Source organism: Protopterus annectens, chromosome 3.part0 (genome assembly GCF_019279795.1).
Source record: "Protopterus annectens isolate FY-2018-M chromosome 3.part0, PAN1.0, whole genome shotgun sequence".
In the NCBI taxonomy this organism is placed as follows: Eukaryota; Metazoa; Chordata; order Ceratodontiformes; family Protopteridae; genus Protopterus; species Protopterus annectens.
The window spans coordinates 1030538732-1030610820 of NC_056731.1; positions in this window are offsets into that span (position 1 = coordinate 1030538732).

The following is a 72089-nucleotide window of genomic DNA, read 5'->3' on the forward strand; positions in this document are numbered from 1 at the left end:
CTCCACTAATATCCAGGGTACTTCTGAAAATTCAGAAGGATTCCCCCAGCATCATTGTGGTGACTCCCTTCTGGCCCAGGCAAACATACTCCCCCCTTCTTTTGTAAATGTCCAGGGCAATTGCCTCAGGATTCCTCACAGAATGGATCTACACACACAAGTATGGGGTTGTTTGATACACCCTGATATCAATCATCTGTAATTGACTGCTTGGATGATAGGGTTTTAATTCCTTTTAAGCATCTGTTTTCTGAAGACATGTTGTAGGTACAAATGGAGGCAAGAAAGCCTGCTACTAGAAAATCAAATATTAGCAAATGGGAAAAGCTTTCCATTTGGCAGAAACAACATAAATAGCACCCATTCAGGGCTAGTTGTCATCTGGTTTTGCAATATGTGTGTGAGTTACTATCCTATGGCCTTTCCTGTTCCTTTATCAAGGTTAATTTATCAGCCATTTCTGCATGACTGCCCATGGATCTTCCTCTTTTGCGGAAGTTGCATGTTAATGATCTTGAAAGGTGTTTTGCATAAAAGGTTTCTGAATAAACCAGTTGCACCTCCTGTGAATCTTAATTTTGTGTTAGAGCAACTAACACTTGCTCCATTTGAACCAGCTAATCTGGCTGACTTGTGGTCCTTAACATGTAAAACAGTTTTATTGATTGCTCTGACCTCTGCAAGAAGGGTATCTGAGTTGGAAATTCTTATGGTGAGTCAACCCTTCCTCATTTTCTACAAGGACTGGGTTTCTTTGAGAACTACTCATTCTTTTATGCCAAAAGTGTTATCCATGTTTACTTTAAGCCAAACAATCCAGCTCCCCATTTTATTTCCTGAACCTAAAAGTGGGGAGAAAGGATACTTCATACCTTGGATGTCCACAGACAACTCAGGTATGATCTTGACAGAACTAAATCTTTCAGATCATTGGGTCAATTATTCATTTCTTGTGTAGGTAAGAAAAAGGGAAAACCAGTGTCTAAACAGACTGTTTTCAAATGGTCGTCTAAGTCTTTTGTTATACTTACCATGACAGCTCTATTCCAGGCAGAGTTAAGGCTCACTCAAGTCTATGAGGAGTTTGGCTTCTTCTATGGCTTTTTTGAAAGGACTGGACTCTGGAAGTGTTCTAGAAGCTGCTACTTAGTCGTCTACATAGTTTTACAAAGCAATATATAGAAACTGGATTCCTTCTTTAGGTCAAGATCATGCTTTGCTAGGACCATTCTACATTTTCTTTCCACTTCCCAGATATAATTAGCTACAATAATCTACCATATACATTAGCTAAGGATACTGCAGCAGTGATCAATATGAACAACATAGTAAGGTTGTATAAACTGAACATACCATAACTGTAGATGTTCGAATGATCACTCCCTCACACCATTCCCCCTTGTTTTTTGTTGTATTTTTTATGCCAGGGTGTGGAAATTTATTTTTTGTTATACCTAGCCTTATCCTTTCAAAGCATTCCCCCTTGTTTTTTGTTGTATTTTTTTATGCCAGGGTGTGGACATTCATTTTTTGTTATACCTAGCCTTATCCTTTCAGGGCTCAACCTCCCTCTCTCTCTTGGTAGGCAACCTCTGAAGGGCTTCATGCCCAAACATGTTTCTAGGTCAGCTCAGCTTGACAGTTTGGGTATGTGGAAGATGCCCTGTAGCTTTGGAAGCTGGCTGGCTTTCTTATCCTTGGCAGGATATAGCCCATATAGCTAAGGCTACTGCAGCAGTGATCATTTAAACATCTACTGTTATAGTAAGTTCAGCTTACACAACTGTACTTTCCTTCACTTACTTTAGATTGTTGGACAAATCAGATGGACATCCCTGAGATGTGAAAGAAGGCAGAAGAATTAAGCTTAGGAGGATAATTGAGCTGAGTAATCTATATGGGCCAAAAATGGCATGATGGGGGTGTTAGGGCAAAGGAATGAAATTTAAACAGTTGGAAATACAGGTACAGATAGCAGTAATCCAAAACTGAAGCTGTGCAATGATTTCCTCTAATGACAAATGAATATTGATTGGAGATTTGCTGTATAGTTCCATATGTAAGCTATATTATAAGACACAAACTGGTACATTAAACTGTGATGCTCAGTATTTACTGCATGTCTGCTGTGCTGTTACTATGGTGCAGTTTAAATACTGTCACAACTTGATTAGAATGAATAATATTACAAAGAGCTGATTATGCACTTGATTCTTCAGCCATCACTTTTAGAGGGAGATGTTATCTTGGATATTTTATTATATATTGAAAACAAGTCACCTTGCTTTTTCTGTACTATCCGATAATGGTGCAGATTATGTCAGTAATAGACAAACTGACATTATTTTACCCCATTTGTAATATCTTGAATTTCATTTGTACAACTTTTAACTGTTTTTGCTAGGTTGCATCACTTTATCTCCATATAAATATATTTTTATATATATATATATATATATATATATATATATATATATATATATATATGTGTGTGTGTGTGTGTGTGTATATATATATATATATATATATATATATATATATATATATATATAAACAAATACGCTGTAGTTGACCCTCATCCGACCACTAATAGAGTATAATGCACCCTTTAGCATGTACTTCACCAGACACCTGTAGCAGCTGCAGAGACCGCAGGGCTTTCTCACTAAGAAAATATAGGGACTCGAAACCATGACCTGCATGGACAGGCTGAAAGTCCTGTCACTTTACAATGTCTCTTATAAGCTGCTGAGAGGTGATGTGTGCCTGGCCTATAGGGCAATACCAACCCTACCCTAATGGAATTGCTGCACATCTGCAAGGGGCAGCATATCCTAGATCTGGTCATTACCAACATGGGTGACCGGTGTTCCACAGCAGAGGTCAATTCCTTGTTGGTCAGATCCGACCACAAGCTAATCACCCTAGGCATCCACATCCCGCCCCCAACACCCATTAGGGAAACAGCTCCAAAACCAACTTCACACTTCTTAAGACAGAAGTGGCAAACTTCACGACACCCATGGAGATAGACAACAAAGGTACAACTGCTGAATCCTACACAAATACACTTTATAAGCACTTAAACTAGTGCATGGATTGTGCTTTCCCTAACAGAACCAAGATGCTATCCTCCAAAAAAAGGAAGCCAATCTGGTGGTCTTCTGCCATAATCAAACTCTACAACAGAAGAAAGAAACTGTTGCAAAAAAAGAGTAAAATCCCATGATTGGAGGAACTCCCTGGTCAGCCTCAGTAAGAAGCTGAGATCCCTCATAAAATCCTCCAAGGCTAGTTATGAAAACAAAATCACCACTGATTGTAAAGATAGCCACAAAGCATTCTATAGCTATGTCAAAAATCTCAATGGCAACACTCAGATCTGCTCGAAGTTACAACACAATGGCACTAAATATACAGAACCAACTGATATTGCCAACATCCTGGCAGATAGGTTCAGTGCTAACTTTACCCCCCTCTCACCCCCTACAGGGTCCATCTATATACCGGAAGAATGCAAAGTTTGTGTAATCATGGCTGCACAGGTAAAAACCTCACTCTCCAAAGCCAAGAACACAGCATCCAATGGACCTGAAAGCATCCCAAGCTGCATTCTACATGAACTACAGAATAAACTGGCACCCCACCTAAGTACCATATTCAATCAAAGCCTCACCTCAGGCTTTGTGCCCATTGAATGGTGCACTGCAATGGTTATCCCACTCCATAAAGAGGGAACCACTACAGACCCTGGGAACTATCTCCCCATTAGCCTGACGAGCTTGGTCTGCAAGGCCAAGGAACATATCATCATGGAACTCATAAACAGAGACATTGATAATCTCCAAACTCTGGACCCCACACAGTTTGGGTTTGTAAAAGGCAGATCATGTCTCCTAAACATGATAGACTTCTTTGAAGCAGTCACCAAAGCCATAGATGAGGGTAAGGTGGTTCACACAGCCTATCTAGATCTCGCCAAGGCTTTCAACACCATCCCCCACTCTGGAATTATAGATAAACTCACTAAACTAGGTATAAATACCTATGTCATAAGAACCCACACTGTGAAAGTAGCAGACTCTAAATCCGATTTCAGACCAGTGACAAGTGGAATACCACAGGGTTCAGTCCTGGGTCCTCTCCTGTTTGGTATCTACTTCTCTGACATACAGGCTAACACAGAAGGTCTTTGTCTAACTAAGTTTGCAGATGACTGCAAACTAGGAGCCATAATCAAAACTCCTAACGATGTGGACATCCTACAAAAGGGCCTCACTGAGACAGATGCCTGGTGTCAAAGCCATTGCCTAAAGCTCAGTGCCAAAAAGTGCACTGTCATCCCCTTTGGTAAAAACTCTGTACCCATGAACTACCACATAGGCAGTAATCTACTTAACACTGAAAGTGTGATAAGAGACCTTGGGACACAGGTGGACAGTAGTCTCTCCTTTGATAATCACATCACCACAGTGGTCAAGAAATCCTTCTACATGGCACACTTCATCACAAAAGGTTTCTCATCCAGAAAAAAAGAGGTCATTGTTCTCCTCTACTCATCACTCATTAGTCCCATTATAGAGTACAATGCCCCTTTTAGTATGTTCCTCACAAGGTATCTACAACAACTGGAAAGGCCGCAGAAATACCTCACAACGAGGATTACGGGCCTCAGATGTCATGCACAGACCGTCTCAAAAAACTTCAACTTTACTCCGTCTCATATCACCTACTCAGAGGCGATCTCTGCCTAACATACAAAGCTATGTCAAACCCAGAGCCGTTGGACATGCTCCACTTAAAGAAATCCCAGTCCGTCTGAGCTACATGCTCTAGAGACCTAAACCTTGTCACCACAATAAACAGAACATGCTGGAGGGAAGATTCCTGTCCCAGAAACTTCCCATACTCTGGAAAATACTTCCTATCTATGTCAAACAGAGCTCCTCATTAGCACTCTTCAAGAAAAATCTTGATGATTGGATAGGAAATAGGAAATTCACCCCGGGGATCACTTCTGTGGCTCTGCTTGACAGGGGCACAGGAAAATAATTTTCTTGGGTGGCGAAAGCCAGGGTACCTTTTTGGCTAGGCTTATATAGGTCCTAGGGCCAACAGCCTAGTACCTACCTATGAACCTATGAACTTATGAGTCTATAATGTATTATTATCATAGTTTACTTGTGTAAGTACAGGAACAAGAAAATAAGACTAATATTTTTTGACAAAAGCATTTGAACTATTTACTATCTGTATTTATTTTTAGCTATAACTCACATACTATATCTAGTAAGCAGAGTGCCTTTTTGGTTTTATCATGATGCACACACGGTAGCACACTGTTTTGTATTCAGTAAGCGGCTCTAAATGCCATGTAGAGCCATGTAGACCCTGTAAGTATTGTGGCATGCTAATTACAGCATAAGCAGCTGAATTGTATGCTAATCAACCAGTCCAAGATGGAGGAGATATTCAACAAGCTATAAAGCAACTGCATAGACTCAGTGCTGATTTTCCTTGTGAATTCAAAAACCTATTGGAATATAGCCACAGAAAATATTCTACATGGAAAGAATGTTAGGGGTTGCTGTTGCTCTTACTCATGCATATGTGCAGCAGGCCAAAGTCTGTGCTGCTGCTACTGCTAATAGACCATGGAGAAGGATGTTTAGACCCCATTTAACTTTTCACAGTATGCGTGAGGTAGAAATTGTACAGTTCTACATAGTGGATAGAAACACACTACAGGAACTCTGCAACCTCTGTCATCCTCAACTGAGATCAAGGGCAAACTGAGGGGAAACAATCCCATTGGAGACTAAGGTACGTGTAGCACTTAGTATTCTAGCTAAACGAACCTTCCAGAGACCAACATGGGACATGCTGGTGGTGTCACAGGCATCAGCATCCTGGATAATACATCAATTCCTGAATGCTAAGCTACAACATGCCAGTGAGTACATATATTTTCCCTGTACATCTGAGGACAGAGTCAGAACTATGCATGAGTTCTACCCCCTAGCACACTACCCTGAAGTCCTGGATGCCACAGACTGTACACATGTAAAAATCAAAGCACCACCTGGGGAACAGGGAAGGGTGTACATAAATAGAAAGGGCTTCCACACCATTAACTGCCTGCCAGGTCATGTATAACATTAAGGGAATCATCCTGAATGTGTTTGTTGGCAACCCAGGCAGTTACCATGACTCACATATCTGGCATAACTGTCAGCTGTATGAGATGCTTACTAGGGGGGATATCCCACATGGTAATTTACTGGAGGATGCAGATTATGCACTGGAATCATGGCTGATGATGCCATTAGAAATGCACACACTCTAACTGAATAACATTATAATGAGGCAGGCACTCAAACAAGAAATATCATAAGGCATGTGTTTGGGCTGCTGAAGTCATGGTTCCAGTGTCTAGATACAACTGGGGGAGCTCTGTAATACAATCCCTGTGCATGTACTGAAATATCCTCTGTCTGTGCCATGCTTCACAATATTATTGTGAGAAAACAGCTTCAGCAGGAACACCAAGGGGAAGAGCCATACATCCCACCACCCCTAGAAAGGTCAGCACAGCCACACACAGGTGAGGAGTTACAAGTGGAGCCACCAGCATGTGTGGGTGTAAGCAGATGTAAGCATGTGCAACATACCTTCACACTGGCTAAGAGGCAACAGATAGCACACACGCTCCCCACCTAAGGGGCTAAAGCCTTCATCCTATGCACATACATACAGTTACATTGATGACAGGTAATGCTCACAACCTTTACTTACCTATGCAATGGCTGTGTGCTGCTAACATCAGACTGAATCAGCCCCAAAGTAAAACTTTTGCAACTGTCACATTTCCGTTGAACCTGAAAAAATAAATGTCTAAGAATACAAATGAATGGCATATCCTTGCATACGGTTACTTGCTAATGTAAGTAAGTATAAGGTGGGTGATTTTTACAGAAATTACATCAAGATATGACAGCAGTCACTTACATGAATACATGTGTCCTCTGTCAACTAATAGGCCTCAGGCATCAAAAGTTCACACATTCATACCTCTCAAATTTACAGATATTCACAGAATGTGCACAGTTTGGCCTCATACTTTCTTACTGGCAAATTATTAAAGAATGAAGTTAAACAATAATTCCACACACTTCAGTTTCAGACTTTATATCCCTCAGAAAAAAACATGAAAATAGTAATGCAAATCCTGTTATTCTATCAACTGTCTCAGTTTGTAAGACCACAATTTTTAAAAACTCTCACCATTGTTGGGCCTTTGTCCCACTATTATTTATGGCTTCATCCATTTTTGTGGGTCTAAGAGGTTGGAAGGGATACACACATTACAAAAACCTGTAAGAAAGTGGAAAATTTTGCAAAACAGCATCACAAACACAGGTATACTAAGAACTAAGTCAGTAATGCACCCTAAGCATCAGATAAAAGAATTATGTATTCCAGAATCCAAAAAATATCAAACAAGGATATGACACAGTAATCATTAGAACAGGGTGTTTGTGTGTGTGTGTGTGTGTGTGTGTGTGTGTGTGTGTGTGTGTGTGTGTGTGTGTGTGTGTGTGTGTGTGTGTGTGTGTGTGTGCGCTTTGCGGGGGGCAGGAGGCCTTGGCTGATACAAAAGTTAGCGAGTGTATGTGAGTAAGAAAAGGAAACAGGCAGACATTTGGATAACATATCAAATGGCCATTGAGACAGAAGGATCTGTAAGTCTCATGACTGTCTCATGTAACTTGTGTGTGTCTGTATGGACAATCCAGGTGAAATTGGTGCATGAGTGTCTGCAAGAACATAGCCATGTTCTGTGCTAATTCTACCTCCTGGTATGTCAGGTAGGTGCGAGCCATGAAAGGTAAAGGTGAGAGTTCATCGTTGTCATTCCCAACCCCAAGAACGGGCTCTGCCAGGAGTTGCACTGGCATGTCCATGCCCATGATCAGATGCACTGCTTCTACCTGAATGTGACTGATGTCTGCTGGATGAGCTTTTCTTATGAATACACCCAGGATCATGACCCCATATCTGCCACATATGGGTGTGGAAACCTGAACCACTCATGGAGCAGTGGAAGTAATGCCACTATGGGAGCATGATTAGGCTCAGCCACATCGGCTAACATCAGATTATGTGGCTAACCTATGTTCATGTGGATGTCCCCTTCCAGCAGACGTTCCATCACAGATACCACCTAATCCAATGTATCACTCATCCAATCAGTTGAATCGGCAACATGGTGGAGGCAGTCATCCATGTCTGCTTGTGCCACATCTATAACCCTAAACATTTTCTAGAAGGCCTATTGGAATGTGCCTGTGCCTTCATGATGGGCTTAAATACATGTTGAGTGGCACAGAAAGATACACCAGAATCAGGTGGAGGATACACAGCAGGCCTCCTGCGAGCACCCCTAACCACCCTCCTGCATGGCACCTCACCCACACTTTGGCTACGGCCAGAGTCAACAGGCACTGAAGCCTCAGTAACCACACAACCCTAATCAAGTATCTCACCCTTCACCTGTACAATATTGGAGGGGGCACTGGAATGGGCTTGCGTAGACCTACTGGCTATGCCCAATGGAATTACAGGAGGTGGCTGCATCCCAACCTCAGTGTCAGATTCAACCTCTGCACCCCTCAACTGTGCCTCTGTATGCCAACCATTGTCACCAGAATATGCTGATACTCAGACATCATGTGGTAAGAATCCTACTCTTCCACTGTCAGGATCATCTGTGATAATAAGCAACAAACTCAGAAAATAAATTAATACCTACACTACTACAATTTAATATATGCTAACAAACTAACACTGGTGCCACTATCACAATGGTACAGCAATACGAACACAGTCCTGACACCTGTCTCACACATATGGATAAATGCATATTTCTGTCAAATGTTAATCATTACTGAAATAAAGATGTTTGGCTTGCCATGTGCACTTGACTCCACACTTGCTAGAGAGGATGGTCCTGGAAGAAGTTAAGCAATATGTAAAGACACCATCATCACAATAACAATAACACTGGGAAATATTTTATTTGCCTTTATATGTCCATTAACAATGCATTTCAGTGAAACTTGAATGACACATCCACCCCAAGCCCATGTGTAATGAACCACAGTGTGTTGTTAACTGTATTAGTCTGTAAATAGGTTGCCCCCTTAAAAAATATTCAACCAACGTAACTATTGCTTTCAGTGTTTTACTATACAAGAAATATTTAAAAATTGACATAGGTAAGCTTATCTTCCTTGAAGCTCCTCCTGGGACATACTTGCCCTCCCTGAAACAGCTGCACCAACATCAATCACATGCTGTTGTGCACTTTCCAGTGAGATCTCTAGATCCCTGACAGTGGACAGGAACTCCTCATTTGGTGTCAGTGGTGGTATAGTAACAGCCCCCTCCTGGTAGCCAGTCCACTGGCCACTGCAGCTGCTCTCCTCAGGGATGATGAAATCATATCAGTAGCCCCACGATGTACCTGATAATATGTCTTATAGGTTCATAGGTGTTTACTAGGCTGACCACAAAAGCCTTTTTAAGCCTAGCCATGCATCCAAAATCTCTGACAAGTTATGATACCCTTGAAGAGTGTAAGCAGGGGTTAGGGATATGAAACATTTACACACAGGGGCCTGAAAGATGAACCGTTTACAGGCTGCCTGTGTCCGTTAGAGACATAGGTACCAAACCAGGGATGAATATCTTGTTCCCCATCCAACTGTCTAAGTTGTACTTGAATTGGGTTAGGGAGGAACTCTGCTTCACATGGATGGGGTAGTCTCTGGGATGCATACCTGTCTCTACAGCAGGTCCTATTTATATCAAAGGCAAGGTCTAAGTTTTTAGAATGGGTAATTCTAGTGCTGTTTGTTTTGTGCATATGCAGGAGGTCCGTCAGGGTGGTGGCTGACAATTAGAAATAAACAACTGTTTTTTCTAGTCATTTATTTCTTATTTTCTGTGTTTTTTTGGTTGTTTTTGGTGTCTGACAATTCTCTGTATGCCAGCAATAGATCTCCCCTGTCCACAGAGGACATCTTTCTTATGACCCACAACAGCATTGATGCTGTTCACTATCACTATCTGATTCCAAATTTGCATTCTTCCAGACATATTATGTATCTAAAAAAGCAAAATGCCCTGACAAAAATGCCTATGCCATCAGTAAACTTCTAAAAAGTGCATACAAATAAAGGTTGCATTTTTTAATGCACAAACACACACACACACACACACACACACACACACACACACACACACACACACACACACACACACACACACATATATATTTCTTTTTTCCTAGCTCAGTATATAATTGAGATAACCAATTCATAAACTGCACTTACCATGCAAACAAGCTAAAGTGTGCTGCATGGTTACACAACATACTTAATAAATATATGAAAATATAATAGCTGTTTTTTTTTCTGTTCCACAGTGAGTGTAAGTAAAAAGAAATAAAGGACAGGTGAGCCTTTTTTTTTTTTTTTTTTTTTTTTTTTATTTAATTATCTATTTATTATGAGATGATTTTATATTTATATAATCGAACATTTAAATGTTCGAATATGAATAAAATAAAAAAAAAAAAAGGAAAAAAAAAACTTAAGGCAAGAAGGGGGGGGCACCCCCACCCCACCCCCTAAATTTCCATTTCTGCACTGTAACGCTGAAGTGCAAATCTCGTTGCATATATTTAGCAGTGGGGTGGGGTACGGGATTTTTTCATATTCTCAAATGCTTTCTCTGCATCAAAACCCACCAACAACAGCAGTATCTTTGTCAAACCATATTGATTCATATCTTTCAATTTTGGCATGCTTTTTTTATTATTTTTTTAGCCAACAGACATGAACACTTATAAATCATGGGTTAGCATTTGAAATGGCCCTGTGTGAGTGAGAGTGATGGATCTCTTTAACCACCAAAGTTTTATTCTTGTGTTTCCAGTTTACTTTTTTAAAAAAAAAATTAAATAAATAAATAATAACTAGAACTTACTGCCATAATGATATTAAATTAATCTGCATAATTTGACCAAGCATGTGTGCAATATATGTACTTTGTAAAGATTACTTTGAGCAATCATAAGTTATGGTTTATAATTGTTAAGAAGTATATTTAAATGTAGAAATAAAGATAAATACTTTATTTGTGTGATAATGCATTGTATGTTGATGATTTGATGGTGGGTTCCGCACGTAGCGACATTATTTGGACATTTCCCCGATCTACATCAAATCATTGAAACAATACTAATTTCATGAAAATGTAATTGTATTTTGACTTAGGGATGGTCCATTCCTCCTGTCATAGTATATTAGTAAAAAACACAAAACAGAAATTAAAAAAATACACATTCAGATTTTTCAGTACTTGTAGTAATGTGGACATCTGTTTTCATATAGCTTGTAAAGCTGTCTCTTAAAGCATACCTGCACATTGGAAACACAACATCAAATACAACACTTTGCACCATCATCTGTCTGTTAACATGCAGTGTTACTGACAGTCATACATGGCTAGCCATCCAATTCATACAGGCATCCCAACATCTTCTGTCAAACCTCCAAACCAAAATTGTACTGCAGCATTTTAAAAATCAGACTTGTGCCGTGGCACTTGAGTTACGTACTAAGTTCTCTAGCTGGTATACCTAGTTAGGTAGAGGTTCTAATCTCACTGCAGTCAACTGGTGTGTGTGTGTGTGTGTGTGTGTGTGTGTGTGTGTGTGTGTGTGTGTGTGTGTGTGTGTGTGTGTGTGTATGTGTGGGTTTTCAGTTGGTTGACATTCAAGAGACCATTTTATACCTCCATGTGTGACACTGCTATTACCATCCTCTTCTCACCAGACAATGCTAATGTCATCACCTATAAAGTGTTGTCCAACACTCTCCAAGTCAGACTTGTGATATGTTGCTTGTATTAAATATTGAATAATCTAGTCAATGTACTTAGGTAGGGGTACTGTGCTCACTGCAGTTGATTGGTGGATGTCTGAGTGTCTGCTGAGTTGGTTGACATTGACCATTTTACACCAGCATGTGGGACACTGCTATTAATATCTTCTTCTCACCAGATGTTGAATTCATCAGCTTTAAAGTATTCTCAGACACTATAAAAGCCAGAATTGTGCTCTGGTGCATCTGTTAAGTACTGGTCTCTGTAAATAGTTAGGGATTCTGGTCTCATTGAAGTCAGTTGTGTGTCCATTCAGCTATCACTGTGATGAACAATTTTAGAATTATATGTGAGTCCACAGCTATGTCCAACTCACCTCTGAATATCTTGCTGTTGCATGCAATGATTATATCATCCTGTGTAACATGCATATTGACAGTATTAAAGACAAACCTGTGCTGTGGCAGTAATATTAACTGTGTTTGCAAGCTACTTTAACTACACATATAGGTGCTCTAATTTGACAGCAAGCAACTTATGTGTCTATGCATACAACTATCACTTTTGAGACAATTTTACACACAGATGTCACTCCACATCCATGCCCTACAGTCTTTGCAACATGTTCTCCTCAGCATACGATGAAGCTATCATATTCCAGAAAGTGCAATGTGACAGTGTTATAGTCAGGCATATGTGGTGTTGCTACTGTGACATTGCATGGCATTCATATTCTATACTTATACAGGTATAATCTTCAAATCAGGTCCAGTCTACTGTTGTGCATGTGGTTGGTGGTACATTATGGTCATTATATGGTCTTTGGAATCACTCTTCATTTCACTACTACTTCGGGTACATTTCACATACCACATGGCATCCTTCCTGCAGATGAGGAGAGGATGTCCTCATGTCAAATATGCATACACACATTATGAAGCAAAGTCTGTCCATGAACCTCTGCAAGCCATCTTCAGGCCACTGTATATGTCATTGTTAATTCTGTCATGCTGTGGTGCACATGTCCCATATGGACAATGGCGGAATGTAATGCAATCCAACAAATACACACATATGCACAATAGTCTTAGTACCTTCCATAATATAGATATAGGACCTTTTATTTACATGGTATAATAATGGCTAGGATTTCATATGATGTTGGCCATTAGCCTAATAATGTCCTGTGACCCTATGAACAGTTGACACGCCAATATTGCTGTGATTGACATGTGTTATGGTGAGGTGTGGATGTATAGTATGGCAACAAGACAGTTTTACAGTTTGTGATGTGATCTAATCTATTGCTGGCATTGCTGCCATTGCATTACATGCTACTTCTATAGCAGCTATAGTAATATGCCCCCTGAGAACTGCTGACATGGTATGGTACACTTGTATGTATATTGTTGGTGTATTAGGACATGTGTTGTTGTAGTGGAGCAGATCAACCTTCTACACAATTCACATTCCACCATCACACTTGCAGTATGGTGAAGGTGTGCACATGTCTATGTGACATCATGTAATGCTCTGTGTTAGACATCAGTATTAGTTCATATTGATTACATGGTCTCATAAGTCTTGTCTCATACACATGTTGTTATGCTGTGATATACACAACCAGTGTATCACATGTTTTGATACAATTGCAACCTTGTGGAAATAATTGCATGTGCATTTCTGTTGCTATACTCAATGATTATTGAGGTGGTTAGCACACCATTGTTTGACTATTAGCATTAGTCAGGAAATGCTCTGCATGAGCCATAAACAACTGATCTGTAATGTGTCCTGATACGGCATCAGGCTGCTCAAATACAGCTTGCCCATGAAACACATAGGCATATGTTGTACAATTGATGTAAGTACATGACATTGCTACAGTTGTATGACTGTGTGCATAGTACCAGTGTGTGGAATGTGATGAATGACCAAGGATGTATCTGTAGGTCTTTTCACATCATTTATTCCGATAAATTTGAAATGAAAAGTGGAATACACAACTAAGCACAGATCTGAATGTAGACATACTCAACTGGAGAAAATAGACAATCTGCTAGCTGACAGTGTATCTCACATTCTACCCCATGTTGCTACTGGCCATCAGCCAAAGTATACATGTAGACATTACTGAGTTTCACAGCCTCCAGATGGAATATGTTTCCATAGAAGGAAACAGGTAATATCCTGTGTGAAAGAGACATGTATGATTTGTTCGAGCTACATCACATCTGTTACATCTGTCACGTGTTCTCAAGAAGTTCAACAGAGGCATGCATGATGCCAACACTATCATTCTGCATAACTTGACCAGGCCAAGGCATTTGACACAAATCTACATTAAGGTATTACTGAGACACTATCACACGTGGCTATAAACACCTACATCACCAAGTAGGAAGACCACTGGATTACCTACATGACAGATAAATATGTTGAAGTGTGTGAAGTGACCTATATCTAGAGTCCAGTGATCAGGTCCATACCTCAGGGCTCTGTGCTAGGCTCTTTTCCGTTCATTAGTTAGGTCTCGGACATCAAGAATGACTTATACATTCTTTGCCCAAACCTCAAACAGCTTTGTGGAACAGTGCAGATTGTGGACAATCACTGAATCCAAGTGTGATATTATAATACAGACAGTATCAACACACAAAGGATTGCAGTCACACTTATGGAGATGCACAAGATGAACAAAAATCATAGGGGGATTTGTTACATTATAAAAGCAAATACATAACCTAATTATAATATATACAGTGCACCCCTATGAGCAGACAAAGTGGCATGTGATTTGTGTATTTAGGTAGATGATATGCAAAACATACACCAGCGACCATGCAATGGTGACTACTCATTTGTATGTAACACAACTCCTGAGTATGTGCTGGACATCCACATCAAAGGGCATTATAATTCCATAGTTTCATAGTTCCCAGCCATCATCACACCAATAACTGATGCACATCACAACACATATTCCAGGAATAAGTTACTCAAGTGTACCACATTTGTAAAATTGAGCTTCCACACATCTTATTACCCAGACATAAGTATTCTTTTTGTTGCATAGACATTAGTTTTTGATGGTGTAGAATTCCCCATCAAGGTTTTGTAGAAGATGCATGTGTGATTCATGTTCCTGTGATGCACACACTGCATACATAGCTGATTGACAACATTGATGGCATGGGATAAATGTGTGGCAGCACTGCTATACTTTGCTGTGAGAGAAATGTTAGTTTGCTTATTTATTGTATTTTGTATTACTTTATTACCTTTTTCTATTTTGAATACTTAAAAGCCGAAAGACACAAACAAACCCTGTGTTTTAGTTATATTCTGCTTTTAACTCCATATTAAAACTTGAAAAGAGACCACAGCTCTGTCTCTTTGAGTCCGGCAGAGATTAGAACAGGTCAATTAAAGACTCACACATAAGATAGAAGAGGTCAGTTAAGGTTAATCATCTGTGAAGTGAGGGGGGTGGAACTAGGAATTAAACCAAATATTTAAGGGGTAAAATAAAACATTTCAGAGCTTTACTAGAAAGGCTCACCCAGACTCTGCTACACTTTGCTGTGAGGGAAATATTAGTTTGCTTTTTATTTGTTGTATTTAGTATTACTTTATTGTCTTTTTCTATTTTGAATACTGTAATTTGTTTTATTTACCTTGTTTTACTTGTATTCTGCTTTTAACTGCATATTAAAACTTGAAAAGAGACCACAGCTCTTTCTGTTGTGAGTCAGGCAGAACTCATTTTCCCACCGTCCCACTCAGTTACTGTTGTGCTCTTAAACACCACTGTCTTTCTAGTTGCCTGCTCCTTATGTTAATTTGAGCATATATCTCATTTCCTCTCTGCTTTTACTGCCTTGTGTGAGTAAGCACAAAATTATCATTTTGTGAAATCTCACCCCTTCAACTATTTAAATTTATTGGCTATTCTACTGTATTCTATAGTACCAGAATACAAAAGTGACCACCCCCTTTTAATCTATCTTGCTGTTTTAAAAATAGTGACTCTCCAATTAAACTTAACTTTTTAGACAGGTAAAACTTAAGTTACCTATTTTCAAATCTAATTCCTCTAGTGCACACTGCAATGTTTAGGATAAACCATTTTTTTCACCTTACCTTTAAGCATCTATTGCAAGATCACCAGTTATTAGAGAGCCCACATTCTGCCTTTCAGTAGTCATCTTGGGATTAGTGCTTCTGTTTTCTCCTGGTGAGAGAAGGAGTGCAGTTACATTATTTCCCAGAGACTGCTGATCACTGGAAAGCTTAATAGCTGCTTTATAGGTGACAACTTGGAATCTCTGCTTATATACTGATCCTGGTGAGAGTAGGAGCAGAATGCATTGATTCCTGACTCTTTCTGGTTGGAGTCCCTGTGACTAGCACTTGCTCTAATACCTGCTGGAAAGCACTAGGAAGCCTTAAACTGATACAAGCACTCAACCCTCCTTGTTAATAAGGAGAAATTAATTGTAGGCACTAAACAGCTTATAATTGCAAAGTACCTTGCAAAGGTAAGGGAAAACAGCTCCTGTACTTTACAAAAAAAAAGCACCTAACCAGGCATGTCTAAGGGTCAGCTTCTGGTGATTTCTCCTGTCCACCTGGTGAATCTGGACATACTGGGGCAATGCACCAATTACCTTACGTACAAAGATAACCTAATCCTCCTACCACCCAACACTGCAACCTGTGGGAGATGCACTTACATAGCCAAACTGGAAACAAAGCTCTCTCCAGCCAAAATTGTGCTAGACAATCAAGAGGAAAAGGTTAACACCCCCAGTGCACCTCAAGCAACATATAGCCCTTTAAAATCCCCACTACCAACAGCCACACATAGCAACACTAAACCCATATATGTGGAGGCCCTTAACAGTACCTGCCCAAGCAACAAGGAGCATTGAAGCTGAAACGCAAACAAACACCAATCACAACCAAAGTATCATGTAGCTCACAGCACCAGTTTGCCACCCAACAACAGCTCCTAAGGCAAGACAACATACCCAACACTTTCATCATAGGTGAGTCTATAGTCAGGCACACTGATGTCCCACTCACCAGGCTGAACAAGGAGAAAATTACAGTCAGTTGCCTGTCGGGTGCCAGGATCAGCCACATAATGCATGCACTCAAGTCAATCCACAACAAGTACAAATACAAGTCTGTCATTGTCCATGTTGGAGTGAATGACTTGAGACGTACCTCCCTGGATTGCATGAAAAGAGACATGGAACATCTCTTGGATCATGTGGCCCAGGCAGGTGTGACCCAAGGCCTGAGTACCATCCTGCCTTTGCCCAGAATGATACCACAGTATAAGGACAAAATGATTGACTTCAACAATTGGCTAAGCTTCTGGTGTCATTCAAAGGGGATCCAGTATCTGTCTGCCTGGGATGACATAATCGACAGACCACAATGCTTTGCCAGAGATGGTCTGCACCTGTTGCCCCTGGAATTCAGGTTACTGGCTAAGGATTTTGCCACCCCTATAGTGCCTTTTTTAGGTAAGGCTCAAAGTACAAAACCACCACTGTATCAGGTACAAGTATGCAAAATCTGAAGGTAATGCTACTCAATGCTAGGTCTAAACCTCAAAATGCAATCTCTTGTGGTACTCCTAAAAATGGAGAACATCAATATCTGTGCAGTAACTGAGTCCTGGTTCAAGGCTCCAGAGAGCACCCATACAATACCAAGCTACAACTCTTACCACACCTTTCGACCACCAAACCAGGACCGAAACACTAAAGGTGGAGGAGTGTCAATATTCACCAAGGATATTCACACCTTCAGGCTAGTTGCCCAACAATTCATCCGAAAGTCTCCAGGTGCAACTAACACTAGGTAAGACTACAATCCAAATTGTAGCTTGCTACAGATCCCCTACCATGCCCCAAGATTCTCACTACACCTTTCTAAACATACCAGAAAATATTAAGATACAACCAAACACCCTAATACTGGGTGATTTCAACTACCTTGCCATTAACTGGGAAAACTACTCATGCACCAACACTTTTGCCCAACGGTTCTTGGAATTCATAAATTACAATGCCCTGGATCAACTAATCCATAGTCTCACCAAGAGCTCCAATATCCTGGACCTGGTCATTACCAACATGGGAAATTGATGCTCCACAACAGTGGTCACCCCCTCTTTGGTTATGTCTGACCATAAGCTAATCACCTTTGACATTCACATCTCACCCCCACCCCCCAGTAAGGAAGCATCTATAAAAAACTTCTCCAAGGCCAACTTCATGCTACTCAAGTCTTAAGTGATAAACTTCATGACACCCATGCAGACGGGAACTGAAAGTTCGACTGCCGGATCCTACACTAAAGCACTGTAGGAGCATATCCACTCGTACATGAATCATGCCATCCCAGATAGAACCAAGATGCTCTCTTCTAAAAAAAGGAAGCCAATCTAGTGGTCCCCTGTCATAAACAAACTATACAACAGAAGGCAGAAACTGTTGCAGAAAAGAGGAAAATTCCAGGATGCAAAAAACTATCCTACCAGCCTCAGTAAAAAGCTGAGATCCCTCATAAAATCCTCCAAAGCTAGTTACAAAAATAAAATTGCCAAAGATTCCAAAGACAACTACAAGGCTTTCTATAGCTATGCCAAGAATCTAAATGGCAATGCTCAGATCTGCTCTGAGCTAAAACAGAATGGCGTTAAATATACTGATCCCAAAGACATTGCCAATATCCTGGCAGATCGATTCAGTGCCAACTTCAACCCCATTTCACCCCCTAAAGGGTTCATCTCAATACAGAAAGATAACCAAATTCCGGTAATCACAGCCACACAGGTAAAAACCACATTCTCCAAAGCTAAGAATACAGCATCCATGGGACCAGATTACATCTCAGGCTGTGTACTACATGAACTAAAAAATGAAATGGCATCTCACCTAAGTGTCATATTTAATCATAGCCTCACCTCAGACTTCATGCCCACTGAGTGGTGCACAGCTACATTTATCCCATTCCACAAGGGAGGATCCACCTTGGATCCTGGGAACTACCATCCCATCAGTCTGATGAGCCTGATCTGCAAGGCCATGGAATGTATTATTATGGAGCTTATTAACAAAGACATTGGCAACCTTCAAACACTGGACTACACCCAGGTTGGGTTCATGAAGGGTCGAGCATGTCTCCTGAACCTGACTGACTTCTTTGAATCAGTCTCCAGAGCTGAGGACGAGGGTAAGGTAGTCCACATAGCCTATCTAGACCTCGTCAAGGCCTTTGACACCATTGCCCACTCTGGAATCATAGATAAACTTACTAAGCTTGGCATAAATCCCTGCATCACTCGATGGGTTGCCAACTGGCTTACTGACAGAACCCACACTGTAAAGGTAGCTGACTCCAAATCCAGCTCCAGACAAGTGACAAGTGGAGTACCTCAGGGTTCAGTCCTGGGACCATTCTTGTTTGGCATCTACTTCTCTGAAGTACAGGCCAACACAGAGGGACTCTGACTAACAAAGTTTGCAGATGACTGCAAACTGGGAGCCATTATTGAATCCCCAAATTATGTGGATATTCTACAAAAGGGCCTTACAGAAACAGGTGCTTGGTGCCAGAGCCATGGGCTCAAGCTCAATGCCAAGAAGTGTATAGTTATCCCCTTTGGGAAAAAACATGCACCAATGAATTACCACATAGGTGGCAGTACACTAAACACTGAAAATGTGATAAGAGATGTAGGAACACAGGTGGACAGTGGTCTCACCTTTGATAACCACATTGTCACAACAGTCAGGAAATCCTTCTATGTGGCACACCTCATCACTAAGGGCTTTTCATCCAGAAAAAAGGAGGCCATTGTCCCACTGTACTTATCCCTCATTAGACCCATCATAGAGTGTTTGGTATGTACCTCACAAGACATCTGCAACAACTGGAAAGGCCGCAGAAACACCTCACTAAAATAATCACAGGCCTAAAGCAGATGCCCTATGCTAACCAACTAAAAAAACTCCAGCTATACTCTGTCACATATCGTCTACTCAGAGGTGATCTCTGCTTAACAAACAAGGCCATGTAAAACCCAGAGTTGTTGGACATGCTACACTTAAAAAAATCCCAATCCATCAGAGCCACACAGTCCAGGGTCCTAAACCTTGTCATCACAATGAACAAAACATGCTGGAGGGATAGGTTCCTGACACAGAGACTCACCATATTCTGGAATAGACTGCCCATACATGTCAAGCAGAGCGCTTTCTTGGCCCTCTTCAAAAGGAACTTTGACGACTGGATAGGTGTTAGGAAATTTACCCCAGGGATCACATCAGTCACCTTGCTAGACATGGGTCCAGTGATGTAAATATTGTGGGAAGAAATAGCCAGGGAATTGTTATGGCTAGGGTTGTATAGACCCTAAGGCTGATAGCCTAGTACCAACCTATGAACCTACATATATGCCATGCAGACTAGTCAGCTAGCCAGGATTGCTCATAATCACATATACAGGTAAAGCAGTGTTCCTCTTAACACCAGCAGCAGATGTTAAGGTTTGAGGGTGGTGTGTTTGATTCTCCTCATAGATTACAGACAAATCACAATAGTTGTACAAGTGTGTTCTTGCAGAACTATCCATGATCACTCACAATCCTATATGTTATGTCAAAGACATGGGATTACTGGTGGTATTATTCTGATATTGTCTATGATTGTGTGTGCTTCTGTCTACTGTTGTCCATTAGCCTGTTATTGTGTGTCCAACTTGGTTGAGAGCTGTTCTGACATTGCATTCATTTTCAGTAAAGTCATTCTGCACAACTTCACAGTATGCACCTAACCCCTACTGTAGGGTCTATATTAGAAGACTGAATGTTTATGTGATCGAACACCTAATCATCGATCTTCTAATATCGAAAGCAAAAAACGGCGAATGGCTGATTTAATGCAGGGAAGTATTTCCCTTGGCCATTCGCCAGAGTTTGCTATTTCCCTACTGCTGAGTGATCTTGGAGTTGATATATTTAGTTAGGGGGGTGTGGGGGCACAGCACCCCACATCGGGGGTGTGAAGCCCTCCACTTAAGTTAGATGTAAAGTAATGTTTTTTGTGTTGTGGCCAAGGGAGGTGTTTCGCTGGGACGTTTGACATTGTGCAGTTCGATATTAGAAGACCGATGTTTAGGTGTTCGATCACTTAAACAGTCGGTCTTCTAATATAGACCCCCTGTTGTATATACCATCCCTGATATGTGTCCTCTCAGTTGGCCAGGTAAGGATTATATCACAATCTTCCCCACTGATATGTCAACTTGTGTGACAGTCACATAATATGTACTGCATCATGTTGAGATGTGATTAGTGTTCATGCTACTGCTGTCTTCTTTGACATGCCCTAATCTGTTATACATTACCATGATTCACCTGTCCTGTTCCTTTCTGTTCATTCCTCCAATTCATCTGCGTGTCCTTTTTCAATACGCTGACTATTTATTTATAATGTAGTCTATGTACCATTACTGGTCATTTACACAACTTTTTTTTAGTATGACCAAAACAGGTTTCCACAATACTCTGCAGTGATACACTTTCTTGAAATGGGTTGCAGCTATTTATATTGCTTTATTAATAACCCTGGTAATCATTTCAGCATTCCATGCAATCACACAGACCTAGATTACCTGTAGGTAAACAGGTTTACATGTCTACTGCTGTCCATGTGGCTTTATATGAAAACCACACTTGTTTACGTTTAAACACAGTATGCAGCTTACATATGGAATTAGTGCTGCTGCTCACCATGCAAATGTGTACACTCCATGTGGGCTTCATGCTAAGCCAACATGGAGTTTATTGAATCCCAGAGATAATTGCAGTAGAGCATTAGATTATTTGTTCTCTTAGTTTATTATTTGTGTTGTAACATGAACTTAGTTAATAAAGGATTTTTTTCCATTGCTCCTGGGTGGGTCTGGTGATTGATTACATTGGTTTAAACTTTATTATATGAAACTGAAATTAGTCACCAGTAGGACAGATGGTAGCAAACTGCTTTCATTCTCAGGTGTGCAAAATTCCTCATACACTTTTAGGTAGTAGAAGCTTTTATGGCCTTTGATCTACTGCGCTTGCAATGGGATATCTGAGTCACTGAAACACATTCCCTGCTTCTTTCATTCTTTCTTCCTTTGTGTTTTTCTATCTTTCTTTTTTTTCACCTTTCTTTATTTTCATTAACCAGTAATCAAACACAGGTCACCATATACCAATTTAAGGGACAGGAGAGTATAAAACAAGAAGTATGAAACAGATAAGTAAAAAAGCATGAAACATTTGTAAATCTTACATACATTTTATTAGTCAAAGTTGAATTTAATTTTTTTTTAAATAGATACAATGCAAATGTTAACATTAATATATATTCTCTAGTAATACAAAAGTCAAATCACTGTATTAGTTTATTATTAAAATCAGTTTTAAAGTGTGCATAAGAATTTGTCTGAGATCCTCCAAGACCCATCATGTTGTTGTACTTGCTCAAGCTCAAAACTCTTGATGAAAAACAAAACTGAAGAATTAGTATTTTTCATGTTTATACATTTTTCTGTTTGGTTTTGAGAATGCATGAGGGTAGACATGCATTATAAGCTTAGTGAAATAAGTCTACTGTATTGGCAACACTTGCAAAGGAATAATATTGCATGCAGATATACCAACAGTTTGGTTCATAGAAGCATACTTTAATGCACAATGTTCATGATTAGCACATCTACTTGGTGATGTAGGAACTCCCTGTATAGTATATTCAGGGATTCCCTAGGGGTCAGAAAGCTTTACTGCAATGTAGAAGACCTAACTCCATAGGTTTCTGCATCATGGTAAGCCTGAGTGACAAAGAAAACACCCTGCCACCATGCTTTTCCACTGGCAGTGGCCATTTCAAGGAATGAGTCTTACTGATGAAGCTGCATGCCAATGTGCCACTTTGGGGGAAAAGTGAATGCAAATTATTCAAGTAATCTCTACTGAAAATGAAGCTGGCAATAGATAATGCAGTAGAATGACTCTGGGAATGTTTCTGCAGTATTGTCATTATCATTATTATTATTATTAGTAGTAGTAGTAGTAGTAGTAGTATTATTAATAATGTATTTATTTATTCTTGCTAGGAAGAAAACAATGCATGCTATCTTTTGACAGTGTTCACCCATTCACCCATATGGGAATTGTTGCTGCTTATACCCAGGCTACAGGTAGGTATTCTGGATTCATGAGAGTAAGAGTGTGTGTGTGTGTGTGTGTGTGTGTGTGTGTGTGTGTGTGTGTGTGTGTGTGTGTGTGTGTGTGTGTGTATGTGTTTGTGTGTGCATGCATGTGTGTGTGTGTGTGTGTGTGTGTGTGTGCGTGTGCGTGTGTGTGTGTGCGTGTGTGTGTGTGTTTGTTTCCTCATTACTAAATACTTAGATATTAATTTAATTTCACCAAGTCTTTTCAGTTGCTAATACCATGATGGGAATTGCTCACATTCCCATAGCTCTCAACTGTCCAGATTTTCGCAGAATGTCCAGATTTTAGCCTCATATTTTTGGTCTATTTCTCATAAAATGTGTGGTTTTCTGGGTTTTTGTGGCAAATAAGTGAGGACTGAAGTCATTATATAATGACAAGTATTTCACTTTCAGATTTCATATCCTTCAGAGAATGCATGGTAACACAAGACCTTGCATTATATCAACTTTCTAAGTTTATAAGAGCAATATTTAAAATTATCCCCTAGTTTTGGGGCTTCATTCTCCTATTATTTTTGGCTTTGTTCAGATTTTTTGTGCCCGGAGGTTGAGAGCTATGCACATTCCTAAGTCATATGATTAAAGTTCATGAAATTACTATTGTTTCAATCTTTGATGTTGGCCAGAAGAGCTTTTCGCACTTCTGCAATATGCCCAGTAATGACTCCTTCCGCAATTTGTATGGAGTTACATGCACTGGTAACATATCTAAGTATGATTAATTATTTTTTATGAGGCCTGCTGCTCCTACTACTATTTGAACTCTCTAGGTATTTTTCTTCCACATTACCCTCATTTCTGCCTGCAAATTCTATATTTTATGACTTTGTGTCTCTCTGTATTAAAGACACTGTAGTCAGTGCATGTAGCAATTTCAATGATCAATGGTACTTTTGTCTTCATTTCATGGACTACTATATTTGGTTTTCCCACATTTATTTTTTAACCTGTTGGTAGTAGGTGGTCCCATGTGATAAAACATTTCATATTTTGTTTTAAATTCACCTATCCTTAACCATTCCTGCATTCGATCCTGATCAACATGAAGTTGTTCCAAGAGTTTTCTATACTTGCAACTATATTTATGCATTTCCACATTTTTTGCCTTTTCATCTGATTCTTCACCTTATATTCTTTCTTTTGTTTTTTTGGCACATTCAGTTTCAGCCTCAGTTTTATCTATTTCTGGTTTGATTTCCATTCCCGCTTGACTCTGATATGTTTCTGCCAAACTAAGCAGGGAAGTCATCTCAGTCTTGTTCTCCTCATATCTCAAAACTTTCACTATGTTGAGCCTTGTGAGGTCAGCAGATATTTTTTGCAGTCCTATGATTGCAGATCTATACATGTAATCAGTTTTGAGGAGGCCCATACCTCCCTCTGAACAAGGAATATATAGTCTTGCTATGAACTGATATTTATAAATCATTTGATGAGCATGAAGCATCCATCCTGTTTTCCTGTCCAGCATATCCAACACTTTCTGGGGCCAGTCAATCACTTCAAAACTGTAAGTTAGGACAGGAACACCAAACTGGTTTATAGTGTGGGTATTGTTCTTAGATGGCAACACTGTTTTCAGTATTAATTTAAGTCTTCTAAAATACTCCTAGCTAAGTTTTATTCACATGTGCTCATATTTTATGTTTGATCCTTCATCAGTTCCTAAATATGTATATACTCCCCCTTGCTCAAGTTCTTTTATATCACATTCCTGTCCCAAACTGATGTTTTCTTGGTGCTGCAGCTTTCCTGCTTTAAACATTGCTTTTGCACATGTATCAAGCCCAAATGACATTGTTATATCATATGAAAATGTTTTGACCACTTGCAGTTGTACTTTCAGTTCTTCATCTGATGAACTATGCGATTTTAAATCATCTACAAAAAGGAGATAAGAAGTCTTTACACTTTTTTGTTTTCTGAGAGGCAAACTGTAGCCATGACCTAATCTGTTAAGAAGATACCATGACAGATTAAGGGCAAGACAAAAGAGCAGCGGTTACAGAGTCAGCCTGGAATATCCACCTTTGAATTTTTGTCCCTGGAATAATAATTTGTCCTTTATCAAGGTTTGACTGCAAAGCGGATTGCAACTGTTTCATGGTTGCTTTAAAATAATCGAAAAGTGTCGAATGTATATTATACATGTTTAAGCACTATTTTATCCTTCCGTGTGGGATACTGTCAAATGCATTTTTATAGTCTGTCCATGCCATACTTAGATTCTTCCCCTTTTCACAGTTCTCCATTATGACTTTATTTAACAACAAATGATCCTTTGTTCCATATGACTTTCTTTTATTATCATTTTGTTCTACTGCCATGATTGAGTTTTCTTCTAAATGACTATAAACTCTGTCAGCATATATTCCAGTGTATAGTTTATACATCGTCAGAAGGCAAGTTATTAGTTATAGTTTTTAGGACAGCTTGCAGGTTCACTCTTAAGTATGAGTAGTGTTTTTCCTGCTGTTAAATAGGCTGGTGTCTAGTTGGGGTAGGTATATAAATAGTTCATACTCATGGCTAAGTCTACATGTAAAGCTGTTAATACTTTTAGCCAGAAGTTAGGTACTGCATCTGGGCATGAGTTTGTCCATTTAGGAGCCTTTCTTAACTTTGTTTCAATCTCTTTGGCCGTTACTTCATCCCATTTCATATTCTGTACATTTCAACTTCTTATTTTTTCTTTTAGTTCTTCTGTCCATTTAGCATCTCTCTTATGTTCCACAGAATCTTCATAGATATTTTTATAAAATTTATCGATTTCTTCTTTTTTTTTTGGTGGTATTTCAATTCCTTTTGCCTTGTTTCCCAATTCTCTATAAAACTTTTAATTGCTAATACATAGCTAATTTTGTACTTTTCCTTTATATTTTTCGGCATATCTTCTAAGTTTTTCTGTCTGTGCTAATATTTTTTGTTTATTATTTGCAATAGTGCGCAATAGATTGTGATCTGTTCTGATGCTGCACATTTCTTTTAATACATCTATCTGTTTGAGTATTTTTGTTGATCTGTTTGCTCTTCTATGCTCTTCTAACAGTGACACTTCTTGCCTTAATTGCTTTATAGTTTTGAAACAATACCAACACCATGAACACAGGAACTGCTGTTCAGCACAAATATAAGAAAACCACACAACGAAAGCCAGATAAGCAAATTTATTTCTCTAGCGCCTCGGCCACAATAAGCCTTCAAGGAGTAATACATAGCATTATCTAAAACCTTATATAGTCCCAGCTCCATCAATAAAACAATTATCAATTAAACAATTAAAATATTTGTAGAAACAAATTTTAAAGTGGCATCCATTAAATTCATATATCACATTTCCAGCAACATTCTGCATTTAAACCCTTTGGAGTTAATGTATCAAATTTCAAAATAAACATTGTTTCGTTTCTTAAAAGCTTTAATCTACACATTTATTCATCTAAATATTTCATATCTACCTGTTCTAAAATAGTAGCTTTTAAGTTTTCTGTACTTCCATCATGATATTTATTAAAATGAAGAGCCAAGGGGATCTCCATTTTATTTACCCTTATGTCTCTCAAATGTTCTAATGTTTTAAACATTCTCTTTGTTTGCCCAATATAAAACATATTGCAAGTACATTTGATAGCATAAATAAAACATATTGCAAGTACATTTGATAGCATAAATAATATTGATGGAGCTGAGACTATATAAGGTTTTAGATAATGCTATGTATTACTCCTTGAAGGCTTATTGTGGCCGAGGTGCTAGAGAAATACATTTGCTTTATAGTTTTCTCTATTCAATACTTCCATGATAGCATTCAATTTCTTCCCTTCCTTTCCCTTACTACTGTGTGTTTTTGTAGTAAGACATTATCTGTTATTAATTTAGCCGTACAGTAATATATCTTATTTACTTATGTTATATCTCATGAATCTCTATAGACAGTTCTAATTATTGTGTTCATTTATTTTATCAAACTTCTAATTTTCTGGGTTTTGCTGACTTTCTGTAGTCTATTTCTTTCATTGATCTTAATATGTTTGTAAATCTCTATTAAATAAAGCAACTCTTCTCTTAAATTATTTTCTTCTGAACTGAGGATACATTGTTTGTTCTCCATTTCCTGTGGGCATTCTATAGAAAGTTCCAAAACATCTTCCTGTGCCACATTGTCTTCAGTTTTTTTCCTATGTCATCCAATGTTCTTTCGTATGGAAACTCAGTGGCCTATCATTCCACAACATTGACTGTGTCAGAGTTGCCATAGTTTCTTGTTCCTTCCCTTCCTGTGCAATTCCAACTGAACATTTGTACTGATTTCCTATGGAAGGCTCCAAAGTATCTTCATACGGCAACAGATCAGATGTTTCCAACTCCACTAGTTTCTCCTTAATTTGGGGATCTACTGCTCTATCCTGCAGTAATGTTACCTGCGTTAGGTTTTCTACACCAAATCATTCACTTTGCTGGTAATCCATAACCTTAGTTTCCATTTCTTTAACTTCTCCATTACTAATCTTCTTTTCTACCTTTCTTCTCTTTCTTACTTTTTTGTACTGTAAAATGTTCCATGTCCTGATGTCATTGCTTGTATTTCTCATTAAATACATTTGGTGCTAGTGTTTTTGTATTAATTAATTTTGCTTTTTCCTTTGCAAAGATATTGCAAGATATTTTTGGTTACCATATTCTGGTAACCATTGAGGGTGTTTAAATGTTAGGCCTTGATGACCAAGATGTCTTGGAGTAAGAGTGTCTAATGTTTTTCAGAAATCAGTACATTGCACAAACAGTGTTATCAAAAATGAAATTACTGTGAATAGATCATATCATGTTTAGCAGGGTTTGATTAATAGCACTGTTAAACTGTGCTGGGAATCTGAAATGATATTCAGATTTACTAGATTCTTTAGAAGCTGTAGGTATACATATTTCTGTAAGATTTTCATAGCAGAGTGTGTAGAGAATATGCCTTTATATGACTGTCTCCTAAGGGAAGCTTTGTCTTTAAAGGCAAAGGATGATGTCTCACCAATAATATTCATAATATTTGAATTCATAGTTAAAATCTACAAATTATTTTTCTTCATCTTGAGTACATTTTAGAGAAGGAATATTACATATCAAATCCTGTTGTTTGGGAGCAAGAATGCTTTCTAAAAGTTCATACCTTCATTGGTAAAATTACTTTTAACTAAATATTTGTTGATTATATGTTTTTTATTTGACAAAGAAATGTCAATTGATTAGAAAAGTTTATTCAAAATCTACACACTACTATAACATTTTAGAGTCCTGCCTGCAGTTCTTATGAGAGTGTTCATTTTCTTGTTGTAACACCTTCACATAGTTTAGATGGTATTAAGCATACAGGTTTGTACATCAAATAAATAGAATACATTGTTATGTAGAAGAAGCATGCTTACTAAGCATCTGTCTTTAAATAACCTATGTTAAGGATAGCCTGTTTAATTAGTAATTACCTAGAACTTAAGAGTGCATTACAGTTTTATATGGAAGGGGTATTTAGAAAGCTGTTGATAGTGTTGTTGGACAGATGATGTAGGTCGTATCACACTCTACTAGAACATTTTAATACTACCCATATGTCAGGAATTATATAGCTAAAAGAAGGAAGTTATTATTGATTCTAGATAAGGGCTTCCCTAATATATGCAAGAGATGCCAGGCTAGCCTGGGATATAATAAAGAGAGTATGTGTGTAATACCCTACTTAGGGATGGCAGGTTAGTTAATTTGCTCAAGTTCAAACCCTACATCTTGATTACAGGAGACAAGATCCTGAATCCTCTCTGACTACTCAAAAAATATGAGTTTCAGTTCATTTTTAAGGAACTGTGTGTCAGTGCTTTTTCAAGGAATTGTGAGTTTCAGTGCATTTTCAAGGAATTGTGAGCTTCAAAAGAACAGATGTTTACTGCCACTCATGTTAAGTCTGTTTTCAATGCACAACAGTTTTGTTTAGCAAATGGTTATCGCTGTTGATGCTACAGAGTTTGAAAGCAGTGTTAGTGGCTAAACAGGTAACATACTTGCTTTTGGTGCAGCAAGCTGTGGGTTCTACTGCCACACCATGTATATGGATTGGTGATACTGTGTTATACTAAGGGGGGTGCAGTGTGCTGCAGTCCTGAGTGTGTCCTCCTTTGGATGAGATGCCTAGTAAGTATAAACTTGTTATCAGTTTGCCAGCCATTCCATACTGCAATATTACACGCTTACCATTTTTTTAATGTAACATGGTCTTTTCAATGTAACTGTTTGCTCAAAGCTGTGGATAATTAGGCCTTCTGCCACTGCTCTACTGTTTTCCAAATACCTGCTGAGAGACTACAAAAGATAAGTGCTTATTTTCAAATGTTTCTGCACTTTATGATTAACTAGATCAATATTTGCTGCATATCTGTTTGTTTAAACTGTGCAACTGTATTTTACTACATTTTTTTAAATTGCCTGCTAATTGAATCCCACTGTGCATCTGCTTGTTTAGTTCGTTTTACTAATTGCCTGCACTTGAAAAATACTAGCATAGACTAGATTCAGGTTTTTGCTGAATCTAGTACTGTTTGTGACCTTTGGAGCTTGGAAAACAGTTACACTTTTCTCTGGAGAGGCTCCCCTGTGCCTTCATGGGAAGAAGGTACAGTTTGGACTGATCTAGCTAGAGTTACTGTTGCAGGGCTCTGTTTAGGGTGTTTTGATAGGATAATTTGAACTTTGTCTGTTTCTTGTTTTTCTACTTTAACTCATTCACTCCAAAGGAGCTCAGGAAGTTTGCACTTTAACTTCCAATGGGCTGAGTCTAAACTTTTTGACAGAATAAAATTATGTCTTCACATTTCAAACAAATGTTCATATCTCTGGAACCATAGTGGCTATGAAAGAAGTATAAATTTGCAAACTCTTCAGAATAAACTATTTTTATAGTGATAGTATTCTTTAGAATACAGTAACTATTACATTTGCAATATTTTGTAAACAATTTACAACATATCAGCAACCACTCAAGTTACACATATACTGTCAGCAGCATTTTATTCATCTAGCTGAAAGCTTTCATTGGAGGTTAAGGAGTTCTCTCTGTGTTACGTGGCTGCTGAGATATTTTTTTTTTCCAATTCCTTTTTATTAGTGTTATATCAAAACCAAATGAAGACAAGAAAACGATATAACAGAGAATAAAACAATAACATACAATATACAGACCTACAAACATAAAACCTATATACATTAGATAACCTATATACAGTTCTCATCTATATCAAGCTATGCAGCATACAGAAATATGCGTTACAATCATGTCAGAATGAGTTCAAATATCATTTTCCAAGTGTCCTTCTGGGTCCTTTTTTTCCTCATGGAATACCATAAATATTTATGAGCAAGGAGTTGTTTACTAGCTGTTTGCTTGAATCCAACCCATGTTATTTTGGACCTGTCTTTCCAATTTAATGTGATGTAGTATTTTATTAGCATAAATGTTGTAACTAGAATGTGCGTGTGGTTATTCTTCATTCCTATAGGAGGTACATGTAAGAGGGCAAATTTCCAGGATAAGGTTGATTTTTCATAGCCCATTTTCTCTAATTTGACTCTTAAGGCACACCAAAGTTTGTATGTACATTTACAACTCCAAAATATATGAATAATATCAGCTTCTTTGGAGGGTCAGAATTGGCAAAAAGGTGGGAGTTCTTTGTACATTTTATTTAATATTGTGGGCGTAAAATATGCGTTGTTTAGGATCATAAGTTGAGTATATCTGAGCTTCTGAAGGAGAATGTCTTTGGAAAATTTCTGAATTGCCTGTGCAATTATATTGGAGGTAATTGTAGGGTCTTGTTTTGTCCAGTAATTGGAGTGGATAGCTTATTTCGTGTGTCTAAGTGAGATAATGAATTTATAGGTATTTGAGATCATTTTTTTTTCCGTGTCATCATATCCCAAAGTGTTCTACATGTATCTATATGTTGATCTGGGATGTCAGTATCCTTCCAAAATCTGTAACATACTTCTTTCAGTTGTCTTATCATAATTGCATATTTAAACGGGAGATTAAGTTTGTTTCTAATATTAGTTATAGATTCCTGCCTAAGTAGATAAATGTCTAAAACTGTCTTTTCTTTCAGTAGTGGGTATGAATTCAGGTCAATCATCTTTTCATTTAGTTGAATATTGGGGTTAAGGTGTAATGGTTGGAAAGTATAAAAAGCAGTTAATAGATTTAGCGATTAGAAGAGGTTTTGTGTTATTTTAATTTGTTCCCATATGTCGTTTTGTATTTTGTATCTTCTTCTGGATATTCCCTTTAGAAATGGGAGGGCCTTGGGATTAAATTGTAATGTTTTAACATAGTTATGATATAATTTCAACCAGGTTAGGCACCACATATTGATTTGTTCCCTGTAATTTGCAATATTAATTAGTCTACTACCTTTGGTAATTTTGTAATACAGTTTAAAGTCAGGCAAGCCCACCCCACCTTTGTCCTTTGGATATATAAGTTTTTGATAACTTATCCTGCTGGGTCTTGGATGCCAGACGAATTTTGAGAGGGTTGATTGGATGTTATTGAAGACTTTATTGTGGCTCAGTGTATTGGTTGCGTTAAATATAAAAAGTATTCTGGGGAGGATATTCATTTTGATGATGGCTACTCTAGAGAGAAGGGGGAGTTTCAATTGTGTCCATCTTGCCAAGTCTTTTTGTATGGTGTTCCATGTTTTAATCACATTGTCCTGATAGTAATTATGTGCATTGGTATAGAATGCTATTCCTAGGTATTGTATGTGGTCACTGACTTTAATATTAGGTATAGTACCTGCAGTTGGGAATTGAGCATAGTTATTAATCGGGAATATTGTTGTCTTATTCAAGTTTACCTTATAGTTCGCGAACTTTGAAAATAATTCTATTGAATTATTGATTTTGTAAAGATCTGTGTTGAGAAGAGAATAATATATATTTAAGTCGTCTGCGTACGCTGATAGAGAAATTTCAGTGTTAAAAAGGAGGGGTATATTATGAAATGTTCTTTGTTTTATTAGTAAGAATAAGGGCTCAATATATAGGTTGAATAGGAAAGGTGATAGGGGGCATCCTTGTCTAATCCCATTGTTAATATTTATTTTTTTGGAGCTATGTTTATTAATTTGTAGAGTGGTATATGCTCTGTCGTGTAAAGTGTTTATATAATGAATAAACTGTGTAGGAAAGTTAAATTTTTGCAGAATCAAGGTCAGAAATGACTTATTGATTCTATCAAATGCTTTAGAAGCGTCTATATCTAAGGTGTAGATAGGTGTTTGTTTCTTTAGGGATAAAGATATCATTGCTTCAAGAGTTAGAGTTTGATCAACTGTTTGTCTCTGATTGATAAACCCGGATTGTTCTGGGGAAATAATTTTTGTAATTATAGTCTTAGTTCTATTAGCCAAAATTGCTGCCATAATTCTCATATCCAAATTAATAACAGAAATGGGCCTGTAATTATTAGGGTTGGTCATGTCCTTGTTTGGTTTAGGTATTAATATGGTTCTGGATGCATTTAGGTGCGGGTCAGAGATACCCTCTTGTATTATGTGATTATATAGGTGATGTAGTATGATCGACATCTTAGAACTAAAGCATTTGTAGAACTCAGCTGAGAAACCATCAGGACCCGGCGCCTTATTATTTTTGAGGTTATTAATTATAGTTTTGATGTCCACTTGTGTAAGTTCAACTGATAGAGAAATTTGTTGTTGTACCTCTAGCCTGGGGAAGTTTAGTTCATTAATAAATAAAAGTAGTTCCTGTTCATTGAATGTTTTGGGGGTAGGGTTGTCCACATCTTCATATATTCTCTCGAAGACCTTAACTATATCTTGTGAGTTAGAGTAACTGTTTTGCTGAAAAATAAGTTCCGAGATATGTGGATTAGGTTTATGTTGATTCAACAGTCTTGCCAAGAATCTAGAGGGGAGTTGGGCCCACTGTGAGTAATTGGCTAGGTTTTTTATTTCTTGAAATGATAGGTTTTCTGCTTGTAGTGCTAGTAACTTAGCTTGAAGTTGATTAATGGAGTTCTCTACCTCCACGGAATAAGACTGCTGCAGCCTAAGCTCAAGTTTAGATATTTCATCCTTAATACTTTTTTCTTTGGTGAAAATATTTTTCTTATAGAAAGCGTATTTATTGATTAACATCCCTCTAATTAATACCTTGGTGGTGGCCCAAGTTATATCGAACGGAAAGGTGTTATCTACAATAGCTAAAATGCATTGGTCCAGTAATAAGTCAATTTCTTTTCTAATATCTTGTTTTTCTAATAAGTTAGGGTTCAAGTGCCAGAATCTATTATTGTTATGTCGTGAGTTGCAATGTGCCCAATCTATTGTAAGGGTGATTTTCGAGTGATCCGATAGAGATCTGGGTTCTGTGTCTAGTGAAAGTTTAAATTGTAATAGGGTGTCCGAGACTAAGAAGAAATCCTGTCTGGACCAAGTTTTATGACACTGTGAAAAGAAGGTAAAACCTTTACTATTTGTGTGAGGGACGGTAATGAGGTGTGGGTCGCTAAGTCTGAAATCATTTTTGATTTCGAAAAGGGCAGTAGTGGCCTGTGAGTTGAATTTAGTTTTTTTGTTTGTTCTATCTATATTTGGGTCTTGAATAGAGTTCCAGTCCCCCCCTAGGATGTAGTAGTGTTCTGGGAAGGAGTTTATTAAGTTATAGATGCCCATAATAAATTTGTGTTGAGAGGAACAAGGGGCATATACATTTACTATCAAGATTGGTTTGTCTACTTTGTCAATTTTGGTTATAAAATAACACCATCTGCCTTCTGGGTCTGAATCTTGTCTTAAAATATTGTATTGGAACGAATTTTTAATAATGATGGCAACTCCTGCTTTATTGGTGTTATTACCAGCTGCTATAATGGATTTGATCCATTTTTTATTTGCCGTGTGAACCCACTGCTCCTTTAGTAGGTGTGTTTCTTGTATCATTATAAAGTCTAGATTGGATTTATAGACAAGATGCATGAAAAGTTTTTTCTTATTATCTGTTTGTAAACCTTTAACATTCCATGAGGCTAACTTCAACATCTTTTCTTTAGAACTTGAATACCAAATCGGAAGCTATGTACTGTACTGTTAAATAACCGTATCACTGCAGGACCCCGAACACATACATGCAATATTAGATATAGATGAGAAACTCTTCCAGCTTTATCCCAGTGCCTAAACACTACCTCTGTCCCCCTGGAAGAGATTGGGATACCAGTTCTTATTAGAAGCACAATTGTTAGATAGAGACTATAGAAATTCTTTTTAGGGTTTAACCATGGGGTATCCCTATTCATCCAGTATCCCAGTTCGTTAAACCAATACCAGCAGAGCATAGAAACCTATTCTATCCCTAGTACCATAGCTTGAAACATCATGCAGAGCACACATTGAAAGTAAAGTGAGAAAATTGCTAAGTTAACTATATATTTACATTCATGTAGAAAGCATTTTATCTTGTATTTTGATGAGCCCTTAATTTATCTAGAACTCCTTTCTCGGACTCTGTATTCATACAGGGTTTGAACAATGCTAAAGTATTTTGAAACAAGATATTTTCATCAAAACTGCACAAATAACATTTTTTTTTCTTTTTTTTCTTTTCCTTCCCCTTCTTTTTTATGGTTTGTACTATAGATAAAACTGAGTGTCCATCTGGTTGTGACCATAATCCACAAGTTGCTCTCTTAATGTCTATGTAAAAAAAAAAAGAAAAAAAAAACGCCTCTGTTTTTTAAGCTGAATAAACAGAGACTAATATGCAACCAGACATAAGATCCACCTATATTATGCATATCCACTGTTTGCCCTTTAAACAGTACAACGTTAAATGCATTAAGCCCTTAGATTTCTTCAGCATCCTATCCTATTTTACAGTCACCATGTAGTTTTTAAAGTACCTTTGTATAGTGAGATATCCAGTATTTTGTCCATATTAGTGTGAGCCTGCTTCCTCCACGAAGTTTTGCTGTATCCTCAGGTTGCTTGAGTTGTTTTTACTCTTCACTTTCATTTTTATTCTCCTTCGGTGCAGGACTGTGTAGAGTTGGGCTCTGTAGCTTTAAGGAAGCATTGCACCTTGGGAATTCAGCCTTCACACAAGGTTAGTGTTGACAACCTAGCCTGATGGGAGCTGGAGCTTCTATTTTAGACCGACGATTATGTGAAGATCATACCCAGGAACCAGCACTTGATTTCGGATGCAAAAAGTAGGGCCCTTCGGTCAGAAATCATCAGCGGAAAAAGAAGCTTAGCAGAAGCGCGTTATACAAAGCAGGTAATCTAGATTATGTGGAAGGATCTTCTTTTCTTTTTGCTTGTGGCAGTGAGAGCATAACTAGCATTTATTGGGTTTTAAAATGCGTTTTTTTCCTGGGTTTGTTTTAAATACTTTAAGAAACATCGTAGCTGCTTCTTCCTTGTTGTTGCATGAGTATCTGTGGTCTTGCATTGTAAAGGTAAGTGTGTTGGGGAACTTCATTTTGAATCTGATTTGTTTTGTTATGAGGAAAGAACAGTAAGGGGCAAGCTTTTGTCTCTCTAGTTTAATTTGATATGGTAGATCTTGAGCAATGGTAATGCTCATGCCATTCCAAACCACAGATTTTTTTGTTTTGGCAGCAAGTAATATTTTGTTAACATGAAGAAAGCTAAGGATCTTGGCATATACAATTCTTGGTCTAGTTACAACTGGTGATGGTCTAAGAGCCCTATGTGCTCTCTCAATAGTGATTTGGTTAGCTTCTAAATCATTTCCTAGGAATAGGGCAAAGATTTCTGACAGTGTGTTCAGCAGCTTATTTTGATCTACATTTTCAGGGATGCCCCTTATAATTAAGTTGTTCCGTCTAGATCTGGCTTCGAGATCCAGGATTTTTGCTTGTATTTCCTGAATATCATTTATGTTGGTATTTGACTCCTTTTGGATGCTTTCTATTTGAATGTCGTGATCCATTATTTTAGATTCTATTTTGTCCAGTCTTGTAAGTATTTTATCTGTAGATGAGCCAATTGCGTTAATTTGAGTTGATAGGTTTTGTATAGCTTCCTGAATGGGTTGCAAAGCTACTTTCAAGTCTTCTAGGTTGGAGTTTTCTGACTTGTTTTTATTTGAGTTTGCATTTTTACTAGATTCCACAGCTTTGCTAGTTCTGGCTCTTTTAGATGTTGTATCCTTTTCAGGTGAGTTTATTGTAGTAAATTTTGATTTAGTAGTCTGGCTTTCCATAGATTCCTGATCATTAGGCATTTTGTTTGATCAGACTTACTGTATTTGGTAGAAGTTCTTCTGTGTTGTAATTTAGGATTACCTCGGCCTAGCACTATTCAGCACAAAGTTCACATGTGGCAGAGACCCTTACAGCTATCTGCAGAAATCTTATCTTTTTACAGAGGATCCAGATTTATTTCTTATTCCAGTTCGTACCGTAAGTTGCTCCTATGCCTGTACCATGTATTTGGTGATATAGAGAATTTTATCTCCCTTATATTTTATGTAAAATGTTCGGGTAAGGTGCTCTACTGGGTTTCAGCACTCTCTATAGGACGGCAGCCATCTTTCTCTCCCCTGGCTGCTGAGATATTTAGAAAAATGTGAAAATTATATAAAAATAAACTAATATCATAAAAACAACTGTTGATATCTATTTACCTGCACTAGACAGAAGTCAAATATTAATACAGTTAACCTTGTCACTGTGTACGGTTTTAGGTGATATCTTTTAAAACCTTGTATGTAGCATGGTTTTGGAATTATTGATGCAAATTTGAATAAGCAATATTTGATGCTTAGAGGTGTCAGTTTGAGTTAACTGCAAATGTGCCGGGAGGCATCACTTGGATGCAATGAGTTAAAAATCCTGTGTTTGAAACAGTTTGTGCTTGTTTGCACCTGATTGCACATTGCACACTACTGCACAGAGGGATTGCCGGTTACAGATGCCTTCTCTCTAGCCTCGGAAATATTACCTAAACCAGAGCTCTTCCTACCTAAACTTACTAATACCTGCCCCTGCTGGATTCCTTCTTCAACTGTTATAGCCAGACCAAAATGATTCCTATTACCATGAAATGTCAGTTTCCATCCTATTCTCCTACCAGTCTGGTTAAAATGGGTCTACTGAGGCAGTTTAGCAACTGCCTCATGTACAGTGAAAACCCCCTACCTCTAAATTATTCCTGTACCATTTGTGAGAGATGCACCTACATTATGAATCTTGAATCACTGCTCTGCCATGCAATAGATAGCAATACAGAGTGGGTTGTCAGGCCACATACCACAACTCCTACTAGTGACACATACCATACATATAGACCAACATATGCGAAGGTACTCCCAAAAATCTACCTAAACATCCAAGACATCCAAAACACATACATACTAAACCAACCATAACACCGATACACACAATACACATAATGGAACAAGCACGAGTGTCTCACCATCAAACCCCATAAGGCAAAGCACATCCACTCCAAATATCTTAGTCGTAGGAGACTCTATAATGAAACACACAAACTTCCCCCTCACCAGGCCGAACAAGGAGAAAGTCACGGTCATCTGCCTTTCTGCTGCCAGGATTCATCAGATCACACAAGCACTCAAGTCTCTAAACAACAAGTACCATTATGATTTGGAAATAGTACATGTTGGTGAGAATGACTTGAGACATACCTCCCTGGACAACATGAAGACAGGGACGTTGGGAGGCATACACACTGTACTGATTTCAGTACAACTTTTTTAGAAGGGGAATAGCTTTTTTGAAAAAAAAAAAAAACGTACATATTTAAAGGGTGTTGGCTCCTTTAAGGAGCATACCAGCCAGTCGGAAGTGAGCTCACATCATGTCCGGCTGGCTGCGAGCGGGAAACTCGCAAATTGCGACTACAATCACAAATGGATTATCACTGAGGTGGTGGAAGGCAAGCAAGGGCTCGGAAGAGGTGAGGAATTGAAGTAAGCATTCGCAAATGGATTATCGGAAGAGGTGTGGGTGTGCTGGCTGCGAGCGGGAAACTCGCAAATTGCGATTACAAATGGATTATCACTGTCAAGCAAGGGCTCGGAAGAGGTGAGGAAGGCAATGTAATTCAAAAATGGATTATCGGAAGAGGTGTGTGTGTTGGCTGCAAGCAGGTGAGGAAGGCAATGTAACTCGCAAATTGCAATTACAAATGGATTATCACTGACAAGCAAGGGCTCGGAAGAGGTGAGGAAGGCAATGTAATTCACAAATGGATTATTGGAAGAGGTGTGTGTGTTGGCTGCGAGCAGGTGAGGAAGGCAATGTAACTCGCAAATTGCAATTACAAATGGATTATCACTGACAAGCAAGGGCTCGGAAGAGGTGAGGAAGGCAATGTAATTCACAAGTGTGAGGTGAGGAAGGCAATGTAATTCACAAGTGTGAGGTGAGGAAGGCAATGTAATTCACAAGTGTGAGGTGAGGAAGGCAATGTAATAATTCACAAGTGTGAGGTGAGGAAGGCAATGTAATAATTCACAAGTGTGAGGTGAGGAAGGCAATGTAATAATTCACAAGTGTGAGGTAGGCAATGTAATAATTCACAAGTGTGAGGTGAGGAAGGCAATGTAATAATTCACAAGTGTGAGGTGAGGAAGGCAATGTAATAATTCACAAGTGTGAGGTGAGGAAAGCAATGTAATTCACAAGTAAGTGTGTGTGTGTGTGTGTGTGTGTGTGTGTGTAAATGCCCCCCACATAATACACCTGCTGGCTATAGGTGTTCAGGCTCAAACCCTGTACCTTTGCTTCAGGGTAAGAACAGCCTAAAGTCCCTAACCACCACCATTTCTGAACTTTGTTCAGATTTGCTTTTCTAATGGTTGTGAGCTATGGTGAGAACTGAAGTTGTATTTCTCCCATTATTGTTTTTGATGTTTGTCCAGGTTTTTTGTGCTAAGGTGTGAAGTGAGAACTGAATTTGTATTCCCTCATTATTGGCTTTGTTTGTCCAGGTTTTATGTGCTAAGAGGTTGAGAGCTATCTAAATGATAGCCATTAAGTTTGTCTTCCTATTTTTCAAGCTGCAGATTTAGCATAGTGGTATGTTGTACTAACTATAGTGCATATGGTTCTGGGTTCAAGACATACATGGTGTTAACACAGCATTTTATTCTAGCAACTTTTAAAAATTATGCAAGCAATGTTTAAAATGTGTCCCTGTTTTTTGGGCTGTTGTCCCCCCCATAATAAATGTTGGCTTTTTCCAGATTTCTTGTGCTGCAAAGTTCAGAGATACAGTTGAGTGTCAACATTTTTACAAGGAGCTGAGAGCTGCAGGGGAACTTAAGTTTAGTGCTGCTTATGTGGAGTCTGCTTGTACTGTTAATAGCAGAACAGGTAGTGTACTTGCTTTTGATGCAGAAGGCTGTGGGTTCTTCTCCAACAGTAGGTAGATGCATTGCTGATACTGTACTGTGTTGTAAAGGGGGGTGGGTGCTGTAGTCTGTTTTGGTGAAGATATCTAGTAGTAACTATGAACCTGTTATCAGTTTGCCATCCATTCCCTATTGCAATATTACTAGCGTATCATTGTTTTTAATGCAACATAGGCAATTTATTCCTCAAGGGCAACAGGCACATTATTTGTAGATGAAACCATGAAATATAAAAGTTGTTTGCTAGCAGCAGCCTCTTCATTAGTTACAGATTTAACATAGGCAATTTATTCCTCAAGGGCAACAGGCACATTATTTGTAGATGAAACCATGAAATATAAAGTTGTTTGCTAGCAGCAGCCTCTTCATTAGTTAAAGATTTCTCTAATGTGGAATTATGTAGATGGCTTTTACTAGTTCAGAGATTGTGCATATTTACTGATACTGGTGGACTGTAGAAGTTTGAGTAGACTTTTATGATGGAAGGTGTATCAAAGAGCACGTGTATGTTTTATGTGCAAGGGGCCTATGATTTGAAAAGAGCCCAAAGTTGTCTGGGCTGGCAAAATATATTTTCTTTGAATGTGGGTTTCAATGCTGTTTCAATGAATGTGAGTTTCAAGGGCAGAGAAGTTTTAATGCTAAGTCTAGTTTCATTGTGAGACTGCATTGCTTTGTTTAGCAGATATTTATTGGTGTTCGTGCTGTAAAATGCAAAATAAAACTTTTTCTGGCAAATCATTTAGGAATGAAGTCACTAAATAATGACCGATGTTAAGTTTCAGATGTCATAATCTTCAGAAAAATGCATGCTAAAGCAAGACCTGATATTCTAGCAACTGTCTTAAGTTTATACAAGGTCAATTTTTAGTACTGTTTGTATCTTCCCCCAATATATTTGGCCTTGTCCAGATTTCCTGCATTAAGAGGTTGAGAGGTATGTGCAAATAAATCGGTTTATAGAATTAGGAATATCCAAACCTCTCAACTGTCCCCAATTTTGGCTCAAAATGTTGCTCTCCCCCTAATAATCTCTCTGCAAAATAGCAATCTTGTTAACATGAAGAAAGTTAAGGATCTTGGCATATACAATTCTTGGTCTTGTTACAACTGGTGATGGTCTAAGAGCCCTATGTGCTCTCTCAATAGTGATTTGGTTAGCTTCTAAATCATTTCCTAGGAATAGGGCAAAGATTTCTGACAGTGTGTTCAGCAGCTTATTTTGATCTACATTTTCAGGGATGCCCCTTATAATTAAGTTGTTCCGTCTAGATCTGGCTTCGAGATCCAGGATTTTTGCTTGTATTTCCTGAATATCATTTATGTTGGTATTTGACTCCTTTTGGATGCTTTCTATTTGAATGTCGTGATCCATTATTTTAGATTCTATTTTGTCCAGTCTTGTAAGTATTTTATCTGTAGATGAGCCAATTGCGTTAATTTGAGTTGATAGGTTTTGTATAGCTTCCTGAATGGGTTGCAAAGCTACTTTCAAGTCTTCTAGGTTGGAGTTTTCTGACTTGTTTTTATTTGAGTTTGCATTTTTACTAGATTCCACAGATTTGCTAGTTCTGGCTCTTTTAGATGTTGTATCCTTTTCAGGTGAGTTTATTGTAGTAAATTTTGATTTAGTAGTCTGGCTTTCCATAGATTCCTGATCATTAGGCATTTTGTTTGATCAGACTTACTGTATTTGGTAGAAGTTCTTCTGTGTTGTAATTTAGGACTACCTCGGCCTAGCAGTATTCAGCACAAAGTTCACATGTGGCAGAGACCCTTACAGCTATCTGCAGAAATCTTATCTTTTTACAGAGGATCCAGATTTATTTCTTATTCCAGTTCGTACCGTAAGTTGCTCCTATGCCTGTACCATGTATTTGGTGATATAGAGAATTTTATCTCCCTTATATTTTATGTAAAATGTTTGGGTAAGGTGCTCTACTGGGTTTCAGCACTCTCTATAGGATGGCAGCCATCTTTCTCTCCCCTGGCTGCTGAGATATTTAGAAAAATGTGAAAATTATATCAAAATAAACTAATATCATAAAAACAACTGTTGATATCTATTTACCTGCACTAGACAGAAGTCAAATATTAATGCAGTTAACCTTGCCACTGTGTATGGTTTTAGGTGAAATCTTTTAAAACCTTGTAAGTAGCATGGTTTTGGAATTATTGATGCAAATTTGAATAAGCAATATTTGATGCTTAGAGGTGTCAGTTTGAGTTAACTGCAAATGTGCCGGGAGGCATCACTTGGATGCAATGAGTTAAAAATCCTGTGTTTGAAACAGTTTGTGCTTGTTTGCACCTGATTGCACATTGCACACTACTGCACAGAGGGATTGCCGGTTACAGATGCCTTCTCTCTAGCCTCGGAAATATTACCTAAACCAGAGCTCTTCCTACCTAAACTTACTAATACCTGCCCCTGCTGGATTCCTTCTTCAACTGTTATAGCCAGACCAAAATGATTCCTATTACCATGAAATGTCAGTTCCCATCCTATTCTCCTACCAGTCTGGTTAAAATGGGTCTACTGAGGCAGTTTAGCAACTGCCTCATGTACAGTGAAAACCCCCTACCTCTAAATTATTCCTGTACCATTTGTGAGAGATGCACCTACATTATGAATCTTGAATCACAGCTCTGCCATGCAGTAGATAGCAATACAGAGTGGGTTGTCAGGCCACATACCACAACTCCTACTAGTGACACATACCATACATATAGACCAACATATGCGAAGGTACTCCCAAAAATCTACCTAAACATCAGAGACATCCAAAACACATACATACTAAACCAACCATAACACCGATACACACAATACACATAATGGAACAAGCACGAGTGTCTCACCATCAAACCCCATAAGGCAAAGCACATCCACTCCAAATATCTTAGTCATAGGAGACTCTATAATGAAACACACAAACTTTCCCCTCACCAGGCCGAACAAGGAGAAAGTCACGGTCATCTGCCTTTCTGCTGCCAGGATTCATCAGATCACACAAGCACTCAAGTCTCTAAACAACAAGTACCATTATGATTTGGAAATAGTACATGTTGGTGAGAATGACTTGAGACATATCTCCCTGGACAACATGAAGAGAGACATAATTGAGCTCTTTGATTATGTGTCACAGGCAGGTATGTCCCTTGTCTTGAGCAGAATATTACTCTCACCTAGGATGATACCACAGTATAAACAGAAAATCATTGACTTCAATAACTGGCTTAGTTTCTGGTGGCATTCTAAGGGGATCCAGTTTCTGTCAGCCTGTGATGATATGATCAATAGACCTCAATGCTTTGCCAGAGATGGTCTTCACCTGTTACTCCTGGGATTTCAGCTACTGGCAAAGGCTCTTGCCACCCCATAATGCCTTTTTAGGCAATGTCACAAGGATACATTTCCAGATGTAAACATTTCATCAGAAAGCAACCTCAAGGTTATACTGCTAAATGCTAGGAGTCTTAGCACAAAACTCCATTCACTGAAAGCAGTCCTCACCTTGGAAGATTCTGACATCTGTGCAGCCACAGCGACCTGGTTCAAGGCAATGGAGACACCCAAGCCATACTGGGATACACCTTCTACCACATGTTCAGACCATGAATCGAAGGAGTGAAAACTAAAGGAGGTGGTGTATCAATAGTCATTAAAGATAAATACACCTTCAGATTGGTTAAACTGTATGGTTCCCTGGAGACACCTTAGGTGCAATTATCTGTTGGTAGGACACATATTCAAGTCAATGCCAGCTACAGGACCCTCTCCATGAATCAAGACACTCACTCTGCCTACTTGGATCTACTGGATTCCATCAACATATATCTAAACACCATGGTTCTGAGTGATTTTAATTACCCATCCATTGACTGAGTAACTTACTCATGCTAAAACTCACTTACCCAAAGGTTCCTCAAGTTCATTAACTCCAGTGCCCTGGACCAGCTGGTGGACACCCCAACTAGGGGTGACAACATCTTGGATCTGGTGCTTACCAATATGGGGGAACCTCTTTAGCACCCTCACTGTGAAATCTTCCCTTGTCATATCTGACCACAAATCAGTCTCATTTGAAGTAACTACCACACTGCACCCCTCTAGCAGCAACTAAACTAAAAAAAGACTTGTCCAAAGCAGATTAATCCTTCTAAGGGATGGTATAAATAGCTTCACTGCACCTCAACCCCCCCCCCTCAGATGGAACTGGCAACTATGCCAAGTCCTACGACAATGCTTTTTACAAACATCTGTATAATTGCATTGACGTGGCCATATCGGATAGGATCAAAACAAGCTCTTCAAGGAAGCGCAAATCTGTCTGGTGGACAACTGCCATTAACAGACTTTACAATAAAGGGAAGAAATTATTGTCCAAAAGTTAGAGGTAGCATGCCCTAAACTGGAAACACTCCCTCCTCAGCTAAAAAAGCAAATAAGACTTCTTGTGAAGTCCTCCAAAGCAAACTATGAATCCAAATTAGCGTCATCTACTAAGAAAAACCAAAAGGCATTCTTTAGATACATCCATAGCCTAAAAGGTAAGACCCATATTTGCACCAAACTGGTAGTTAATGATACCACATACAGTGAGCCTGTGGACAGAGCAAACCTGTTAGCTGACAGATTCTGTGAAAACTTCATTCCTCTAGCCCCATCACTCATACCCCAAGACATTCCTTCCACCTATCCCTCACCTTGCATCTCTAGAGAGAAGGTCATAAATGCCCACTCTAAAGACAAAAACACAGAATCTATGAGACCTGATAACATCCCAAGCTGCATCCTATATGGGCTCCAATAAGAATTAGCAACACCATAGGGTACTCTTTTCAACCATAGTCTAAGCACTGGCTTCATGGCAGCTGAATGGAAAATGTCCACTGTTATCCTCTTGCACAAGGGTGGTGCTTCCATTGACCCCAGGGACTATAGACCTATTAGCCTAAATAGCCTTATCTGCAAGGCCATGGAGCAAATCATCATGGACCTTATGAACAAAGATATTGGTAATCTTCAAACATTTGACTGTACTCAGTTTGGATTTGTCAAAGGGAGATTATGCCTGTTAAACCTGGTGGACTTCTTCAAGACACTCACAAGAGCCCTGGACGAGGGGAAAGCTGTGCATACAGCTTACCTAGACTTGACCAAGGCTTTTGATACAATCCCCCACTCAGGCATTATTGACAAACTCACCCTGCTAGGTATCAACGCTTATATTGTGATAGAACCCATAGAGTCAAAATAGGGAAATACACCTCCAACAGCAGACCCATAACCAATGGTGTTCCACAGGCATCAGTCCTGGGACCTCTACTGTTCAGAATCTATTTCTCCAAAGTACAAGCAAAAACTAAACGTCTATGGCTGACAAAGTTTGCTAATTACTGCAAACTGGGAGCCGTCATAGAATTCCCAAATGATGTGCAAGAGGATAGCAGTGGACATTTTCCATTCCATCTGCTCTGGGTTGCAGCACAAAGGCATGAAAATTACAGAACCACCTGATATTGCCAACATCCTGACAGATAGGTTCAGTGCTAACTTTACTCTCCACCCCATAAAGGGCCCATATCTATACAGGAAGAATGCAGAGTCCCTGTAATCACAACTACGCAGGTGAAAGCTGCACTCTCTAAAGCCAAAAACACAGCATCCATGGGACCGGACAACATCCCAGGCTGCGTTTTACACAAACTTCAGAATGAACTGGCTCCCCACCTAAGCACCATGTTCAATAATAGCCTCGCATCAGGCTTTGTGCCCACTGAATGGCGCACAGCAACAATTAACCCACTCCACAAAGGGGGAGCCACCACTGATCCTGGGAACTATAGACCTATTAGCCTGACGAGCCTGGTCTGCAAAGCCATGGAACGTATCATCATGGAACTCATAAACAAAGACATTGGTAACCTCCAAACTCTGGATCCCACCCAGTTCGGGTTTGTGGAAGGCAGATCATGTCTACTGAACCTGATCGACTTCTTTGAGGCAGTTACCAAAGCCGTAGATGTGGGTAAAGTGGTTCACACAGCCTATCTTGACCTCGCCAAGGCTTTTGACACCATCCCCCATTCTGGAATTATAGCTAAACTCAATAAACTAGGCATAAATCCCTATGTCACAAGATGCGTTGCCAAGTGGCTCACTGGCAGAACCCACACTGTAAAAGTTGCAGACTCCAAATCTGACCTCAAACCAGTGACAAGTGGAGTACCACAGGGATCCGTCCTGGGACCGCTCCTGTTTGGTATATACTTCTCTGAAGTACAGGCCAACACAGAAGACCTCTGGCTAATGAAGTTCACAGATGACTGCAAACTAGGAGCCATAGTCAAGTCCCCAAATGATGTGAACATCCTACAGAAGGGCCTCTCTGAGACAGATGCCTGGTGTCAGAGCCGTGGCCTCAAGCTCAATGCCAAAAAGTGCAGTGTCATCCCCTTTGGTAAAGACTCTGTACCCAAGAACTACCACATAGGCAGCAATCTACTTAACACCAAATGCGTGATAAGAGACCTTGGGACCCAGGTGGACAGTAGTCTCTCCTTTGATAGTCACATCGCCACAGTAGTCATGAAGTCCTTCTACATGGCACACCTCATCATAAAAGCGTTCTTGTCCAGGAAAAAAGAGGTCATCGTTACCCTCTACTCATCACTCATTAGACCCATTATAGAGTACAACGCCCCTTTTGGAATGTACCTCACAAGACATCTGCAGCAACTGGAAAGGCCACAGAAGTACCTCAAAAAGAGGATTACTGGACTCAAACAAATGCCCTATACTGACCGCCTCAAAAAACTCCAGCTTTACTCTGTAGCATATCGCCTACTCAGAGGTGATCTCTGCCTAACATATAAAGCTATGTCAAACCAGAGCTGTTGGACATGCTACACCTAAAGAAATCCCAATCCCTCCGAGCTACACGCTCTAGGGACCTAAACCTTGTCACCACAATAAACAGGACATGCTGGAGGGATAGATTCATATCCCAGAGACTTCCCATACTCTGGAACAGGCTACCCATCTATGTCAAGCAAAGTTCTTCATTAGCGTTCTTCAAGAAAAATCTTGATGAGTGGATGGGAAACAGGAAATACACCCCGGGGATCACTTCTGTGTCTCTGCTCATCAGTGGCACAGGAAAATAACTTTCTTGGGTGGGGTAAGCCAGGGAACCTTGTAGGCTAGGCTTGCATAGGCCCTTGGGCTGATAGCCTAGTACCTACCTTTGAACCTATGAACCTATGTCTACAACCTACAAGAGGGTCTTATGCAAAAAAATGATTGGTGCCAAAGTCACAGCTTTAAAATCAATTCAAAAAATGTATTAACATCAACAACTACATCAGTAGAAACACCCTAAGCATGCACTCATTGATGAGATACCTGGGCACACAGGTTTACAGCAACCTTACCTTTCATCACCATGTCTCCACAGTGGTAAGAAGGGCATCCTATATTGCTCATCTCATAAGTAAGGACATTGCCTCCAGAAAAACAGAAGTTATAACCTCCCTGTACTCTTCTCTCATTAGGCCAATATTTGAGTACAACATCACTTTTGGTATGTACCTTTCCAGGCACATGAAGCAAATGGAGAGACCATAGAAGTTCCTCACAAGGAAAATTCAAGGTATTCAGCATCTGTCCTATGTAGATCGGCTGATATTACTGTCACTTTACTCAGTTTCATACAGACTACTCAGAGGCAATCTCTGTCTTGCATATAAGGCAATCTCTGACTCTGTTTTATTGGAATGCTGCATATCCATAAGTCCAATGGCTCATGGTTTTCCTTGCTCTAAATACCTTAACCTGGTATGTGACATTAATAGAACCTGCTGGAAGGACAGATGTGTCTCCCAGAGGTTACCACACCTGTGGAACAGACTCCCAATTCCTATCAAGCAGAGCACCTCTTTGGCCCTCTTCAAGAACAATCTGGATGATTGGATGGGCAACTGTAAATTCACCCCAGAGGTTCCATCTGTGTCTCTCTTGGACAAGGGCAATAGGTGCTGATTGTGGAAACAAGGACATAACTTGACTAGGCTTCTAAGAACCCTAGGCAATTAGCATAATAATGTCCTATGATCCTATGATAGGCAATTTATTCTTTAAGGGAAGCAGGCACTGAATATGTGGATGAAGCAATGAAATGTAAAGTTGTCTACTAGCAGCAACCTCTTCATTAGTTACAGATTACTTTAACATGGAATTATTCCACTGACTTTTTACTTCTGCAGAGATTTTGCATATTCACTGATATTAGTAGACTCTAACAACAGAAGTTTGAGTGGCCTTTTATGGTTAAAATGTTCAGAAATAGGCAGTTTTCTCATTATTGATTTATATGTTTTGTTTCATTCCTTACTAGGTAAATGGTTAAAACTACATATTTAAAACATACCCTAATAAATGGTTCTGCATTATACAAGAAATATAATTCAATACAATCAAGAAGGTGAATCAAAGAATAAACACAAATATGAATGGTTTTAAAAATGTGTGCATGTGTCCTATGGTTTGAAAACAGCCCACTGGCTGCACTTTCTTTGAATGCGGGTTTCAATGCCATTTCAGTAAATGTGAGCTTCAAGGGCAGAGAAGTTTACTGTTAATGGTAAGTCCATTTTCATTATGAGACAGTACTGTTTTGTTTTGTTTAGCAAATGTCTATTCAGTGTTTGTCCTATAACATATGAAATAACATTTTTTCATTAAATCCAAATATTTGCAATCATTTTAGAAGTACAGAAGTATACAGTATGCACTTTAACAGGTTTGAACAATGTTTATGTTAACTGAAGAGAAATAGCCAAGTAATGAGACACTGGAATGTTTGGGGGGGTGGCTGCCAGGAGGGTGATGCTCTGTGTGTGTGTGTGTGTGTGTGTGTGTGTGTGTGTGTGTGTGTGTGTGTGTGTGTGCGTGTGTGCGTGTGTGCGTGTGTCTGTCTGAGGGGGAGACTGATCCATTACCCAGTCTAGGGCTCTATTTGACCATGATCCAGCTCTTGTGATGTCAAGGATGATACAGAAGCTACAGAATCTGAAATGATTACCAGGTTAAATGCAGTTAGGAGGCCAGTGTTAAATGAATTTTGAATAAACACAGGCTGAGTTGTTAACTGATTCATGTTATTTTAATGTTGGATTATATAAGTGGCTCATTTTAGAATGTCTTTAGAGGACTTGAAAAAGTGTGCCATGTGGTGACAAAGCACTTGCTCATTGTGAAATAAAGCTTCCTTTTTTGCAAGGTTCCTGATTTGCATTTTTTTTTTCACTGATAAGGGAAAGAGTTGTTGAATATGAAAGGGTTAGGGGCTGCAGATATGTCTGGCAGAAAAAGAGAGAGAAAAACAGGCTTCCTCAATATGTATGAGAAAAATCAGCACATTGAAAGTCAAAAACTTGAAAAATGGACAAAAGAGTCTGTATTATTGGAGTGGAATATTGGGTAAGGTCACATTTTTGACAGGATAATGTACTTAGAATGAAGAATTTGCAGAGTTTTCTTAAAGCTGTTAAAGCTCCATGGGCTTAACTTCTATTCAGTAGCTAGAAAGTAGAGAAACAGATAAATCACATAGCTGTATTAATTATCTCCTTTGTAAGATACTTGCAAATAGCAGTTGGAACTATTTTGTGCTCTGCTACTCAATCAAAAGGTTCTTTGCTGTGCTTCTTATGTTACAGCTCTGTCTGCATTTGTTAAAAATGAGGTAAACAATGTAAGAATGAGACATAATGCCTGTTGTCATCCATATTTCATTGCAGTAATGGATGAATTCTGCTATTGTACATTTCACTTGCACTGTTCTAATGGTAGCAAATGTTTATTTATAACGTGATTTACAATACACAGAGTTGGTTGTGTAGTACTCCTGTAATAAAGTATTTATTATACAATGATTGGCCATTAACATTCAAAAACTAGCATGCTGATTGGTCAGCCCAACCAGCGTGCCCATTGTAAATTGAGCATATACTAGTGGAAAAAAGTCCAGTTGCTTGGACTTTTTTCCATTACTATATGCTATAACTTTTTAAGTTTTCTTCACCATAAAAATAAATAAATAAATAAATAAATTAGAAAGCTGGATACACCAGAGGTATGAGAGAAAAAGCACAGAGAAAATACGAGGAAAATCAGGTACATTATTCAAAACTAAAGGAACATACCTAATTTTCCTTGTATTTTCTCCATCCTGCCTCTCTCATACCTCTAAAGTATCTAAATTCCAACCTTATTTAAAAAAAGGAAGCAAAGGAGATCTTCCTTCTCCATTCCTTCCTTTGCAAACTACTGATGTACAGCATAAGAGTGGAAACTTATGTCCCATACACATGTGCAGCACATCAAAATAAGCAGTAGGATATCCAATGAAAGCAGAAAAGCACCACAAATCTGTTACATTATTTAAGAAAAGCAAGATTTTTTTTCCTAAATAATGTCGTTGTATAATAGCAATAATCAACTCTGTGGTGTGGTATATTGAAGATTTACTTACGGTTTGCTTTGTTTAATTACTCCGGCTTCGCCCTCATGATTAAACCATACCAGCGGTGGGTAAATCATCAATATACCACACCCACATCATCGGTTATTACTGTAATACTATTCTAGTATGCTGTTCATACCGTCACACCTCCCTCACATGAACAGTCCTAGTCAGCTATTTGCATAAATGTTTCCGCATTCTCAGTTTTTACTCCACTCTGTCAACATAATTTTACATAAACAAGTCAGATTCTATTATTATATATATTTAAAGATTATTGTTATTTATTCTGCATCAACACAATGGAAATATGCATAATGTGGCCCACTAAAATTTTAAAGGAAATTAAACTCTTTCCACGGGATGAAGGCAATAATAACCATCTTAGGTTTGCAAAATGTGTCTTTCACTCCTGTCAGACCTATATGGCATCTCAAAGTGCCATTCCAAAAACAGTTTTTTTTTCCTAACTGGTTACAGGCACCTTATTTTTAATATCTGCAAGCTTTTAAATCCTAGCTCTGTCCTGTGCTTGCAAACATTTAAGTTCTGCAGTGCTGTACAATAGTTTGACTCATCATAAAGTACCATGCAATTTAATATTCCTTATAGTGTGCCTGCTTTAAGCAAAAGGCAGTGATGTCAGTATAAATGTCTGATATTTTGAACCTTATGAACATGCCCCCCCTAATAAAAATGTCCACTGCATTACTTTATTGTCTTTCTACATAATGAAGAAGAATTTTACCTTAAAAGTAATTTTCTAATGCATAATTAAGTTACTATGTGATACTTAACAACACAAATGTAGTAGCAGCAAAAGAAAAAAACAATGGTCGTTTTGTTTTTCACAAGTTGGAACATCAAATGATCTCTAGTCAAATATGTGGCTGCTGCTAAAAAACAAAATAAGCCACTTTAGTGTAAGACTTTAAGTGCTCATCATGTGTCTTTTTAAGGGATAATTTGCAAATGTTCTAATTATTTGATGTGAAATATCATTCACAAGCAGACTGTAATGACTTTTCCTTTTAATGTCATACTGGAAGTGCACTACTAATGCTGTATTTTAATGCAAAATGTATTGATCGTCATTACAGAGACAATGTAATGATGCCAGTAGAGACTAAATGTTTTTTCGATATTTCATAAATGCCCCTTTTACTCAGAAATGAAGGCCTTAATCTGTGGCTTCACAACAGACTTATATGCTCTCATTAATAAAATTAAAACAGTACTGTGACAGCCTACAAGAAATTGAGATGAGTTATCAGGGTAATGGCAATTATTCTGACAAATAATAATGGATGTTAAGCCAAAAAATTCTCATTAGGGCCTAACATTTAAAGTGCTGCTATCTGCAATGACTGTATACTTTTCCTTAGTTTTTCATACTTGTTCTATAGTGTGAGAAAAAAATATATTTTTGTTCTACGTGATAAGCAATATGTTTAAAAGGAATGCTAAAGACAGACAAGCTGAGGTTCTCTTATAAGTGGTATCCATTCCTGTACACACACACACACACACACACACACACACACACACACACACACACACACACACATATAAATATATATATATATACATATCTATATAATATCTATATATACATACATGCACACACATGCACACACACACATATATTATATATTTTATATATATATATATATATATATATATATATATATATATATATATATATGGGTCCACTTCAAAATATTGACTTTCAAAATATCATAACTCAAAATACTGAGACCAGAATCTCTAAAGCTCAAAATACTGAAAACTTAAAATACTGAAAACACACAGGATACCAACAATTATTATATTCCAGCACAAGTGCATACTGAAACAAAACACAAACCATATTACTCTTCTCCAAGTATAAGCAGGGGGGCAAGCTCCCCTGCACCCCCTGCTACTCAAATATATCAACTCCAAGATTGCACTTTAGTTTAGTGAAGTGCAATCTCAGAGTTGATATATTTAAGTAGCAGAGGATGTGCGGGGTGCAGCCTACCCACATGGGGGGTGGGGGGCTTTCCCCCCTGCCTATACTTGCAGAAGAGTAATATGTTTCTGTATGTAGTTCTGCTGCAATATAGTTGTGTTGCTGTACTTTTTTTTCGATATTTTGAGTTTTCAGTATTTTGAGCTTTAGAGATTTTGGTCTCAGTATTTTGAGTTTAGGTATGAAAAGAAAAATTATAAAAGGCCAGTTTGTCAGGCTCAGACACATTACCAGTGAAGATAGCATATTTGAACAATGCTTTTTCCTAAGCAATCTGTTTATAGATAGACATTACCCAGCATAGCCTGTTACCTGCTGCTTTCAGCAAATATCGGAAGATCGCTATACATGACACTGTCCCATACTGAAATATGGGTTTACTAACCGATCTGGTATGGACAAGCCGAACAACTTAGGTTACGTCTACTAATTTCATTACATGCAGAGGCTATCGGGGACACTATCACAAACAACTGGAGTATCATTTGGAGCAATCCAGATGTTAGCAAAGAGCTAGGTAAAGAACCTGCATTCTGTTATAAAAAAAAAACAAATACCTTAAAATCTACAAGATTTCAATTATGATAGATATGCTATGCCTTCCCCAGAAACTCCTGGGACCCATCCCTGTGGCTGTTGCTACTGTTGCAAGTATATCTTTTCAGGTGACCACTGCAATATCACTGTAAAAAATGCATCTATCACCTTCCAACAAAGCTATAACTGTAACAGCACAAACATAGTATATCTCAGAACATGCATCCAATACAATGCTTTTTACACTGGAAAAAACACACAGAAGTTTAGTAACAGAATAAAAGAACATTTACTAGCTATCTGCCATACTGGCCACACCAAAGCCCTTGCAAAACACTACTCCTCTGCCTGCCCCAATGGTCACTTCAAGTTCCTTATCTTGGAACAAGTCTCCACCTTTAGTGGAGAAACTAACACTGCCCTGGAAGTACGTGAACTCACAGGGCAAATAGCTCTAATGGCAGACACACCCTCAGGACTGAATGGCAATCTAAATATTAAATGTTTTCTAAAATGGAACAGGTAATGGGAGGGTCCTAACACTAAACACCTTTGGCTTTATAATCTCAGTTGTGTATGCTATCCCTTTAGATTTCTGAATAGTTCAACCCAGTTAATAAATGCACAAACAAAAGTACTCACATCTAAATTGTTGCCTCCACATGGACCTTGCATAGATCATCCAGGTTTTTAGAGTATAATATATATATATATATATATATTTATAAATATATATATATATATATATATATATATATATATATATATATATAATGCATGCTATAGTACAGTATAGTAGTCAGTGCTATAAAGTAATCTGGGATATTGTGTTTTTTATAATAGTTTTCTTTTTTTACAGTATTGGCAATGACTGACTGGTATTTATGTCATAGATTTACAGGACTGAAGTACTGCCTTACAGCATCTACTTAAAATAATATATGTTTTCCTTTACAAAACAAATATTAAACTCCACCTCCCAAACAAGGAAATGACTAAAAGTAATCCCTTACCACAACATACATCATACACTAAAAAATGCTAATAAAAAGAAGCATTGATTACAGAAATTCTGGTCCCTTTCTCTCGTGTTATTTCTGCCCCATGCATGCATGGACATCAGCTCTATACCCTAGATGCCAATGGCTATATATAGCACTCAGTCTGATGACTGACCATTAAATAACCCTTGCATTCTCTCTTTCTGTAAAGACAACTCCTTTTTGATTCTGTATGCTAGAAAACATGATGGATATAAGCAGATTGTCTAATGCTTATAAAAATATAACAGACAAGCAATTTGCACAAACTAATAGTGAAAATGGAATGTGCAGAGCAGTCCAGAAATATTTCTTTGTTACTATGATTGGAATAGAGAATTCTAGTGCATATTATTCAAAACAATATTGAGTATAATTTAAAAGTACAAAAAGACCTAATGGGATTCTGAATAAGGAAATGACCGAAGAGTTCTCTGAGTCACTTCAGGATGTTAATCAGAACCAGAAATGTTACCCACTATATCAGTGAAATTCACTGATATGCAGTTTGCATAAGTGAGTGTGTCTTATTACTGGGCAGAGACCTTAGGGTACTGATGTGTTAAACATAAAAGAAGTTGCTAAACTTTAAGGAGCACAAGACAACAGTTATTAAGAGTCATTAACACAAACAGATTCAAAGAGGTCATAGCTGAATGTCTCAATCAGGATAAGTGATAAAGATCTTTATCAGTAACCTTTGGTTGCAAAACGCATGCAAAATATCACAATGCATAGCTCTGAATATATATATATATATATATATATATGTATACCAAGTCCAAGATCACAGAATAGTGGGGAAGGGGCAAATTCCATTTTTAATATTCTGAGTTTTAGATATATTAATTTTCAGTCTTTTTAAATGTTGATCTTCTGAAGGGGACCCGTATATATATATATATATATATATATATATATATATATATATATATATATATATATATATGTATACACACACACACACACACACATATATATATATATATATATATATATATATATATATATATATGTATACACACACACACACACATATATATATATATATATATATATATATACACACACACACACACACACACATATATATATATATATATATATATATATATATATATATATATATATATATATATACTCCTACTGGTATTGTCCCTTAATAGGAACTTAGAAACAAAGGAACAATACTATGCAAGGAATGACAAGGATGATAACAAGCCTAGCCATATACACCTTTGAATAGGCATGCTTACAAGTTCTTATCATCCTTTATGGATGCCTATTAGTGTCCACCTCACAAAGCAAACACTGCCATACATGATAGTCCTGATATCAATTTAGATCTACCTATCCATTAATCAAGACTAGCCTTAAAGGCAGGGAAAGTAGTACTTTGTTTGATCTGTAATTGTAACCTATTCCATAGTCTGGGTATACATTAAGTTAGTAACCCTCCAGCAAATATCGCTTATCTGAATAAATTTAGGACCCTAGTATGGGTGTTTGTAAAGCGAGTAGTTTCATGAGAAACATTAGCTGAAATTGGATCTGTAGGATCTGACCTTTCTCGGCTCAAAAAATGAGATACAGGTCGCCTAGGATGAGCTAATAGGCTACTGAGTATAGACAGAGTACTGCTGTTATATATATATATATATATATATATATATATATATATATATATATATATATATAAAAAACAAGCAGCTAATTGGAAAAAAGCTATTTCACCATTCTAAAACGCACTCACAGGTGTGCCCCAAGGCTCAATTCTAGGCCCCCTTCTATTTAATATTTTCATTAATGACTTCTACCATGCCAGCCCTAACACTAACTTCATCTAATATGCAGATGACTTGACAATAATCTGTTCTGCAACCTCCATTTCTGTGCTAATAAAATTAACCCAAGATGCCCTCTCCTCCATAGAACAATGGCTGCTAGAAAACTATCTAGCAATAAATGCTACTAAAACTAAACTAATGTTATTTTCCCCCTCTAAAAGTATTACCCTAGACAAAAACTCTTTCTCTATTACCAGCAAAAATAACACTCCTCTTGAAACAATCTCCACTGCCAAACTATTATTGACTCATTGACGACCAACTAAAATTTGATAGCCATTTCCAAGTAAACATCAAAAAAACTCAGAAGAAACTAGGCATGCTTTATTGCCACTACTGTTTCATCTCTCCCTCCACAAGACCCATTCTTACTTAAACATACATCATCCCTTCCCTCCTGTATGGTACTTCTATCCTTACCGATCTGCAATCCTCCCTCAAATCAAAACTCTCCTCCTGTTACTATAAAATTTCAAAATTTGCAACTGGCCACAGACCCAGTACCCATCACTGCATCTTCCTGCACCAATTGAACTGGCTTGAACTGCCCAATTATCTTACCTATATGCAAGTTATCCAAGCAGAGAAACTTATTTTTAAACCCTATCTCTGCCCCTCCCTTGCCTCTACCTTCAAAATACATCTTTCTAGCAGATGCCTACGATCCAACTTCCAAAATCTAATAGAACTACACAAACCTACCCGACCTCCTGGCAAACATCTTCTTTCCTTCTGTCTAGCTGGAATTCTCTCCAGCCCATTATCCATACCACTAACAGTCTCTCTATCTTTAAAAATTTACTTCACTCACACCTAATCTCACACTGGGAATGCTCCTGCTCTCATCCTACATAACATCCCTGACTACAATTTCTCCCTCTGTCAAACATATCTGCCAATAGCCTCTTTTGTTCTATAATTTCCTGAAAGAACTGGCACTCTTTTATACTTCCTTAAATTTGTTTATAATGGGGTTGTTCATGCATGTGCTCCATCAAATGCCAATGTATTGTAACTGTTGTTAACATTGTGATTTTTTTTCTAATGTCTCATTAAGCATTTTGTAACTTAGAAATTTTGTAACTGTTATTTTGTTATTCTGTAATTCTATTATTTCTGTTATTTACTATTTGTATTTCTGGAGCATTTCTCCCCAGGACTCCATTGAAAATGGGCTTTTCATGGCCCAATGGACTACACTGGTAAGCAAACTGCAAATAAATAAATAAATTAATATATATGTATATATATATATATATATATATATATATATATATATATATATATATATATATATATATATATATATATATATATACACATACACACACACACACACACACACACATATATATATATATATATATGTGTGTATATATATATATATATGTATATATACACACATATATATCAGCATATACTAAAGATTTAAGGCCTTTATTTATTTTATTTATTTATTTTTGTTTTTTTTTTTTTTGTTTCAAGCTTGTTAAGGCCTTTTCTTAGGGCCAGGATTGTGACATGCCAAAGGGGGCATTGCATTCTATGGTGGGTTTGATAAAGGAAGAGTACAGTGGTAAAATGATGTCTTTGGATCTTGCAGGTATTTCCATGGAAATTACCTGGGCCAGACAGAAGGATTTCCAGACTATGATGGAAATTTTATGAGCGAATGAGGGATTTGTCCACATAAATACCCAGATCTGTTATGTCTGCATTTCTTTGAAGAAGATACCACTGATATGAGGTGGGATCAGCATTTTTACCCAAACATTGTTGTTCTGCACTTTTTCTAATTTAGCTTGAGACTATTTACAATATCCCAAGTATGTGCATATTTCAGCTCAGCATTGAGCAGTACAGTATCAGCTGATGAAATTATAGTGTTCATAATGCAATTATGAAAAAACTTGGACAATCATATATACTGCTTGGTGACAATGGACTTGGCATGCCTATGCAGCCTGTTAGGTAAGTCTGCTTTACTACTTTAATGTAAAAAGAAGGCTTGCAGTGCTAATATGTGCAGAATGATGTATAACCAACATCACTATGCTGTTCTCATACTACCTGCTCTCCTACTGAAGACTGTCTCCAACATTATCATGTACCATGGTCGGCAATTCACTTTTTTCTCTTGCCTTTCTAGGAAGTTCATCTAAAGGAGATATTACAGCACAAAATGAATGTATTCTGATAGACAATCAACATCAGACTATCCCAGACATACCATATTCACTGCTGTGATATTCTGCCATACAAACTTGCATTCAGAAAGGTAATTCATATTATATTGCCTCTGTTGTACCATTGTACACAATATGGGACATCCAGCTCTAAAGATATGGAAACACATGCAGTTTCATATATCTTTTACAATACAGCAGCACAATTTCTATTGTTAGCACAATGCTGAGAATGTAACATTTCAAGCATTTAGTACTTGGTATATCTAGCAGCTATTATCTCTCATTTGACCATCACTGCTTCTTCATCTTTGCTATTATTTTTATACTATAATATTATGAAAAAGCAAATATATCAGGCATTCTCTTTACTCCAGAAATAGTGGTTTTTGTCTCTGAAATGTTAAACAAACCTTCTCAGAAACATTACATGACATCCTCTAACCAACACAACCATTATTTCACTCTTTCATTTTTAAAAGGTCATTCTTTATTATATTCTTGCAAAATGTTCAACGAATCATTTGAGAGAAATCTTAAAGCATTTCACAAAATGACATGGCTCAACTTTAAAATTTCAGCTATTTTGAGCTTTTAGCGAAGTAAAATGTGTATTGCAGGAAACAGAATAGTTGAATTTTATATTACATATTCAGAATTGTAAATGCTTCAAATACATTTCAGAGTTTGCTCATTCATTAAGAATTAGCTTTGTTAGAACACTGATCATTGTTAATAACTTAGTAGAGGCAGAGCTACTTAGCAGGGGAAGGACATTAGAAGGAATGGAACTGTTGAATGTAATTTAGGAAAACAACATTCATTTTTAATAATGCTATATGCACAGGATGCCTTCAGCAGAATATGTGCAACCAGGTTTCAATTCAGCAGAATTAAGCAGAATTCTAAGATGTGGTGCAGTTTTACCTCTATATCGTGAGGTGCTTCATTATCTTTCTTTTGTGTAATCACATGAAGGCAGCAGAAAACTGGTCTATAAAAACAGAATCAAGCCTTTTCCTAATGTCTTGTCTTAGTATACTGTCAAGTATGAAGATAATTATAAGAAAGTTGTACTGCAATTAAACCTTCCATATGTGGCCTTGTTGTCTACAAGCACCTTCATACAGGTGAGCTGGACCTCTTTTGTTGCCTGCAGAGCATTGTGCAGAGCATAGTTTCATAGAGACAATTTTAGAACACTTTTAATAATCAGATTCATTTAACTCTGTTTCTTGCTGTTGACACCTGCTCAAGATTAGCAAATAAAATTGGGCATATTATACCTTCCGTTCTTTGTTGGGTCTTTCGGCTTTTCCCGGTTAGGGGTCGCCACAGCGGAACTCCGATCCGCTAATGATTGGCAGTAGATTTTTACGTGCAGAGTTGCCAGCTTTGATGCACAATCTTCAACGAAGGTATGCCCATTCACGCATATCTCCACACAAAAGACACTTTAGCTAAGAATCGAACAGGAGAATGTCTTACTGTGAGGCGACAACGCTACCACAGCACCACCACCGCAGTTCTGTTCTATAGAGACATAAAAACTTTTATACCATAGAGTATAAAAAGTCATCAAAAGAGTTAGTAATAATTTGTTCAAGTAAAGTAGAGAGGGCACAACATATAAATAAACCTTCTAAAGCTCAAGATTCCATGAACACAGTGTTTCATCACCAGTAGGTATTATGTAGTGCAGAAGAAAAAATGATGAGCAGTTACAGAATGTAAAACATGCTGTGATTAGTGTGTATGTGTGTGTGTGTATATCTGTGTGTTTGTGTTCATGTATGTACATGTGCATGGATCTGTGTATATGAGTGAGGATTTTGTGTGTGTGTGTGTGTGTGTGTGTGTGTGTGTGTGTGTGTGTGTGTGTGTGTGTGTGTGTGTGTGTGTGTGTGTGTGTTGTGGAGGGGCACACAAACATTCAAAATCACAGAATTTGTTTGCTGCAAAGATGGGGTTCATTGAGAGGATCTACAGACAGCCACTCTGCTAATAAATTTTAATATGGGTACAGTAAAGTACCATATCCATGGAGTCTAGATGAAAGCAAATAGGGCACTACTAAGCAGTATTTTTTCAGCATTTGTCTCCAGTCATACTGACTTTGATTGTCATTGTCTTGAAAATTAAAGTTGTCTAAAGACACCTGAGTGGTTAGTTGGAGGAGTGGGAGGTGGGAGTGAGGGAGTGAGTTTTGTAAGTCTGAGTATGTTGTGCAATGGTGAGAAGATTAAGTAAGGGTGGGAAAGGTTAAAATGTCCAGGCAGAAATGATGGACTGGTTAGGAAATGAGGTAAATGGCGGTACATGTTAAGGTTTATATGTCTAGGGAGAGCTTAGCCATGCCTCTTTCAGTGTGACTTGTTGCAATAGTAAGCCACATTCAAGCAACAAGCAGTTTTTGTGAGGCGTGGTAGTTGGTAGTTGTTAGCCCAAGGCAAGGTAGGTGATTTACTTGTGGGTGTTTTATTGGTGTGCTGTTGTTTCTTGGGGGGAGTGGTTTGAAGGGTTTTATCATTGTAGAGGAGGTTTCTTAGAGCATTTAGAATGTTGTTGAGTTTATTGTCTTGCTAGAATGAACACTTTCTGTAATGACTGTATAGGTGGTAAAATCAGAGATGTCTGGCTTAGTTATTTGTTGATAGTCTATATGGTATGATTTTGGCAGAATGTCATAAGATATCCACTCCAGCACTGAAACAATAAAAAAAAAAAGTTAGGCTTCCCCCTGTACTTGTAGTATGGTTGTATTTAATTCCTCGGAGGCATACATAGAGTGCAATAGTGGCTTAGGACTGATTCTTTCAGTCCATTTTGTTTAGAGATGCTTGGAGGAGAAACTGCAGGCTTCTATTGATGGTTTAATTCAAGCAGTGTGGTTGCTTTTTCCTCTCATGCTAAGTGATGGGGAGGGATAGAGGAGCATGTACAGTTATTCATGCTGATGCATGATGTCAGCAGAGGAGGCCTTACTTCAGTTGGTTACCATGGCAGATGCTGGTCTGGAGGTAAAATGGATATATATCAAAATAAATAACCACATGGAAGAAAGAAAGGAAGAAACTGATGAGAAGGTGTGGAGCCCTGCAAGGTGCAATGTATTTTCGTAGGCTAGATTGGATGCTATGGCATTGTTCTGTTGGGGGTTTTGGTGGACTGCTGAGCCTGAGGAAGCATATAGGGTAGGAAGCTTGGTTCTGCGAACTGAATACATTTCAATGGTTTCCATTTTCAGGGACATTCTTGACTGCCTCAAATGTTTAGGGCTGCAACAGGAGAAATTGGGCAGCTGGTAGGAAGTTTATAAGACTACTAGGAAACTGAGGGTAATGCTTCTCAATGCTAAAACTCTAAATCTCAAAATGCTCTCACTCAAGGCACTCCTTAAAATGAGAACATCGATATCTGTGCAGTGACTGAGACCTGGTTCAAGGCTCTAGAGAGCAACACTGCATTACCGGGCTATAACTCATTCCACACTTTTCAGCCATCTAACCTGGACCAGAACAACAAAGGAGGAGGTGTGTCCATATTCATTAAGGATATCCACACCTCCAGCCTAGTTGCACAGCATAATGCATATGAGGTTATCCATAGGTTCATAGGTTCATAGGTAGGTATGAGGCTATCGGCCCAAGGGCCTATGTAAGCCTAGTCAACAAGGTTCCCTGGCTTACGCCACCCAAGAAAGTTAATTTCCTGTGCAACTGTCGAGCAGAGACACTGAAGTGATCCCCGGGGTGTATTTCCTATTTTCCATCCACTCATGAAGATTTTTCTTGAAGAGTGCTAATGAAGAACTTTGCTTGACATAGATAGGTAGCCTGTTCCAGAGTATGGGAAGTCTCTGGGACAGGAATCAATCCCTCCAGCATGTCCTGTTTTTTGTGGTGACAAGGTTTAGGTCCCTAGAGGGTGAAGTGCAACTAACTCTGGGCAAAACTGCAATCCAAATTGTAACTTGCTACAGATCCCCATCATGCCCCAGGATTCCCACTCCTCTTTTCTTGATATACTGGAAATTATTAGGGTTCAACCAAACACCCTAATAATGGGTGATTTCAACTATCCCACCATTAACTGGGAAAACTACTCATGTACCAACTCCTTCCCTCACCACTTTCTGGAATTCATAAATTCCAATGCCCTGGATCAACGTATCCATACCCCCACCAGGGGCAAGGATATCTTATACCTAGTCATTACGAACATGAGTGACTGGTGTTCCACAACTGAAGTCAACTCCTCATTGGTCAGATCCAACCATAAGCTAAAAACCCTAGATATCTGCATCCCGCCCCCACTCACCTTTAAGGAAACCACGGTAAAAAATTTCTCCAAAGCTAACTTCATGCTTCTTAAGACAGAAGTGGCAAACTTCATGACACCCATGCAAATGGACAATACAGTTATGACTGCTGAATCCTACACAAATACACTCTATAAGCACTTACACGAGTGCATGGATCGTGCTATCCCAAAAAGAACCAAGACACTATCCTCCAAAAAAAAAGAAGCCAATCTGGTGATCCCCTGCCATAAAAAAACTCTACAACAGAATGTTGCAAAAGACAGTAAAATTCCATGAGTGGAGGAGCTCCCTGGTCAGTCTCAGTAAGAAGGTGAGATCCCTTATAGGATCCTCCAAAGCTAGCTACATAAACAAAATTGCAACTGATTCTAAGGGCAACCACAAGCATTCTATAGCTATGTCAAGAATCTCAATGGCAACACCCAGATCTGCTCTGAGTTACAGCACAACGGCATGAAAATTACAGAACCAACTGATATTGCCAACATCCTGGCAGATAGGTTCAGTGCTAACATTACCCCCCCTCTCACCCCCCTAAAGGGCCCATAACCATACAAGAAGAATGCAGAGTCCCTGTAATCACATCTATGCAGGTAAACACTGCACTCTCTAAGACCAAAAACACAGCATCCATGGGACCAGACAACATCCCAGGTTGCATTTTACACAAACTTCAGAATGAACTGGCTCCCCACTTAAGCACAATGTTCAAACATAGTCTCATGTCAGGCTTTGTGTCAACTGAATGGTGCACAGCAACAGTTATCCCACTCCACAAAGGGGGAGCTACCACTGATCCAGGGAACTATCACCCTATTAGCCTGACGAGCCTGGTCTGCAAGGCCATGAAATGTATCATCATGAAACTCATAAACAAAGACATTGGTAACCTCCAAACTCTGGAACCCACCCAGTTCGGGTTTGTGAAAGGCAGATAATTCCTTTTGAACCTGATCAACTTCTTTGATTCAGTCACCAAAGCCGTAGGCAAAGGTAAGGTGGTTCACACAGCCTATCTTGACCATGCCAAGGTTTTTGGTACCATCCCCCATTCTGGAATTATAGCTAAACTCACTAAACTAGGTATAAATCCCTACGTCACAAGATGAGTTGCCGACTGACTCACTGACAGAACCTACACTGTAAAAGCTGCAGACTCCAAATCTGACTTCAAACCAGCGACAAGTGGAGTACCACAGGGTTCAGTCCTGGGACCTCTCCTGTTTGGTATCTACTTCTCTGAAGTACAGGCTAACACAGAAGGTCTCTGGTTAATGAAGTTCACAGAAGACTGCAAACTAGGAGCCATAGTCGGGTCCCCAAATGATGTGGACTTCATGCAGAAGGGCCTTACTGAGACAGATGCCTGGTGTCAGAGGCATGGCCTCAAGCTCAATGCCAAAAAGTGCATTGTCATCCCCTTTGGTAAAAACTCTGTACCCATGAACTACCACATAAGCGGCAGTCTACTTAATGCCGAATGTGTGGTAAGAGACCTTGGGACCCAGGTGGACAGTAGTCTCTCCTTTGATAATCACATCGCCACAGTAGTCAGTAAATCCTTCTATGTGGCACACCTTAACATAAAAGGGTTCTCATCCAGGAAAATAGAGGTCATTGTTCCCCTCTATTTGGCACTCATTAGACCCATTATAGAGTACAACGCCCCTTTTGGAGTGTACCTCACAAGACATCTGCAGTAGCTGGAAAGGCCACAGAAGTACCTCACAAAGAGGATTACTGGACCCAAACAGATACCCTACATTGACCGTCTCAAAAAAACTCCAGCTTTACTCTGTAGCATATCACTTACTCCAAGGAGATCTCTGCCAAACATATAAAGCTATGTTAAACCCAGAGCTGCTGGACATGCTACACCTAAAGAAATCCCAATCCCTCCGAGCTACATGCTCTAGGGACCTAAACCTTATCACCACAATAAACAGGACATGCTGAAGGGATAGATTCCTGTCCCAGAGACTTCCTATACTCTGGAACAAGCTACCCATCTATGTCAAGCAAAGTTCCTCATCAGCACCCTTCGAGAAAAATCTTGATGAGTGGATGGGCAATAGGAAATACATCCTGGAGAACACTTCTGTGGCTCTGTTCGAGAAGGGCACAGGAAATTCACTTTCTTGGGTGGCATAAGCCAGGGAACCTTGTTGGCTAGGCTTACTTAGGCCCTTGGACCGATAGCCTAGTACCTGTCTTTGAACCTATGAACCAGTTCTGTGGTGGATAAGGCTTTATGACAAAGCTGTTAGTTTGTTTGATAGTTAGGCTAACTTGTGAATTGGTGGACCTTTCAGTGTTCATGGCTGTTCATTGTCTTAAAACATTGTGCCCATTACTCTCTTCTGATGGTGATTTTGAAGAACTGTGGTGCATTATACTTAATAAATAATGATGATAATTCTATAGTTATATACCTCATTACTTCAGATAATGTACATTAGTCCATGTGTCCTGGGTTAATGGAAATAGTATTTTAAAATGTCCTTTGATTATTCCTGATCTATGCTGGGGGTGTCCAGTTTCAACAGAGTTTTGTCCTGATGTCATTTAGTGTCATGTGGAAGTATTATTACAGAAAAGTATTTTGCTTTGGCAGAAATTATTAAAATGATATTATGGTTCATTGCTTTGGTTAGTGTAACACCTGTGCACTGGCCCAGTAATCAAAGAGCCTCAATCCTCACCACTAGCATCAGATAAAGGCATCCACATTGGGAGGATAACAAGTACACACACAGTAAGGTACAGATTCCTTTAAGAGCACACAGAGATCATAGTCAGTCTGGGGCTGGTTACTCCCTTTCTCTCCAGATCCCCAATAAGACTCCCCACTGGCACAACTATAGGGTACAGATCTCAGCTGAGTGGTCAAGCCAAAACCTCCAGCATCCTATCTGTCCAACCAATGCTTCATGTCCCTGCCCAAGTAGCTGACACACACACTTTGAGATATGAATTATATACAAATGCGCAGACACTCCGTGGGAAGGCTGACACATGTTCTCCAGCTATGCTCCCTTCTGTCCAGACTATAAGGTAGTACTGACTACCACCAACCACCCATATAAGCTACTATAAAGGCCCATACCAAACAGTGTCCAGTTCTACTGTGCAATGTTATTATTATCCAATTGGTAAGTGTGACTAAGACTTGAAGGCTATTTAGGAGTGGCCTATACAGTGTCACCAAATACATGCATGTACTCTTACCAGCTTAAATATCTCTACACACAAACCAGCCACTGTTAAAAGGTTTAAAATATTTAATAATAAATAATAAAAATACAGGATACTACACGTCAATTCAACACAGTGATAATAGAGAGTTCAGAAATCACAGGAAAATACTTTAAAACAATAGTGTAGGACAGTCTGACATAAATATAGAAAACAGCTAGACTAATATGGCTATATTTCTATCTATCTCTAAGTGAAATATTAAGATCTAAATAACTTTACTTACAGAGCAAGGCACAGTGCTGGTGAGTTGTTAACAGGACTGAAGACAAACACAAAATGCTATCCTTACTTTCTGAGATAGACTTTAAATTGATAAAACACATTACTGTTGAGTCATTTCAGATTACATCATTCTTTTTACCTCTTCTTAAGTTCCCAGGCTCACAGAACTTAAAATTTAACATTTATCTTTGTAATCTGCACCTGCCAGTAAGTCACAGCAATAAAAGACACTTTACATGTGAAACCTAGTAATTATCTCTGTCTTAAAATGATAGAATGGATTTTAAGCTGCAGACATCCCGTCTCCGAGCTTGAGATCAAACACAGTTTTAAAATCCTTTACTTATCAGCTTTCTTCCAGCAGGTGCACTGTGGTTACATTTTTAAAGCTCAGAACATAACAGTTTTTTTACATCTGTGAAACAAGCCAGCGGATCATATTAATATTTACAAGGACATAGAATTATTTACAAAATTCGATTTAGCTAGGCTGTCATACTTCACAAATCTCCCTCCCCCCAGAGAACTGAATCTAGTTTTTCAAGTGACCATTGAGAAATGTTGCTTAATAGGTTTGAGTCTATCTGGGTACACCTTACCCCATTCCCTGTCTTGAGAGCTCATCTGCATTGTTATTGTTAACCCCACTGCAGTGCTGCACTGACATATCGTATGATTGCAACCCTAGGCTCCACCTTAGTAACTTAGCATTTTGCTGGCTGGCTTGATGTAACCATGTTAGGAGATTGTGATCTGTAACTACAGTGAATTTCCTTCTGTAAAGATAAGGCTGAAGTTTCTGCAGTGCCCACACTATAGCTAGACATTCCTTTTCTATAGCTGCATAGCATTCTTCCCTGGGTTGGAGCCTATGACTGAGATAAACCAATGGGTGCTCTTCTTCCTCTAAAGAAATTTGGCTAAGTACAGCCCTCACCCCATGATTCAAAGTACCCAGCTGCACAACAAATTATTTGCTGTAATCAGGACTGGCTAACACAGGGGGTCCTCCCAAAGCTTTTTTAAGTTTCTGGAATGCCTGCTCACATGCTGGGGTCCACACTACCTTATCTGGCCTGTTTTTCCTTGTTAGGTCTGTGAGGGGAGCAGCTATGATACTATAATTGCGGGCAAAAATTCTGTAGTACCCCGCTGTCCCTAAAAATTCCCTCACCTTCTTTTTGGTAACAGGTGCAGACCATGCCTGAATGGCTTCCACTTTGGCAGCTTCTGGCCTGATCTTAACACTCCCCACTCTATGTCCCAGGTAGGAGACCTCTGCCATACCCACTTGACATTTGCTGGGCTTAATGGTCAACCCTGCCCTCTGTAGTCTGCCCAGCAGCTCTCTGACAAGCTGAAGGTGCTCTTGCCAGGAATGGCTGTAGATGGCAATATCATCTATGTAAGTAAGGGCAAAATCTCCTGCTCCTGCTAGGATATGATCTATCAACCTATGGAAAGTCTCTGAGGCATTTTTCATCCCAAATGGCATCTTTATAAACTCATTCAAGCCAAATGGAGTCACGAAGGCTGTCCTCTCTCTAGCACTGGGAGTCAAGGGCACTTGCCAGAAACTCTTGGTAAGATCAATGGTGATAAGATACTTAGGCCTACCATGCTGCTGTATGGCTTCATCTGCCTAGTCATGATGTAAGTATCTGACTCTGTGTGACTATTTAATTTCCTGTAGTCCACACAGAACCTAGTGCTGCAATCCTTCTTTGGCACCTTCACCACTGGGGAGGCCTAGGGACTGTTGGACTTCTGAATTATCCATAGTTCCAACATTTCCTGCATTGCCTCCCTGAGAGTCTTTTTGACTTTCTGAGGCACCCTATTAGGGGGGCCTGCCTAATATGCCTTTGGGGTCCTGCATCCATCTGGTGATGCATCAGGTGGCTGCACCCTGGTTTCCCAGTGAGCATGTCCCCAAACTCCTGTAGCACTGCTTGGATTTCTCAAACCTGGGTAGGAGATGGTGGCTGGGACATTGCTACCCTTCCATTGAGGTGTCAGTCCGAGCCTCAATGAGGAGATCAGTCACCAGATCTCTCTCGGACTCCTCTGCAAATAATCAGCACAAGGGCCTCCCTATCATGGTAAGGTTTCATCATGTTAGCATGGTACAATTTGTGCTCCTGCCTCCTGCCTAGCAGTTCCACCATGTAGTTAACATCACTGACCTTCCTTACTAACTTGTAGGGTCCCTTCCAAGCTGCCTAAAGCTTGTTGTATCTGACAGGAATGAGAACCATTACCTGCTGCCCAACAGCATACTCTCTAGCTCAAGCATTCATGTCATACTAGACCTTTTTTCTGCTGTTGGGCTTCTGTCAGGTTCTCCTGGGCAAAGCCTATGAGTTTCCTGAGCCTTGTCCTGAGGTTTAGGACATATGCCACATCAGACCCCATCTGAGATTCACACTCACCTTCCCACTCATTTCAAATTAAATCTAGAGGCCATCTCACCCTATGCTCATACAGCAGCTCAAAGGGTGAAAAACCTGTAGATTCCTGGGGAACATCTCTGCAAGCAAACAATAAATGGGGCAGATTTGTCCCACTTCGTCTGAAACTGGTCTGTAAAAGCCCATAACATGGATGTGAGTGTATAGTTTAACCTCTCAACAAGACCATTAGTCTCGAGATCGTAGGGGGTGGTCTTTAGGTGTTTCACCCCACAGTACTTCCACAGACAAGCCAGCAGGTCTGATATGAAATTGACACCTCTGTCAATCAGTATTTCTTTTGGGAAACTTACCCTGCTGAAAATCTCTAACAAAGCTGTTGCCATCTTTTCTGCCTCAATGGAGGACAAAACCACTGCCTCAGGGTATCTTCTAGCATAATTTACTACCACTAGGATATACTTTTTCCCTGTGGAGCTTGGGGTACTCAGAGGCCCGACAATATCCATAGCTACCCTCTGAAATGGCTCCTCAATCACAGGCAAAGGCATCAAAGGAGCTTTCACCTTGTCTCCTACCTTGCCTACCTTTTGGCACTGTGTACAGGTCATGCAGTACCCTGTTACATCTCTGGAAATTACAGATCAATAAAAATTCTTCATAATATGTCTCTTTGTACATTTTATGCCCATATGACCTGCAAAGGGAATATCATAGAAGTACCAGAAGGTAGGGTCAAGGCAATACCAAGTGCTGTATCCTATCACCTTTTATCCCCCCCCCCCTCAGGGGTCCACTCTCTATACAGTAACCCTTTCTCCCAGTATACAGATTCCTCCTTCCCTTGAAAATCAGGTGCCTCACTAGCTACCTGCCTCAGGCCTTGTAATGTAGGGTCTGAGAGCTGAGTATGTCGTAACTCTCTCTTTGAAACCCTTCCCAGCTTCCCTTCCACAGAACGTTTGGTATCTTCTGTCAGCCTGGGTACTACTACTCACCTCTGGCCTTGCAGTCACTCTCTCCAAGGGAACATCAGTACCCACAAGCAGCTGTAGCCCATCTTCCGTCTCATTGCTACAAAGTAGCTCCCTCCCTGAGGCAACCACCTCACCAGTCCTGGCTGCAAGTGTGTGGTCTGTCTGGGTCTTCCCCAGGCTACCAGACCCACATGCTTGTCTCCAAGCTTGACTGTGTTTAACTGCATAAGCACATGGTACTGCATTATCAAAATCATTTCCTATCAGGACATCTAAAGGGATATCCTCAAACACACAGCTACATGCTGTCTTCTTTTTCCAACCTCCCAGTCAAGGTGAACCCTAGCCAAAAGTATTTGGAATGCAGTCTCTGCTAAAGGTATAACTGGAGTAGAATGCCCAGCAAGTAGTGCTCCTCTGTAACCATTGCAGGCTTCACAATGGTTATGTCAGAGGGTGTGTCTCTCTTAGCAACGCTAACCTGATCGTCATGTCCTCAGGCAAAGTGCTAAGGGCTTGTTCCCTCACCAGAAGTTCTGCTAGCCATTCAAAAGTGGTGACCTGACATCCACTCACCCACCTATGAAAATAAGTGCTTAGTTCAGCAACATATTCATACACACTTTCATTTGCCTTGGGTCAATGCTCACAAATCTTTTTCCTATAAGCCTCAGGTGTTAGCTTAAAAAATTCTAGCAAACAATTCTTTAGAGCATTATAATTTAAGAAGTCATTGCAGACAGTTTGGAAAGTATATTTGCAACTTTACCATGGAGTAAAGGGGTGAGGAACTGTACTCAGAGCCTTTGGCCAACATCATACTGTTTACATACCCTCTCAAATATATGAATGAAACTATTAAAATTATCCCCCTTTGTAAACTTTGGCAGAAATGTACTGACTAAAAAACAAAACGCTGTGTCAGCAAGAAGAATTTCAAGTTCAAATTTAATCCAAGCCAGTAATACAATCCAAGCCAGTAGTAAGTGCTTTCGTCTCTCATGCTAGAGACTTCTTCAGATTAACGGCTTTACCATAAAAAATACAGACTTTAAATACTTCATTAGTCAACACTTTAGAACATCAATTAGCATTTAAAAACACACAGACATAAAATATAAAACTATGCTTATAAAAACTTTTCTAGTGTTTCAACCCCTTCCTTTTCAAATACATTTTAAATTCTTCCCTATTATTTAATCCTGGAGGGAAACAGGCATTTAATCTGACCTGCCAACAATATTCCAAAGAACCTAATTCTTCTTCAACATTTACTATCTTAACATTAGGGTGCACTGTGTCCACATCTATACATTTGAAATTGATTTTACATTTCTTATCAGCATAATGTTTGCTCATAGCATTTTTTGTGTCTCCATTACATAATTATGCTCATAAATTCTTTTGTATAGTTCTCTTTTTGTTCAACCCACATAAAATGATCTGCATTCTAAATACATTAATAAATAAATGACATTTTTTGATTTACATGTAAACCTCCCTGGGACCTGGAATACTGTTTTCCCTACCAATATTTCACCACTGTCAGTAAATAAATATTGGCAGTAATTACAATTATAACACTTAACCATACCTCTTCTTACCTCAACTTCTTTACCCTTATTAAGTTTACTTTGAAAAAAGTCTTTAAAATTTCTGGCCCTTTTTTGTACAAACCTTGGTTCATTTCCTATTTTCTCTGCAATTTCTCTATTTCCCTTAAGAATTCCTCAGTTCCTTCTGATTATATTTCTTATAGTATTGGAATCAGTACTATTTTGTATAGCTAAAGCTGTCATATACTTTTTATGTGTCTTATCACTTGCATGGTCATGTTCAATATTATTTCTTTTACTCAATTCATCAGAGAACACCCTTTCTACTTCTTCTTGTGGATATCCTCTAATTTTCATTCTTTTACAAAGTGGTGAAATATTGGTAGGAAAAACAGTAGTCAAGGTCTCATGGAAGTTTACATGTAAATCAAAAAATGTAATTTATTTATTAATGTATTTAGAATGCAGATCATTTTATGTGGGGAGAACAAAAAGAGAACTATACAAAAGAATTTATGAGCATAATTATGCTATTAGTACTGGAGACACAAAAAATACTATGAGCAAACATTATGCTGATAAGAAATGTAAAATCAATCATAAAATCATCCAAAGCAAATTTCGAGAGAAAAATAGCTAAAGACTCAAAAGACAATCATAAGGCCTTCTTTAGCTATGTTAGAAACCTGGGAGGAAACTCCCAGATATGCTCAGAACTAGTTCAAAATGATGTGAAGATTACTGATCCTACAGACATTGCCAACATACTGGCTGACAGGTTCAGTGCAAACTTCTCCCCTCCCCCAAAGGAGATATCTATACCAAACGATTGCAGCCCCCAAACATCTCCAGCGCCCAAGTGAGAACTGCTCTCTCCAAGCAAAAACACAGCATCCATGGGACCTGATGGTGTCCCCGCTGTGGCTCCACAAACTCAATGAGGAATTAAACCCACAGCTAGGACAGCTGTTTAATCAAAGTCTTACCTCTGGATACGCAACTGTGGTCCCACTTCACAAAGGCGGTGCCTCCACCGATCCTGGAAATTACCGCCCATTAGCTTGACAAGCCTTATCTGCAAAGCCATGGAGAGGATCATAATGGACCTCATAAATAAAGACATTGGGAATTTGCAGACTTTGGATCCAACCCAGTTTGGCTTTGTCAAAGGAAGATCATGCCTTTTAAACTTGGTTGACTTCTTGACAGTCACCAAAGCCATTGATGAGGGAAAGGCAGTCCATACAGCCTACTTCGATCTGGCTAAGGCCCACTCGGGTATCATTGAAAAACTCATCAGCTTAAATGTTAACCCATACATCACAAGATGGGTTGCAAACTGGCTGAGTGACAGAACCCACAGAGTCAGAGTTGCTGGCGCCATGTCAGACTCAAAGCCTGTCACAAGTGGTGTCCCACAGGCTCAGTCCTGGGCCCACTCTTGTTTGGCATCTACACAAG